Source organism: Impatiens glandulifera, chromosome 1, assembly GCF_907164915.1.
Source record: "Impatiens glandulifera chromosome 1, dImpGla2.1, whole genome shotgun sequence".
Taxonomy (NCBI): Eukaryota; Viridiplantae; Streptophyta; class Magnoliopsida; order Ericales; family Balsaminaceae; genus Impatiens; species Impatiens glandulifera.
The window spans coordinates 107448562-107520650 of record NC_061862.1 but is presented as its reverse complement, the minus strand read 5'-3'; the positions used below and the strand labels follow the sequence as shown (position 1 = coordinate 107520650).

General features: G+C 31.5%; 5 protein-coding genes across 5 annotated transcripts in view; 1 reads left to right on the top strand and 4 right to left on the bottom strand.

The window, feature by feature from the left end:
• Positions 1–5689, top strand: part of LOC124919519 (protein EMSY-LIKE 3-like) — a 5873-nt gene extending 184 nt beyond the window's left edge. The window contains exons 1-10 of the mRNA XM_047459771.1: positions 1–159; positions 2057–2268; positions 2337–2446; positions 2642–2906; positions 3002–3214; positions 3314–3382; positions 4144–4386; positions 4887–4955; positions 5030–5093; positions 5245–5689. The exon at positions 1–159 is cut by the window's left edge and continues 184 nt beyond it. Of these exons, the coding sequence (XP_047315727.1) occupies positions 132–159; positions 2057–2268; positions 2337–2446; positions 2642–2906; positions 3002–3214; positions 3314–3382; positions 4144–4386; positions 4887–4955; positions 5030–5093; positions 5245–5294 (1323 nt within the window). The 5' untranslated portion in view covers positions 1–131 and the 3' untranslated portion in view covers positions 5295–5689. The remainder of the gene's footprint in view (positions 160–2056; positions 2269–2336; positions 2447–2641; positions 2907–3001; positions 3215–3313; positions 3383–4143; positions 4387–4886; positions 4956–5029; positions 5094–5244) is intronic.
• Positions 5690–7161: 1472 nt separating this feature from the next.
• Positions 7162–9789, bottom strand: LOC124922772 (ras-related protein RABD1-like). Its single transcript, XM_047463483.1, has 8 exons — positions 9751–9789; positions 9590–9662; positions 9384–9431; positions 9239–9286; positions 8837–8908; positions 8598–8753; positions 8401–8504; positions 7162–7419 (listed from the first exon to the last, which is right to left on the bottom strand). Exons 1-8 carry the CDS (start codon positions 9762–9764, stop codon positions 7326–7328), a joined length of 609 nt encoding a protein of 202 aa, XP_047319439.1. The 5' UTR covers positions 9765–9789; the 3' UTR covers positions 7162–7325.
• A 9603-nt stretch (positions 9790–19392) lies between these two features.
• On the bottom strand, positions 19393–28834 carry LOC124939717. The gene is made up of 2 exons (XM_047480163.1): positions 28774–28834; positions 19393–19826 (listed from the first exon to the last, which is right to left on the bottom strand). The coding sequence occupies exons 1-2, from the start codon at positions 28832–28834 to the stop codon at positions 19393–19395; spliced, it is 495 nt and encodes a 164-aa protein (XP_047336119.1).
• A 6085-nt stretch (positions 28835–34919) lies between these two features.
• LOC124919518 (probable serine/threonine-protein kinase At1g09600) lies at positions 34920–40257 on the bottom strand. The gene is made up of 8 exons (XM_047459770.1): positions 39759–40257; positions 39218–39502; positions 38484–38801; positions 37779–38006; positions 37191–37291; positions 36737–36848; positions 36161–36598; positions 34920–35521 (listed from the first exon to the last, which is right to left on the bottom strand). The coding sequence occupies exons 1-8, from the start codon at positions 40215–40217 to the stop codon at positions 35315–35317; spliced, it is 2148 nt and encodes a 715-aa protein (XP_047315726.1). The 5' UTR covers positions 40218–40257; the 3' UTR covers positions 34920–35314.
• A 2961-nt stretch (positions 40258–43218) lies between these two features.
• On the bottom strand, positions 43219–45986 carry LOC124922770 (glycosyltransferase BC10-like). The gene is made up of 2 exons (XM_047463482.1): positions 45134–45986; positions 43219–43902 (listed from the first exon to the last, which is right to left on the bottom strand). The coding sequence occupies exons 1-2, from the start codon at positions 45677–45679 to the stop codon at positions 43261–43263; spliced, it is 1188 nt and encodes a 395-aa protein (XP_047319438.1). The 5' UTR covers positions 45680–45986; the 3' UTR covers positions 43219–43260.
• Positions 45987–72089: the final 26103 nt, after the last annotated feature.

The following is a 72089-nucleotide window of genomic DNA, read 5'->3' as shown; positions in this document are numbered from 1 at the left end:
TTTGTTCCAACTTTGCGTCGGACTCGGAGCGGATGTAATCGGTGTTATATCTGTTGAATGCTTCGTGAGACCTAGGGTTTCCTTTTCTGGAGTGTATAAAGGTACTTTCCGAGGGTTTTGAGCTTCTGGGTATGGACTACGGGCCTTACGACAGTAGTGGTGAGTTTAACTCGAGAACGAAAGCCTAAATCTTTTTTTCTTGTTAAGGTGGATTTACTCAAAAGATATATATAATTAGGGTTTTGATCAAATATGGTTTTCTCTATTGGAATCTATTCCCTCTTATTCTGATTTTTATTTTGGAATAGCTTTTTTTCATCTTGGAAAGAGAGAATTAGGGTCTGAAATATGGTCAAGCTTGTAATTTACTGGTGAGTTTGATTCTTAATGTTTATGCTAGAACTGTATTCACAAGATAAAGAGATAGGGTTTTCTTGTGTGGGAGCTATGTAGAACTTTAAACATGGTAAATTTCAAATGTATCCTTCAAGAATGGGAGACATATATATATTATCATTGCTGAACAAGGCCTTAGGGTCTGAATCAATATCTTTTTTTTTTTGGTTATGAGTATAAGTAAAGAGGAAGATACATTAGACTTGTTGCATCACAAAGCACAAATGGTGAGTTGTAGGGCCATATGCCTCACAAGTCCTTGACATTGAGATTTAAAATATATTTATATTCCTTTAAGGTGTAACATGTAATGCTAGGAAGGATCTAGATGGAGTGTATATAATCCTTTAGCTTGAATTAACGGAAGTAATGTAATTTGACTGTACTTATAAAAAGAACACGATATACTAAACAAAGTCCGACAACCTGGTATCACTGTGAAGATAAACTTTTGACCAAAATGACTAGGGTAGCTCAAGTGGTAAGAATCGATGTCTAAGAGACCAAAGATACTGGTTCGATTTTCACTTAGATCGCCTTAGGTTGAAGTGAAGGTCATGACTGTCGGAGGTTGTGTTAGCTTCCCAAATTCAAAAAAAAAAAAAAGATGTATTTTTGACCAAATGTATTGATGTATGTTTCAGAAAATGAAGTCACATTGCAAATATTTGTAGTTTTGGGTAATTTCACTTCTTGGCCAATGAAGCAACAGATTGTTGCAAAGATATTGTTTAGCTGTTTATATTGATAGGACTCTTAGAAACCATGGGCATGTTTCAACAATATATGATGGAGGTATACATTAATTGCAGATTCCAGGACTTGCTTTGTGCTTCTTCTTTGTTGTTGGCTAGAATTAAATAAGTCTACGTTTGGTTAAAGCTAAATTAGAATTGTGGTTGGAAATGTGGCTCCAATTCCAATTATGTTGTTTGTTTAAGGACTCAAAATGTGTATAATTTGTGTAGCTGCAATTCCACTCTAATAACCTCCCAATTCCAGTATACTCTTGTACGATTCAAGAGAAAGCCACTCTTCCAACTGTTTTTTAATTAGCTGAAAATGGGTTTATATGTCGTTATATGCTTATAGACTTATTGACAGTTAGAAGGGGAAATGAAAAATTAATATAGAAGAATAAAATCAAACATATTTCTTAAGGATTACAATTCAATGATTTTTTTTTTCAAACATAAGAATTGATTGTAATTCAATGTCAATTCTAATTCCAATTTCACTCATCCAAACATAGCTTAAGAGTAGTCCTTAAAATTTAGTTATTGTTATTTTGGCAGAGTCCATTTCGTGACGACCCCTTTTATACTAACTTTAACTTAAACAAAATCACTTTCACTTTTTACTTTGTCAATTTTCGATAGTGATTAAGCCTTTTCGGAATGTGTTATTTCGTCACAATGACTTTTGAAAATTGACAAAGTAAAGAGTGAAAACGATGTTGTTTACATTTGGTATGTAAAGTGTGATTGAATCAAATGAACTTTTTTATGTGAAAAGGGGATGCAAAAGTGATTTTTGACAGAATTTTAGATCATCCTACAAAAGTTTTTGTTGATAACAATTGTTTTTAGCAAAGTGAGAAAAAGAGATACCAAAAAGGATGTCTGCTAACAATTCTGTATTCACTACAAATTGATTGCAGGCACTGATGATGACCTTTCTCTTCCACATCAGAACAGAGTTCAAAGAGGGGGGCGTGTTGCAGCAAATGGGAGACCTACTGTTATGAGTGCTGCTCCATATGGTAGGATGTATGATGATACTGATATGGAGACTCAAATTCATTTACTTGAGCAAGAAGCATACAGTTCAGTTCTTAGAGCCTTTAGAGCTCAAGCTGATGCCATTACTTGGGTACTCTAATCATTTATTCACATGTTCTAAGTGTTAGGTATTCGTTTTAATGTATGTATATTCTTCAGGAGAAGGAAAGTTTAATAACTGAACTAAGGAAGGAGCTGAGATTGTCTAATGAAGAACATAGGGAACTAATGAACAGGGTTAATTCTGACGATCTCATCAGAAGGATAAGGTCTGAACCTTGTTTCCAGTCAAAGACTCTCATTTGGAAACATTTATAATATCTGTTTTTCTTTGTATCTAGATACAAACCCAGATGAAAAAAACCAATAATATATATATTTTTAAAACAAATCCAAATGTGGCCCATGTCATGTTCTGAAGCTCTAGTTTCCGATGTCTTTTAATTGGAAAATTAATCGAATAGGGAGTGGAGACAATCAGGTGGGCATCAACCTGCCATGATTGGCACTGGACAAGCTGTACGTGATCCAATTCCAAGCCCTTCTGTTTCTGCATCACGAAAGAAACAAAAAATGGTATCATCTGTACCTTCTCAATCTTACGGTGCACCAACTCCACCTTTCCTTCCACAACCAGTGGGTGGTGGTGGTTCAAGCCAACCATCATCTTCAACTGCAAAACGAGGACCTATGATGGGAGGAGTTAATAAGGGAAAGAAGTCTAAATCTGTGAGATTTTAAATTGGGTTCTTGCATTATATTTTACAGTTATACAGTTTTTTTTAACTATTTTCTTTCCTTTTTCACCATTGAATGCAAAGCAGAGTCAGATTATGTCAGGAAGAACACAACAACACCCTTCTTCAGGTCCACCTGTAAGAGGTCAACAAAGTAATAGGGTAGCTGCGGGTGCGTTTCCTAGTGAACCTGCTCAAGCACCATCTTTTGATTCATTGATGGGAAGAAAAGTAAGGACACGGTGGCCTGATGACAATAACTTTTATGAAGCCGTTATTACAGATTTCGAAGCTGATAAGGTTTATATATCATTTATTCCGTGGTCATTCATATTAGGTATTTGATTTCAGTTTTTTTTTGCTCAACACATTATTTCCTTTGCTTTTGTGTATTGCTAGGGCCGGCATGCTCTTGTTTATGATATGGGTACTGAGAAAGAGACATGGGAATGGGTCAACATTTCGGAGGTAGAAGTCATATTCAAAAACAGATAATTTGCATCTCAAAATGCGACTCTGGGCTATTGAGGCCAGAAAATTTTGAATGGGAACTGTAAAACTGCTCTAGTAAACAAAGACCTTGTTTGATCTAGGGTTATTTCCAAATAACCTTGTTTGATGTAGATTAGAGCTTGTTTGATCTTGGGTTATTTGGATTATTTCCAAATAATATTTTATCACATATGTTTTCAACAATCAAATCACTATTTATCAATCAAAGTACCAAAATTCTTACTTTATTTTTTTTATAAATTTTGAATATAAAAGATATTTTCGTCATTTAACCTAAATAATCCACTTTTTCTTCAGCAAGATTTTGAATTCCCAATCCAATTGTTTTTCAAATAACCCCACATCAAACAAGCTCTTATACCCCTAATAAATATATAGTTTTTAAATGTAGGGTATTTTAATTGATGATTTAAATGATGTGATTGATGGATGGATTGTTGATTTGATTGGATAGTGGGTTATTTGGTCAATATTTTAATTGATGAAATTAATATTAAATAAGCCACAACAAACAAAGCCTAATTATAACTACTAGGTCTTGCATGTTTTCCATGGAAACATCTGTTAAGACAACTCCTCCAAGGAAAATAGCAGTTTCATTATTCTGGTTTTGATAAAAGTTCTTTATCTCATCTATTTGTTTGTGCTTATGACTAGTGTTCTCTGTCTTTTTCTTAAAATAATTTTCTTTTTTTCTCTTTTCATGCATTTGACAGATTTCTCCCGAAGATATTCAGTGGGTGGGTGAAGATCCTGGAATATCCCGTCATGTTGGGTCTGGACATGGAATGGGTAGACCTGTGGAGCGTGAAGGTGGTGGTCCAGCCTTAGGGAGAGGTAGAGGAGGAGGAGGGGTGCCAAGGAATCATGCAAAGAAAGAGTTACCTTCACAAAATGGCATAGGAAAGAAGGGAACTGATGAAATCCAAATACTTCATACAGATAGTCTTGTTAAGGAGGTAAAGTGAAAACTCCATCCCATTTATTCTCTCTTATTAGTTAGTGTGCTTTTGGTATTGAAAAATCTTATCCAGCCAAAACTATGTTTGGGATGATACCCCACAAGATTTGTGATCACAATCCAGCCAATAAATCATTTGTCAAACAAATTGTAATCACATTCAGTACCAAAAGGAAAATAATCTAGGACTACAACTTTAGCCATTCTTCTATGAGCCCATTTGAAAACTTTGGTTTTCAGAAAATCTTGAGATCGAGAAATTGCCTAATTTGTAGTTGTAGTGAATATTTTTTAGTTTAGTTGGCGAATAAAGTTGTAGGTGGTTCATTATCACAATCTTTTTTAAAAGATATTTTTGTTTGTTAAAAAACGTGGAGCTTTCGATGAAAGAGGCGATATTTTGTTGCCACTTTGATAAAAATGAATACCAAAAAGTATTAATTTATTTATTTAACCATTTTTGATGATCTTATATAGAGTTTCTCATGATTTTGGTAGGTTGAACGGGTGTTTAGCAATAGTCATCCAAATCCTATAGAAGTTGAGAAGGCAAAGAAGGCATTAAAAGTAAGTTGGAATATATATGCAGTCTTATATCTCTTCTATTATGTATACCTACTGAGAATATTCTGTGCTTGTAGGATCAGGAACAAGCACTCACCGAAGCAATTGCAAAGCTTGCAGATATTTCCGATGGTGAAAGCGGTATATACAGACACAAACCTAACATTTTTTCAGGATAAAAGTTCATTTTCCTTCCTTTAACTTGCATCAAAATGAACTTCTTTCCTATTTTCTCACGTTTCTTATAAACCTACATTATGTTGAGTTCTACTCCTCTGTTATGTAATAACAGATGAAGGCGGTCATTTTTTGCACGGGAAGCCCATGGAGAAGGATAAATAGAAAATTGTGTTTGAGCGCGCAGAATATTATGAATGTGATGATATTACTCTGACTGGATTAATATTTCATTCTTTTACATGAATTATGGTTGTGGCTATCTGGCTTTTCCCCAAAATTAGGCAAAAATTGAATAGATATGTGCTGAGAATTTAACCAGGAGAGGAGAAGGTTTTGTAAGATTATTTTCTCTAGATTTGGAATAGGCTATCATATTTTTCATCATGATGTAAAAAAGTTTTTGTGTTCATTGCCAGCTGATTCTTATGGTTTAGTGTCTTTTTTTTTCTTCTTTTTTTTTTTATTGTAAGGATGGGGAAGAGAAAAAAGAGAAAAAAAAAAAAAACAAGATTCTTGGCTATTTCGAGCCTTAATAGACTAACTGTTTATTTGATGTCTTTTCTCTTCTCTTTATTGGTTTTTGTTCTTACTCATGGGGACTATTCAATGTTAATGCATTTTTAATTGATCTTTTCTCTTAATAAGAAGGGTTCACATAGTTGAATAGTAGTATCTTATTTATGCCATTGAAATTAAAATATTTGGTGCACTTATTTTGAGTTTTTGTTCATGATTTAAACTTAGTCATAAAGCTTTGAATTGGAATAGAAAAACATTGATTTAAATGAGGATAGGATGTGTTTGTTACTTGAGATCTGACTAAATTCATGAAAAAATGTGCTCTTAGAAAATTTAAGACAGGTAAAATGTGATGAATATTGTTGATATAATGAACTACTTATTGTCAATTTTATCTTAAATTATATGTTTTTTTGGTTTTGTTTATTCTTCATTAGAGGTAGTTAGATTAGTTTTTTTTATTATTATTATAATACCTTTTATTATATTATATTAATTTTTTAAACTATTTCATCACTTAATTTATTAATTAAAATATTCTTATTTTAATTTTATAAAATTTAAATATAAAAATTTTATAGTAATTAAACTATTTAAAATTTTTATAACTTATTATTTTATCAAACAAATATTTTTTAAAAAATTATAAATAAAATTCACCTCTAAAAATTTTATTTTTATTTTTTTAAATAAAAGAGAACTAGCCTCATGTTTTCGTTTAGACTTAGAGTGCTCAAAATTTTCTATTTATAAATTTGTAACATTGAAATGTGACCTCACCTCTTTTGTAATGTTTGTTTGAGTGTCAAGAATAATGATTCATTCATCGGGATAAATTTATCTCTAATATAATGTTTATACAAGTTTTTAATGAGATATTATTTATTAAACTACTCAATTATCAAAATATATTGTGTAAACCAAATCATATTATCCTACTCAAATTAAATTAAATTAAATTATTCATTTTAACGAGGTTGGTCATTTTATACTGTGAAGTCAATATCGTTCCATTCAATTTTTATTTTTAAATAATTTTACAAGGGCGATTAACAAAACAAATATTCGAAATAATCGTTTCCTTGTTGAGATAACTCTAAACAAGTTTGGAGCAGTTTAGGTAAAATTAAACAAACTGGTAAAAAACCATTTTTTTCCAAAATATATTCGCATAAAAATAACATGTTCTCGTATAAAAAAATTAAATAATAGTCGGGTTAAAATAAAAATCTCAAACAAATATTGTGTAAGAAAAACACCTTATTTTTTCTGGGATTAAAAAAATTGCAAAACAAAGAGAATTATAATCAATATCATGATCCATATTTATATCATCAATGGAGATAATCTTGCACCTTATGAGCCAAGCCTCCTATTATTATAATTATTTTATTTTAATTGAAATACTAATATTTGTATTAATAAAGTTTAAGTCTTAAAAAATCTAGCTCTAAAAACAAAAGAAGAAATAAATAAATATATTAAGATACTAGTCTAGACTTGATAGATAGAAATATATAACCTATGTTTTGTATTTTCTACACACAAAATAACACAAGTTGATTCAATCAGCTAATCTGTTCCATCTTTGTTTATAATCTAGGTATTTCAAAAATTTCAATCACATCAAACCATAGTAAACAAAATATATATATAAAACCTCGAAATTGATTTTCAGCCGCAGCAGCGGCTCTTCTGATTCTCAATCGGCCGACCCTTCATTTCGACGGGATTTACATTCTTGGCACCGTTTGTTAGGTTACCCATTCTGTAAATTCGAAATGGCGAACTATATAAATAATATAATCAAATTTAGATTTTCTGTTAAACTCGACAAATTTGGCTCAACCCAATAACTATCTACTAGAAAAATGATATTCTAAATTCAAGCTTATTTTAATAAACTAAATTGTAATTATGTAGGTAAATATGTATGAAGGACTATAGAATAAATGAAAATATTGTGGATTTTTCTGAAATTATTTTTAAAAATCTGAAAAAAATAAAAAATTGTTTCAATGAAATGACTAAAAAAAATGGACACCATCTTTGTGAGTTGTCACTTACCAATGATAATAACAGCTAAATGTATAAATAATGGGTTCAAGTAGTGGAAATAACTTATTAATAATACTTATGAAAAGTGGGTTATTTGATATTATTTAGGACTGTCAGAATGTTAATATATAATAGTATATAAATTAAAAAATATATTTTAATTTTTTATTTAATTATTTGAGGAAGTAAGTGGTTATCATGTCTTCAAAATTTGAAATAGACAATATTATTGAAAAACTTTGATTGACTTTTCAACTAGAAATAGACCAAATCAAGAACTTGTTTGATGTTTTTTTTTTCAAAGAAAGAAAGTTTTGGACTTTATTGATCTAGGTTACCAGATTTTAATTACAAATAACTTATTATGTTCAAAGTATTAACAAAAATATATTAAAATATCTCTATTTTAAAAATTATATATTTATACCCCTAAAATCAATCTTGTTTGGGTTTGGGATTAAATATCAAAATAATCTCAAATCTCATTGACAGGATTATTTACCCCCATCAAACCCATTTGAAACTCCATTTAAAATACATAAATACCCTTCTTATGTTTACTATTTAATTCATCCAAAGAGGTTATTTGGTCTTTTTTTGTATTCCTTTAAAAGAACATGTACAATTGAATGCATTGTGCAAATATAAGTTCCCATGACAATGACAATGACATTGAATTAGAGAGACTTACTTGTTCTTAATTTCTCCCACCATTGCCAAGAAAACTTCCTCTACATTAACTGAAACTTTTGCACTTGTTTCAAGGAAAGGAATCCCAAGATCATCAGCAAAAGCCTGCTTTGTTCATGGACAATTCAGATTATTGAGCATCAAAGATAGTTTTGAATTATAATTAAGATCTTAATATGAGTTAAAAAAACAAACCACCTTTGCTGTTTGTGTTTCAACAACCTTGGTCTCCACCATATCACATTTGTTTCCTACTAGAAGTTTACACACATCATCATTTGCATATTTACCAATTTCATCCACCCATTGATTCACATTGTTGAAGCTCTCCATCTCTGTCACATCATAGACAATCTAAAAATGGAAGAAAATTCAGAATTGGCTCTAATGGTATTAATACAAATGAACAATTTAACAGATTTACAACGAATTCATACAATAATTCCATGAGCTCCTCGATAGTAACTACTAGTTATAGTTCGAAACCTCTCCTGTCCAGCAGTGTCCCACTGCAGAAGAAGGAATCAAAATCAATTCACATGTTATTCATGAAAACTGAATCCTGTATCTTCCATGATTCATCAAAGGGCAGAAAAGATGGAAAAAGATTAAACCAAACCCTAACTTCAAATGTGTATGATGAATTTGGAAACAGGTATTATAATTTGAAGTTGTAGCTTGATCATGGAAAAGATCAAACCAAACCCTAACTTTTGTATTCATGAGATTCATCTAATAAACATAAACAAATCTCTTAGTTTACTAGCAACAGAGCATATAATCAAATCTGTATGATGAATTTGTAAACAGATATTCATGATTTGAAGTTGTTCGCTTACAATTTGCAGTTTGATCGTCTTCCCATCCAGCTCAACTGTACTGATTTTCTGTTGAAAATCAGATTTACAAATCGTTTTATGTATAGATTCGAAAATGTAATGTCGTATCAAAGCAACAACTGAGAGAAAACAAAGAAGAACTCACGAAGTCAACACCAATGGTGCTAATATAACTTTCGACGTATGCATCATCCTGCCATTATCGAAGTTGGAACAAGTTAAATACAACATCTCTTGCCTTTCAAATTTCAATCTATTCAGAAATAATGAAGATGCTGCAACAACACATTATAGAAAGCGATATATATATATATATATAGAGAGAGAGAGAGAGAGATAAAGGGTAGTTACAGAAAATCTGAGAAGAAGACATGATTTTCCGACGGAAGAATCTCCTATGATCAATATCTTGAAGAGATAATCGCTGTAAATCAACAGTAAACGAGTCATTACTAGTATTGAAAACATGAAACTAGATCAAAAGATAAGAACTTGGTGTAAAGATTCCTCACTATTCGTTGTTCATCTTCTTCCTCGGGAAGCTTTTCTCTCTCTCTCTGGTTCTGAAATGAAACTAATAAGAACTGAATTTATATATACAAATTTAAATATTATTATTATTATATGCTTTGAATATTGTAAATAAGTTTATTATTATTTTTTTTTTCTCAATAAATAGATCATTTTTATGCTTGTAATATTACATGTTTTGATTATCATAATCTAAAATTACTTCATATAAAAGTTTTACATCAAAATATGTTTTATAAGATATAAAGAGATAAGTCAAATCAAAAATTAATTATACAAAATTCATATTCATAAATAAATTTGGTTCATTAATCGGTTAAATGTTTATGTTAGTCGATTTATAATAACATCATGTTTTCATTTAAAACCACTATTATTTTCATGTTATTAATAAATGAGGAGAACTGAGAAAGAAAATAAGACCACAAAATCAAATAGGACTGATATTTGTGTATGAGAGAAATAAAAATAATAATATTTCGAATATGTCTATTTTGCCGATTTTTTCTATCTCTCCCAAACATGGCATGTTCGGGATAAACATCTCTCAAATATAGTCATTTTTTAAAAGAAAAAAAAAAACAAATTTTTATTAATTTTTTCTCTCTCCTGCACATATAATAAGCCACGTATGATTCGTGACATTACTTGCTTTATAACTTGGTTTCTCAAATTATTTACTTAATAAATATATAAAAATAAATAAAAATTATGTTAGACTTGTTACTTCATTTAGCTAGTATAAGTTTTATTTAATAGTAGAAACATTATTTAAATTAGGGATGAAAAATAAATATATGAATTGCTACACTAATTCAATTTGTCACTTGGAATGTAGAATTTTGATACATTCGAACTAATACGATATATTAATTAATTTAGGCCCAAATATTATTTTGAGCTCGAATTTTAGACGTTTTGACCAAATGAACTTCGAACTTTGAGTTAAGCCATTTGGAGCTTGATGTCACAGCCCATTGGCCACGATGTGCATTTCAGAATATTCCAGAATGTAAATGTCAAGCTACGAGGTGCATTTCCAGAATATTCCAGAATGCAATTCTATACAATCTGTGCTCAAGGGACTTGTGCACAGATACGAGGGACCGTGTGGGGATTGTTTCAAGGAAGAGGTTGAAGAGTATCAGGCCAAGGTCGAACCGAGGACGGCCACGACTAAGGTGGGGGAGTATGTCACGGCCCATTAGAGTCACAATCCAATCCAGGTCGAGGCTCATTAAAGTCTTGGCCTAATAGTGCACTAATTTTCTTAGCCCAAGAGGAGGCCCAGTTGCCAATCTAGGCCCAATGAATCTTCTAATTAAGAAAGATATTAGAAGATATTCTAATTAAGGAAGGAATTGGAAGATATATACTAGGATTAAAATATATATTTTAATTAAGGAAAAGATTATTTTCTAGTTAAGGAAAAGATTACAAGAGATATTCTAAATTAGGTAGGGATATTCTTGCTATGGAATGGATATCCTAAATTAATGCAATTAAATTGTAATTATAAGACAATTCCTAATTTAATACGTGTAAGTCCTATAAATACTATGAAGGTATTTCATTATAATTATCAAGTATTCTTTCAATACAATCTTATTCTAAAGAGTTTTCTCTCTCTAAGTCCATTGTATTCTTCTTATATTGTTTAAAAAAACTTTCTAAGCTAGAATCAGATTCGATTTAACTTAGTGCCGCACGGGTCAAATTTTAGCACGTGACAAGTGGTATCAGAGCAAGGTTGTACTTCCGCATTCAAGCTGCAAAAGATGAATTCAAAAATTATCGTCACTAAGGTTCCGACCGGCCAACAGAAAGACAAGGGATCCAAGAAGGATAAATCCGTCGAGAGAGGTGCTGCCATGGAAGCGCGGGTGACCCGGCTTAAAGAAGACATGAGCGAGCAACAAGAAGCTCTCGAGATGTTTAGCGCGGTGGCCGAGAGGGTGACGATGTTGGATTAGGGTGCTGAAAAGTTGGAGAATGAGTTAATGAGAATCATTAATGGTTCGAATCGTAGCGTTCGTGACAAAGTGCTAGGATCGGTTCGAGTGGAGATTAATGATATCTGCCAAAAAGTGTTTGATCCAATCCAGGGAGAAGTCCATGCGATGGTTGAGGCCCTCCGAAGGGAGATCTTGGGGAGGCTAAGATTTATGGACAGACGGATTGAGAGGAATGTAGGGGAACATAGAGGCGCGGCACCTCAACGGATGGATGTTCCTAAGCCAACTCCATTCAAAGGCTCGAGGAGTGCAAGGGAAGTGGAGGACTTCCTTTGGAACATGGAGAGATACTTTCGGGCATCAAGCATACTTGATGATCGTGACAAGTTGGAGACAACACATTTCTTCCTACAAGAGATGGCATTGCTGTGGTGGAGGAGGTGAGAAGGAGATATTGAACGAGGGACCTTGAGGATAGAAACATGGGAAGACTTCAAAACCGACTTCAAACGCCAATTCTTCCTAGAGAATGCCGAGTACGAGGCTAGGAAAATGTTGAGTCAACTTGTGCATAAATGGACCATCAAAGAGTATGTGAAGGAATTCCAGGAGTTGATGCTCGAGTTACCCAGTCTAACGAAACAGGAGGCACTATTCGCATTTGTTAACGACCTAAAGACGTGGGCACAGTTGGAGCTGCAAAGGGTCAAGGTGCGGGACGTTTCTGAGGCAATATCGGTTACAAAAAGACTGATAGAGCTCAAAGTGTCTGTGGACATGCCGAAGTTCATCAGAGATGATGAGGAAAAAAGTGTGGGAGACCGCCCACAAGACCAAGAGAAAGGTGGGGGAGATCGTCCATCTAAGAAGGGGCATGCACATAAAAACTCAAGGAGGCAAGCCGACGAATCAGATAAGCTAAGAGCCTGTTATATTTGTGGTGCTCATAATCACATAAAGTATATGTGCCCGTTTAAAAGGGAAAAGGTTGCAGTAGTGAAAGGAACTGAATCCTCTGATGAGGAAGAAGAGACTCAAATAGGATCCTTAAGACTGCTCAATGTTGTGAAGGCTAGTATTGTGAAGTCGAACAAGGGAACAAGGAGGGGCTCTTTGTTTGTGGAATCTTGGATCGGGGGAAAGTGCATCAAGATACTAGTGGACACAGGGGCTATGCATAACTTCATGCGAGAAGGAGTAGCCAAGGCGTTGGGTCTGCAGATCAGCCCAACAAGAGGGACGGTGAAGTCCTTCGATGTAGCCAAGCCGGTGAATGGGGAGGCTAGGAGAGTGCACACCAGGATCGGAGGCTGGAATGGGACAATCTCATTTACCTTGGTCCCAATGGAAGACTACGACGTAGTGTTGGGACTAGAACGGTGCGATCAGGTACGCGCTTGCATAATGCCTTATTCCGATTCCTTAATCATTTTGGATCACGGGAAGACTAGCATAATTCCAACAATGAGAGAATTAGAGGGAATAAGCAGGTTCTCGGCGATGGGATTCATTTGAGGTCGTAAATGTGGTAAAGAGACATTTTCCACTTTTGCCAAGATAAATGATGGGGACAGGTCCAAGGGAAAAAATGAAGTACCCGAGGAAATCCAGACATCGTGTGTCAAAGCTTTCGAGGGCTCAAGGCCAAAGACAACACACAATCATCAGATCCACAAGGTTTGGCCACATACAACGTGGGTCAAAGTCAGTCTGCCTTCACTCGCACCAAGTCCGTGGGAAAGGAAGTAGGTTGTGCTCGGGCATATTCAGAGGGAGATACCAAGAATATGAAGAGAGGGGCAGATCTGAGAGGGCGTGCAATTAGGGAAGGGGACGATGGAAAGGGGGAAGCTGCCCCCGTAACTGTTGAAGTCTATGCGGTCTGTGCTCATGGGGCTTGTGCACAGATTCAAGGGACCGTTTTCAATCGAGAGACGTGTGTGAAACGTCTCATATCGGTTAAGGCTAGCGACCATAAGTGCACCTGATACCATGACGTGCAAAGGGGGAGGAAGAGCGCTCAGGGGACGCCAGTAATAAGATCACCATGCACCGGTCTAGGGTCCTGCCGAGGACGACCACATCTTAGGTGGGGAGTATGTCACATCCCATTGGTATGGGGTGCAAATGTCAAGCCACGAGGTGCATTTCCAGAATATTCTAGAATGCAAGTTTATGCAATCTGTGCTCAAGGGGCTTGTGCACAGATACGAGGGACCGTGTGGTGATTATTTCAAGGAAGAGGTTGGAGAGTATCAGGTCAAGGTCGAACCGAGGACGGCCACGACTAAGGTGGGGGAGTATGTCACGGCCCATTAGAGTCACGACCCAATTCAGGGGATGTCGAGGTTCATTAAAGTCTTGGCCTGATAGTGCGCTAATCTTCTTAGCCCAAGGGGAGGCCCAGTTACCTATGTAGGCCTAATGAATCTTCTAATTGAGAAAGAAATTAGAAAATATTCTAATTAAGGAAGGGAATGAAAGATATATTCTAATCAAGGAAGGGATTAGAATATATATTCTAATTAAGGAAAAGATTATATTCGAAAAGATTACAAGAGATATTATAAATTAGGTAGGGATATTCTTGCTATGGAAGGAATATCCTAAATTAGTATAATTAAATTGTAATTAGAAGACAATTCTTAATTTAATATGTGTAAGTCTTATAAATATCCTGAAGGTATTTCATTGTAATTATCAAATATTCTTTTAATACAATCTTATTCTCAAGAGTTTTCTCTCTCTAAGTCCATTGTATTCTTTTTGCATTGTTTAAAAAGACTTTCTAAGCTAGAATCAGAGTCGATTTAGCTTAGTGTCGCACGAGTCGAATTTTAGCCCGTACAGTGAACTATTAAACATTTTAACATTTGAGGTTTTTCATTAAACGGATGTTGTTTCCGTTTGAATTACGTTTAATTACTTTAACCTATTTCCAACTGAATTCTAAAATCAAGCACTTCACTCTCTCTTTTCCTTCCTCATCTTGTATGTTATCTCTTCTTCCATTGCGTCTCTTATCTCTCATCATCTTTTTCTTCTTTAATCTCCTACTTCGACCATTTCAACTATGTGAGTTTGTTAAGCAATTAAGGTAATATGGTTTGTCTTGTAGGATTTTTTCTTTAGTCCTAAATTCATGATTATAAACAAATACATATTAGATTTCCTTTTAGGCTTTAATCTATAATCCTATAGATCGATAATATCTAACATGCATCAATCACAATCCTAATACATAAATTTCTCTATGTCCATAAGTTGATTAAATAAGCGGAAGCGTACCTGAATTCATGATGAAGATCTTGAGTTTGGGTTTGCTCTTCCGATTCTACAAGCGGTTTTCTTCCTTCTTCTCTCTTACGATGGAGTTTAATGAGAAAATGAAAACTGGCGACTTGTGAATCGGGGAACCACAACCCTTTTATATTATATTTATTTATTTATTTATTTATTATTTAACCATCATAAATAATAAATAAATTGACGGTTTCTACACATAACCGTTTCGTACTATTAATTATATTAATTATGTGACTTATTCAATAAAAAATAATAAATACTTAATGATCACTTTATTTTTATTGAATTCCAAATAAAAAATAGCCCAAACACATTATTTATATTTATTAGTCCAATAAATCTAACAATCTCCCACTTGGACAATATATATAATTACATGTGTTCATGTTTATGCGCAAATAATGTGGCTATCATAATTTAAAGTCACTCCAAATCAATCTCGTCCATTAATCATATCAACATTGAACCAAAGCGGTTTAATTACATTAGTTCGTAATTCAACCCATCAATGATCACGAATATCAATATAATTAAATGACATAGATCATAGTACGGATGTGTAGCATAGAAATGACATCCAGTGTGATCCATCATGTCAACTTCTAACTGGTCCCTAATGAGATCAAAATTTTCTATAAACAGAGTGTAACAAAATTCTTTATTATCCATAAACTGCAGTAATCAATAAGTCTTTATAACATACATATATATAGAAACAAACTCCCACTAAATCTGAATATCTTCAAATAACATAACACCCATTTGAGCAGTATGCTCCAAAAAGACCTTGGGTGGTAATCCCTTAGTTAGCGAATCCGCAATCATAGAGTTTGTACTAATATGTTCTATATATAAATGACCACTCTGAACTCTTTCTTTAACAACTAGGAACTTGATGTCAATGTGCTTTGACTTAGTTGAACTCCTATTGTTGTTCGAATACATGACTGCTGATTTATTGTCACAAAATAACTTTAGTGGTCTTTCAATTCCTTTCACAATCTTTAGCCCAGTGACAAAATTCCGCAGCCACATTCCATGATTGGATGCCTCATGACATGCTATAAATTCAGCGGCCATAGTGGAAGAAGCAATGAGTGTTTGTTTAACACTTTTCCATAAGATTGCTCCTCCAGCAAGCATGAAGATATAACCTGAAGTGGATCTCCGACTGTCTTGGCATCCAGCAAAATCCGAATCTGAATATCCAACGATCTCCAGTTGGTCCGATTTCTTATATGTGAGCATGTAGTCTTTAGTTCTTTTCAAATAACGCATAACCCGCTTGACTGCTACCCAGTGATCCATACCAGGGTTACTTAGATATCTGCCTAACATTCCGACAATGTATGCCAAATCTGGTCGAGTACAGACTTGTGCATACATCAAACTTCCTACTGCAGATGCATAAGGAATTTTCTGCATTTCTTTAACTTCAAGATCATTCTTAGGACATTGTTGAAGACAAAACTTGTCTCCTTTAACAACGGGCCGGGGTGTTTCCTGATTTACAATCCTGCATGCCATATCTCTTTAGTACGTTTTCATTGTAACTCTTTTGTGACAATCCAAGTATACCTCGAGAACGATCTCGATGTATCTGAATTCCTAATACAAAAGAGGCATCACCAAGATCTTTCATTTCAAACTTAGTTGAAAGAAATCTTTTAGTTTCATACAGTAAGCCTGTATCATTGCTAGCGAGCAATATATCATCAACATATAAAATCAGAAAAATATGTCTGCTCCCACTAAATTTGTGGTATACACAATCATCAATTAAATTACTCTCAAAACCAAACGAGATAATAATTTCATGAAATTTGTGATACCATTGACGAGAAGCTTGCTTGAGACCATATATGGATTTCTTTAATTTACAAACCATTTTGTTTGGATCTCCCACCACAAAATTTTCTGGTTGGTTCATAAAAATTGTTTCATCAATGTTTCCATTTAGAAACGCAGTCTTAACATCCATTTGGTGTAGCTCAAGATCAAAATGCGCCACTAATGCCATGATCGTCCTAAAAGAGTCCTTTGTCGAAACAGGGGAAAAGGTTTTTGTAAAATCAATACCTTCCCTCTGAGTGAAACCCTTTGCAACAAGACGTGCCTTATATCTTTTTACATCACCCTTTGAATCCTTTTTGGTTTTAAATATCCATTTACAACCAATAGGTTTCGCACCTTCAGGTAATCAGACTAGATCCCAAACGTCATTGTCTTCCATAGACTTAATTTCTTCATTCATGGCAATAATCCATTTATGAGAATTAGAACTATGCATTGCTTGATGTAAGTTGATAGGATCATCTTCCATCATTTCAACGCTATCCTCATGTTCTTGGAGAAATACAATATAGTCATCCGAAATAGCATTTCTCCTTTTTCTCGTGGATCTCCGTAATGACATTTGTTCTTGAGGTTGTTGAGTTTGTTCTTCAGGAATGTTTACCTCATTTTCAATGGGAAGATTTGTATTATTGTCTTGAAGTTCTGGAATTGCTTCTTGATTAATATCATAAATAAATTCATGATTATCATCAGTAGCAATTATAGGAATTTGAACAAATTCCTCTTCAAATATAAATTCCTTAGTATTTCTCCCCTCAAACTCAATATCCTCAAAGAACACTGCATTTCCCGTCTCAAAAATAGTTCTGTTCGTGGGAACAAAAAACTTATAACCCCTTGATTTCTCAGAATATCCAATAAAGTAACAACTAACTGTTTTGGAGTCCAATTTCTTTTCATGAGGCTTATAAGGCCTTGTTTCTGCTGGACATCCCCAAATATGAAAATGCTTTAGGACTGGCTTTTTACCGGTCCAAAGCTCATATGGAGTTTTAGTTGTTGCTTTAGTTGGAACTCTATTGAGAATATATGCTGCAGTCTTTATTGCTTCTCCCCAGAGAGATTCCGGTAAAGTAGAATGAGAAATCATGCTTCTTACCATATCTTTAAGAGTTCTGTTTCGTCTCTCAGATACACCATTCATGCGAGGAGAACCTAGCATAGTGTATTGAGGTACAATTCCACATTCCTTTAGGAATTTAGCAAATGGTCCTGGACGTTGTTCTCCTGATCCATCATATCGACCATAGTATTCACCACCACGGTCAGATCTGATAGCTTTAATTCTTTTACCAATCTGATTTTCTACTTCAGCTTTGTATGTCTTAAACACGTCCAATGCTTGGGACTTCTCACTGATGAGATAAAGGTAACCATATCTTGAATAATCATCTATGAACAAAATAAAATATCGTTGACCATTCCAAGAAGCCGTAGGGAATGGCCCACAAATATCAGTATGAATGAGTTCTAAGACGTCTGTAGTTCTGTTGGCACCCAATTTCCTTACGTTTGTTTGCTTTCCCTTAATACATCCAATACAAACCTCAAAATTGGAAAAATCAAGAGAATCAAGAATTCCATCATTTACAAGCCTTTCAATTATGTGTTTAGATATATGACTTAAACGCTTGTGCCAAATTGATGCAGAATTTTCAGTTGTTAATTTTCTTTTAGTACCGCGATTACTTGTATGCAAAGTTTCATTATATGAGGCAATTGTATCAAGTAAATATAGATTATCATAAACTGAAAAAGAACCATTTTCAATAATATTTGAATTTAAAGAAAGACTAAACTGACCATTTCCAAATGAACAATAATAGCCAAATTTGTCCAAAACAGAAATAGAAACCAAATTCCGTCTAAAAGACGGTACAACAAAAGTGTCTTTCAAATCCAAATAAAAACCAGTTCTTAATAATAATCTAAAATTCCCAATAGCCTCAACTTCAACTGATTTTCCATTGCCCACAAAAATGAATCTTTCATCATCACTTGGCTTTCGGCAGCTCAGGCAACCCTGCATAGAAACACTAATGTGAGTAGTAGCACCAGAATCTACCCACCAAGTGTGACTCGGTACTGAAGTTAAATTAACCTCAAAGCAAACTAAAGTAAGAGATTCACCTTTCTTTGTACGCCATGCGTGATATTTGGTGCAGTCCCTCTTCAAGTGTGTGGATTGCCGACAAAAGAAACAACTAAATTCCTCATTTTCTTTAGTTTGTTGTTTCTTTTGCACGGGACCACCTGCAGCTTCTTTAGGGTTCTTCCTTTTATTCTTTTTATCACTGAAATTACTTCATGAAGCCAAATGAGCACTTTCAGTCCGATCTTGCTTCAATCTCTCTTCCTCTTGCACACAATATGAAATTAACTCATTAAGAGTCCATTTCTCCTTCTGACAGTTATAACTGACCTTAAATTGATTAAATTGTGCAGGAAGAGAGATCAAAACCAAATGCACGAGCAATTCATCAGAAAGCTCTAACTTTAGTGCTTTTAGTTTTGAAGCAAGGTGAGATCTTCCATTATGTACTCCCTTATGTTTCCTTTTCCCTTATACTTCATTGAGGTCAAACTCGCAAGAAGCGTGCTTGTTTCAGCCTTATCATTTTTTGCAAAACGTTTTTCAATTTCCTCAATGAATTCCTTAGCATTAGTGACTTCAGAGATATCACCCCTAAACGTTTCTGGAATTCCTCGCTTAATGATCATTAGACACATGCGATTTGATCTTTCCCATTTTTCAAGGTCCTGTTTTTCAACAAGGGAACCTTGATCCGTAATAATGGGTCGATCAATCCGAAGCGCAAGGTCTAGATCCAAACACCCGAGGATAATCAAAATATTATCCTTCCAATCCTTAAAGTTATTTCCATTCAGTATAGGAATAGAATTGACATTGGCAGATATTGTAGATGCAGAAGCATTAACTGAAATTAAACAAAAAAATACTATGAACACATTTTTCACATTGAGATTTTTCCATCAACAAAAAAAAAATCTAGCACAACATTAATATTTAGTCTTTGGACAGAAATATTAACTTGTAAGTGATATTTTGTGCAATGATCAAATACTGACAATAAATCCTGTCAAACAATGATTCTATCTTTGGATTGAATTATTGTTCACATGGAACCGAATAATCGTCACATATTCATCATCACAGGTACTTCTGTAATTCGGCCCAACAATATTAATATATCTTTGGACCGATATAATATCTGCATGAATTACAGACATACTTATCATTTAAAATCTATATACCGAATCAACATTCACAAGATAGATTACTTTGGTAATATGTTGTTTCAATTGATTGGTTAGAATAATAAACTCCTTAAATCTAAAAAAAACGAATTGAATTTATTAATTAAATTCTTAATTCCTTAAATTCTTAATTATTTTTTTAATATTATTTTATTTACGTCATAATATTATGAAAAAGATACCTAACCCGTATATATATTTTAAATATAATTCTTTAAAAAAAAATATATATATATATATAAGACATAATAATTAACTATTTTATATATATTCAATAATATATATCTCCTTATAAATCTCGGTTACAATTTTCTGTAAATACATATATTTAATAATATATATATATCCTTAATTATAGTTAATTATAGGTTATGTGATTTATTTATAATTAAATCTTTATTTATTAAATAAATAATTAAATTTCTAAACTTTTCAAAACTATATATATATATTTAAATAAATAATATCAATTAAGACTTAGTCTTTAATTAATTTTTTAATTTTTTATTTTTTTTTTAAATAAAAATAAAAATAACCAGAATCGCACACCCTAAAAAATCATTCTTCTTCAAATCATCATTTTTACTATGATATCTGAATTCATGATTTAATCATAATATGATATCATAAAAAAAAATCTTAATATCAACAAACTAACATAGAGATTGGCTCTGATACCAATTGTAATTTTTTCTTTAGTCCTAAATTCATGATTCTAAAAAAATACATATTAGATTTCCGCTTTAATCTATAATCCTATAGATCTATAATATCTAACATACATCAATCACAATCCTACTACATAAATTTCTCTATGTCCATAACTTGATTAAACAAGCGGAAGCGTACCTGAATTCATGATGAAGATCTTGAGTTTGGGTTTGCTCTTCCGATTCTACAAGCAGTTTTCTTCCTTCTTCTCTTCTTCTCTCTTACGATGGAGTTTGATGGAGTTTAATGAGAAAATGAAAACTGGCGACTTGTGAATCAGGGAACCACAACCCTTTTATATTATATTTATTTATTTATTTATTATTTAACCATCATAATAATAAATTATGATCACTTTATTTTTATTGAATTCCAAATAAAAAAATAACCCAAACACATTATTTATATTTATTAGTCCAATAAATCTAACCTGTCTTCCCTCATCTGCTGATTTTGTTTCTACATTTTGCAGTAATTTGATCACATCTTAACTTAATAGAATGATGTTGATCTGTCTCATATCTTTGCTTGATCGGATTAAATTCTAATCAATTTAATCGTTACATGAGGTGATCGCATCTGTTATCACGTACACTGATTCAATCTTATGCATTCTGGCTTTGATGGATTTGATTCATTTTCTCTTATCACTAACATTTTGTATGAATTAGAGGGAAAATTAAGTTATACTCTTGTTTAATTTGATTTGGGATTTGTAGTAAGAATCGGAAGTTGCTTTAATTTATCGTTTTATCAAATGGGTTATATTCTTAACGCAATTTTTTTCGCATTTTGAACTGCTATTTTTCAAGACTATACTATGATGTAGATTAAGCTGAAGATAAGACAATCTTCAGAGAAAGATAAACAATTGATAACATAGCTAGCCCTAAAAGTTATGACGATGGGTCCACCTCCTACTACTCTTCTTGTGAAGACTGTTGGACGCAATGGAAGAAGAAAGTATGATGTGCTTGATTTTAGAATTCAGTTGGAAATAAGTTAAAGTAAATAAACGGAAGGAGGTAATTGTTTAATAGTTATAGCCCAAATGGCTCAAACTCAAAGTTCGAGCCTCATTTGGTCCTAAGCATGCGTAAAGTTCGACATCATTTGGTCCTCATACTTATAAAGTTGACTTTTGAAAATCGGTTATATAATATTTGAGTTTTAACTTATTATTCTTTCGGTCCTAAGCATGCGTAATGTTTGTGCATTATTTAAAATATTGAAACAACAATATTTAAATACTGTACATGTTGTTGATGATCGCTTACAAAGGAAATACTTGAAAAACATCGGTTATTTTAAAGGCTAGGGTTTAGAAATAAACATCAAACGAGCATTTGTCGAAATATTTTTGTGGAAATATCCCAAAAATATTTAAAATGCATTTTCTAATTTTTGGTATTTTTAGAAAATGATTTGGAGTCCCAAAATTATAAAAAAAATGAATTTTGAAAAGGGAACCAAACAGGTCTTAGGATCGGAGTCTTAAGCTTAGGGTTCATTTTTATCGGTCGAGGTCAACTGACCCTCGGTCCGGGTCAAGAAGCCTCTCGGTCGAGGCTCGGGATCTTCGGTCTAAGTATTGAAGTCCCTCGGTCAAGGTGCTAAGGACTCTCGATCCTTGACTGATCTTACTAGTGTAGGTGTATAAACCTATTGGTCCTAAGTTATCCTAGGGCTAAGTTTCTCGGTTGAGGTGTATAAACCTCTCGGTCCTAGGCTAGTTTTGGAGTAAGTTCCTCAGTCTTAGGCTTGGGAGCTCTCGGTCTCAAGCTTGAGATTCTTGGTCCCAAGGTCAAACCACTCAGTCCTAGGATTTGGGATTCCCGGTCCTAAGGTCAGACCTCCCAGTCCTAGGGTTTGGGATTTGCGGTCCCGAGATTGGACCTCTCGGTCCTAGGTTTGAGATTCTCGGTCCTAAGGTTGGACCTATCGGTCCTATGTGAAAACCATCGGTCGAATTTCTCAATCTTAGCTCAAGAACAACGGTTGGACCTCTTAGTCCTAGCTCAAGAACATCAGTCGTAGGTCTCGGTCATAGGTTCGAATTTCTCAGTCTTAGGTTTTAGTCCAGACCGAGGATTATCGGTCCTAGAATAACAAGAACACAAAAGTGCAGGTTTTTAAATTCATTGTTTTAGTTATGATTCTTTGATCTAAAAAGCTTGGGTATCTTCACAAAGCTCCCATGAACATGTTGATCATTATCTCAAGGCATTAATTGACCTGGATGGTGATCAATTTGTTCAAAACAATTTGTGATAAAAAAAAATCAGGTTTTTAATTTTAAAGTTGTTTTGAAGTGTAAGGAGCCATCTAATATCTTCCTTATACTACATATACTTTATTGGTATCAAAACAAGAACACTGATTGCTTGTTTGAACCAAATCAAGAACTCAAAAAATTCAATTATTTTGAAATTTTTGATTTTGATCAAACATGATCGCGATGGATCAAAAATGATTCAAACAGTTGCTCAACATCATTACAATCGTGTTGGGAAGCTTTCTAGGCTGTTATTCAACAAAATAAATCTCAAAACTACAAACCCATTTTTTTTTATTTTAAAAAATCAAATTTGGATTTTTGTTATTTAGATCGATTGATCGGTTCTATCATATCCAGATAGTTTCTAAATGATCATATGATCGGTCTCCATCCATAAAACACCATAAACAGTAAACATACAAGCTTATGCAATTTGAAATATAAATACCAATAATTGAAGACATTCATTGATTGAGAAGCTTTTGGGATGCTTAGATCCAAACTTTAAGTCTTCAAACTGATTTTCGAAAAATCTAAAAGCTTTGAGATTCAATGGAGGATTATTTGTAAATCATGATTTGAGAGTGGAGATTGGATTCTTTGCTTTGGGAATGATTAAAGGGGTCTATTTATAGGTGTCTTGAGTCGGTGGAGGCTTCTAGTGGCCTGAATCGGCCAAAAACTATTAATGGCTTTTGGCTGTTATTGGCTTAAGTCGTCGGAATAAGGATGAATCGTCCCTATTTTGGTAGGGAGAAATGATCACCATCATAAGGTGATCATTATAGGCTTTAAATGAGCCAAAATGATTGAATATCGAAGGAGTTCCAACAAGAAAAGATCAACACAGATCTGCATCCTTATCCTCGCGACGTCGCGATGAAGAAGACAATCGGAGGCCAAAACAACGTTGTTTCGTGCGCGTTTGGCATTCTGTTGAGGCGCATTTGCGTTTGGACATTCCGTTAGCGATCTGGCTAACAAGGCGTTAGTCAATTCCCGATGCCTCTCGCATGCGCTTCTCCTCGGTTACAACCGACTACACGGATGCTTCCTGGGAAGAATCCAGCGCTCATCTGAGGGCGGCAAATCATGCTACAACGAATCCTTCAGGTTTCAGTCACATAGGATTACAAATTTTTTATTTATTTAAAACCTTAAGGATTGATTTGAAATTGATTTTTCTTTCACCTTTTTTGTTTTAATTTTAATTTTTTAAATATACAAAATATTAAAATAAATATGACAAATATTTTATCACTTTATTTTTTTTTATACATTTTTAAGATTAAATAAATAAATATTTTTAAAAGAAATGGATACAACAAATCAATCTAAATTATTTATTTTTTTCCTTAATTTTTCTTAAATTATTTTAAAATAAATGAGTAAAACATTTATTTCAAATAATTTTATTTTATTATTTTGATGATTTTATTTAATTAATTAGCTTTAATTATTAAAATAATTAGTCTAATTAATTATTTTAATTTTATTTTATTTTGGTTATAAGGTTAATTATTTTGATTTAATTTTTATAAAATTAAGTCAAAATAATTATTTTAATATTATAAATTAGAGTATAAATTTTTTTTTTAATGTTTACAAAGTTTTTTTTTTAAGTTATTAAATATTATATTTTTAAGTAATATAATTATTTTTATTCAATTGAAAAACTTCCATTTTTTAGTTATTATTTATTTTTTATCATATTTGTTTAATGAACAATTTCATTTTAAAATAATTTTATTTATTACTATCGTTTATAAACTCGATATTTATGATTTTATTTAAATTGTTATTTTTAATTGTTATTTTTATTTAATAGTAATTTTAAATTAATTTATAAACAAGTTGAATGTGTATTGAATTATATTATATAATAAATCATCAAACTAACTGATACCATCAATTCATAGATCATTACATAGTATATAATTAAATTTATCTAAAAAACCAACTCAATTTGTTGCGTGATCAACCCTAATACAAATTCTCTCTATATCCATTTTAGATTAATACAATCAATTTATCTTAAAACTAAGTGGTATTATCTTCTTTTAGTAAATTTGTCACCCTAACATATATATATATATATATATATATATATATATATATATATATATATATATATATATATATATATATATATATATATATTTACAAATATTTTATCTCCTATATGAAATGTTATATAGGAGATAATATTTTTTATTAAATGTATTTAGTTAGTCTTTAAGCTTTGTTTGGAAATAGTGCTGAAATAATGTTCATGAGCTATTTATTTTTAAGAAACCAAGATATCTAATAAATGTTAAAAGTATACAAAATGCTAATTTATATAAGTAAAAAAATAAGTTATTTTGAACCACTAATGATATGAAAATCATTTTTCACTCCCCAATTTTATAATATTTTTTTTTAAATAAATTTTGAACCTATTGTTATTTTAAAATTCATATACGGTTTCATTACACAATTTATTAAACGAATAATTATTTTTAAAGCAACTAAGATTCTAAGGATAATATTGTTCTGAATTTTAATAAGTTAAGGTGAAAATTGCACTAAGTTGAAATAATTAAGACTATTATTATGCTGAGTATTTTACCTTAATTAATTAATTAAAATTATCTTAAATATTAAATAAAAAACAAAAAATAATTTTTATATAAATGTAGTTAATTAGTTTTTTTAATTAATTGTTAGTGTAAGCACTAATTTTGCATACCCAATCTATAAATTTAAAAATGATTATTTTAATTGTTTTTGAATAAACAAAATTAAAATAATTAAAATCAAGACAAAAACATGATTAAATAATTAAAAAAATAAAAATTCTAGTTATTGAATTGGTTTAATCGAACCATTAGTGTTCATGTTATGATTACATTCAATCATATAAAGCATAATGAAGCTATTAAAAATAAGCTCATTAAGCTTTATCAAAGCCCAAAAATCATAAACCCATTTTTTTTATCAAAATTATTTGTATTGAATGGAACCCTTCTCGATCGAATGATATATTGGGATGATGGTCAAAATGATCATGGGAGCTTTGTGAATCTTCCCATGTCATTGGATCAAAGAATTCGTGTCTTAAACAAAAACATCAAAACCTATAGTTTTTATGTTCTTGAGAACCGAGAAACTTAGCTAGGTTTAACCCGATCGAGGATTTCAGCATCTCGAACCTCGACCAAGGAAGTCCCACTGAGGATTTCAACATCCCGATTGAGAATCTTCGGACCTTGACCGAGAGGAGCCCGACCGAGAATTCTCGAACCCGACTGAGAATTCCCGCACCCGACCGAGAATCCCTACACTCGACCGAGGACTCCAACACCCCGTCCGAGCATCCTCGCACCTCGATCGAGGGGTTCCCAATCCGGGACTGAGGGTTTTTAGCCCCAACCAATAAAAATCGCACCTAGGACCAAGAGCATCGGTCTTAGAGCCTATTTGGTTACATTTTTTAAATTTTCAAAATTATTTTTATAATTTTGGAAACCAAACTATTTTCTATAATCTTGGAAAAATTAAAAAATGATTTTAAAATATTTTAAGAATATTTTGATAAGGGCTTGTTTGAGATTTATTTTTAAGCCTTAATGCCTTTTAAAATTGATATTCTTCTTACAATTTTAAATACACAAAAATAACATGTGCATGCTTAAGACCGAAAGAATAATTAGTTAAATAAAACGTTATATAACCAATTTTCCCAAAAGCCAAGATTTTATAAAGTAGAGACCGTTTTTTAAATGGTTACGAAAGATGAAATGTAGAATCATTTTCCTGAGTATCACCAAACTACGAACAAAATGGAAACTCTTATTAAAAACACGTTTGTATATGTATGTTGAACAATTTCCCTGTCTACTCACCTTTCATTCACTTTTTCCTAATATACCCACATTTCTATTCACTTTCCCAAAATATCCACATTCTCTCTAAACTCATAATTAACTCATTAATTACACATTTTTTAATAATTAAAATTCTTAAATAAATATTAATATATTTTATCTATATAATAAAATTAATAATACTTAAACAATTTAAATAAATAAATTTAAATATTATATATTAAAATAAAATACATATTATATAAATATTAAAATTACACACATATTGTATCTTTACTTAATTTTATAATTATAATTTATAAGATTAAAATTCGACATATTAAATTAAATAATTTAAATATATATATATATATATATATATTACATTAAAATTTAATGTTATATAAATAAAATAAAATTACATAGAAAAAAATATACATTTTATTTTCATGTTTACCATGTTTACCTAAGTATTTTATTTTAGTTCATAATATTTATTTAAATTATTTACTTTAAAGTACATTTATCATTCATAATTGACTACTGGAAAATTTTACAACTTAATTTTAATTATATATATTATATTTGTAAAATTAAATATAAATATAAATAAATAATTTAAATAAATATAAATTATATGAATATTAAAATAAAATGTACAAAAGATAAATTAAGTTGTATAATAAAATTGAATTATTTTCTAACCACTTAAAAAAATCATGTCTTATAATAAAATTAAATATAATATATTTATAAAATTAAGTAAAAGATAAAAATGAATAATTCAAATAAATATATTATATATAAAGTATAAAGATAAAATAAAATTTTAAGAATAAAATTATATATATTCATATAAATAAAGTTTTATTTATTTTATTTTATTCTTTATGTAATATATTTTATTTTAATTTTTGATATTTATTTGAATTATTTAATTTAATATGTTTAATTTTAATTATACATATTTTATTTATAAAATTAAATAAGATAAAATACGTTAATATTTATTTAATATATTTTATTTTAATATTTCATAATTTATTTTATTTTAATATATAAGTTTTAATTATTTAATAAAATTTTATTAATTTTAATTATATATATTATGTTTATAAAATTAAGTAATTATTAAGTTTAGTGAGAGAAATATGTAATTAGTGGGTTAATTAATGAATTTAGTGAGAGAATGTGGGTATTTTGGGAAAGTGAATTAAAATGTGGGTATATTAGAAAAAAGTGAATGGAAGGTGGGTAGACAGAGAAATGGTTATGTATGTATAACTTCGGAAAAACTCTTTTGTAAGTTTCGAGGTAAAATTCGAGGTTCTAGAATTTCATCTTTGGTTTGCATGACAGGAATCTTCTTTTAAAATAAAACATTATTTAAAAAAATTAAATGATCCGGAGATTTGCGATAATCAAATTACAATTTGATTTTTAAAAATCCGTTTGTTTAAATTAATTAAACATAATTAATTTAAAATATTATTTGCTTTAAAACATAGTCGTCAATTGATTTTTTGAAAATCAATAAAAATTGGCATACGTGTACAAACGTATTGGCCAAAGTTTCATTTAGTTCTTAGTTTGGTGATACTTGGGAAAGAGTTTTTCGCTTCATTCTCCATAGCTATTTTAAAAACGGTCTCTACTTTTAAAGTTGGTTGTATAACATTTTATTTTATCGATTATTCTTCCGGTCCTAAGCATGTATAAGATTTGTGCGTTATTTAAAATATTGTAACAACAATATTCAAATGCTGGTACCTGTTGCTGATAACGTTGACTTAGGGAGGAATACCTGAAGAACATCAGTTGTTAAAGGCATTATGATTTAAACATAAATCCTAAACGAGCCTTTATCGAAATATTTTTTTTAGAAATATCCCAAGAATATATTTTGCAAGCATTTTTTAATTATTTGGGATTTTTAGAAAATAATTTTGGATTTTGAAAATTAGAATAAAAAAACCTTAGGACCGGGGTCCTAAGCCTTGAGTTTATTTCATCGGTCGGGGTCTGGGACCCATCGGTCTAGGCTAACAAGCCTCGATCGACGTACTAAGGACTCTCAATCCTTGGCTGAGATTTATTGGTCGGAGTGTAGAAAACCACCGGTCTTGGGCTAACTCTGGGTAAGCTCATCGGTCCTAGATTTAGGAATTCTCGATTAGGGTCACGATTCTTCGGTCCTAGGTTTTTAAACACTAACTTTTCATAAAAGCTAATCTAAATAACTTTCTAAAAGTTAAAACTAACTAACCATTTTTTAAAATAAAAAACTAATAGGAGAAGATCAAATCGTATATAGGGGTGGGTCGGTACGGTATACCTTAATATTTTATTCATACCTTATACCTTACCTAAAATTTCGGTATGCAAAAAATGCATACCTTTACCTTACCTTGATTTCGGTATACCTTGATTTCGATATACCTTAATTTCGGTATACAAAAAATTCATACATTTACTTACCTTCATTTCGGTATACCTTAATTTCGGTATGGTATCGATATTATACCTTTGATACCTAAAAAACATATTAACTTTAAAAAAATCAATCTCATCGGTAAGGTAGAGAGGCATATATAAAATAATATTTTAGTATAATTATATTTTGATATTATTTAAAAATTATATTTCTATAATTAAATTAATATCAAATTTATTTAATTATTTCCTTATAAGTATTATATATATTTATATATATTTTAACTTATAAATACTATTTCGGTATTTCGGTATTTCGGTATATCTCGATATATCAAAATTTTAAAAATCTCATACATTTACCGTACCAATAATTTCTGTATCGGTATTATACCTTACCTTTTTTTCGGTATACCAAAAAATCGATATTTTCGATATATTACAGTACGGTATTTTCGATATGCCTTTAATATCGGTATTTTTTCCCACCCTAATCATATACCCTCTAACAATTAACTTTATTTAATCTAATCTAATCTAATTAAATCTAACACTAATTAAAAAATTAATTAACAAAAGAGGAGTGATAGAGAGAGGGAATTTGGTGAGGGAATTTGATGAGGGAATGACTTGGTATCACCTTCATTGGTTGAAAAATGTAAAAGTTGGAGGAAAGAGAAAAAAAAAGAGAAATTATTTGATTTTTTCAGCGAATAAGATTATGCCAAGTCATTCCCTCACCAAATTCCCTCACCTAATCATTTCTATTAACAAAATTTATATAAATTTTTTTATTTTATTTTATTTAATATTGAAGGTAATTTTAATTAATTAAAAACACCTCAAATATATTAGGTATAATAATAGTCATAAGTATTTTAACTTATTAAAATTTTGAAATCAATTATCTTAGGGTGTGTTTGATGAAGGGGAATTTGAATTGGAATTGGCATTGGCATTGAAATTCTAATTCTAATTCCATGAGAATTGGCATTGAATTACAATTCTATTCCTATGTTTGGAAAAATTATAGAATTGTAATTCAATTTCAATTGTTTGTTTGGGAAAATGATATAATTGTAATTCAATTCCAATTCCTATGTTTGTAAAATAAAATATCGGTTCAAAATTTTAACTTCTTAAATATGTTTTCACGTTTTTGGCACATTCAATACATTTTTGACACATTTAACACGTTTTTGACATGTTTAACACGTTTAACACGTTTTTGAAATGTTTAACACATTTTAAACACGTTTAAACACGTTTTTGACATGTTTAACACATTTTCACACTTAAAACACATTTTCACACGTTTAACATGTTTTTCATGTTTTTAGTATGTTTAACACATTTTTAATATTTTTAATACGTTTAACATATTTTCACACATTTTGATAAGTTTAAAATGTTTTTCATGTTATTGATACGTTTTTGACATATTTAACATGTTTAACACGTTTTTCACACGTTTAACATATTTTTTACGTTTTTGGCACATTAAATATGTTTTTGGCATGTTTAATACGTTTTTCACATGTTTTACATATTTTTGACACGTTTAACATATTTTGGCATGTTCAACACGTTTTTTACACATTTAAACATTTTTGACATTTTTAACACGTTTTACACGTTTTTGGCCTGTTTAACACGTTTTATACATTTTGACACGTTTAACACGTTTGTCACGTTTTGGCACGTTTAACACGTTTTCGCACGTTTAATACATTTTCACACGTTTTTCATGTCTAACACATTTTCACACGTTTTTCACGTATTTGACACATTTAATACGTTTTTGACATTTTTAATACGTTTAACATGTTTTTCACACGTTTTGATAAGTTTAATATGTTTTTCACGTTTTTGGCACGTTTACAACGTTTTTGACATGTTTAATACGTTTAACATGTTTTTCACACGTTTGACACGTTTTTGGCACATTTTACACATTTTGGCAGGTTTAACATGTTTTTAATATGTTTAACACGTTTTTGGTACGTTTAACACATTTTGACAAGTTTAACACATTTTTGGCACGTTTATCACGTTTTTGACATGTTTAACATATTTTTGGCATATTTAACACGTTTTAAACATGTCACAAGTGTGTTACACGGGACAAACGTATTAAACATGTCAAAATGTGATAAATGTGCCAAAATTTATCAAACATGTTAAACGTGTCAAAATGTGTTAAACATACCAAAACGTATTAAACGTGCTAAAAATGTAAAAAAAATATGTTAAATGTGTCAAAAACATGATTAACGTGTCAAAAACATGATAAACATGTTTAATGTGTTATAAACGTGTTAAACGTGTCAAAAACGTAAAAACATATTAAACGTATCAAAAATGTATTAAACGTGCCAAATAAGTGAAAAACTTGTTAAACGTGTCAAAACGTGTTTAAAATGTGTTAAACATGTCAAAAATGTGTTAAATATGTTTAAAATGTGTCAAACATGTCAAAAACGTAAAAAACATGTAAAACGTGTCAACATGTTAAATGTGTTAAAACGTTTTAAACATGAAAATGTGTCAAAAACGTGTTAAACGTCCCAAATATGTGAAAAATTTATTAAACATGCCAAACGTGAAAAACGTGTTAATCATGTCAAAAATGTGGTAAACGTGTCATAAACGTAAAAAAACGTGTTAAACGTGCCAAAATATGATAAACGTGTTTAATGTGTTAAAAACGTGTTAAATATGTCAGAATCGTAAAAACGTGTTAAACGTGCTAAATATGTGAAAATTTTGTTAAACGTGCAAAATGTGCCAAAATCTGAAAAACGTTTTAAACGTGTCAAAACGTGTTTAAAATGTGAAAATCGTGGTAAACGTGTCAAAACGTGTCAAGGACATAAAAATGTGTTAAATGTGATATGTGAAAAACTTGTTAAACGTGCCAAAACGTGCAAAATGTGCCAAAATATGAAAAACGTGTTAAACGTGTTAAACGTGTTAAAAACGTGAAAATCGTGGTAAATATGTCAAAAACGTATTAAACGTGTCAATGATGTGAAAAATGTGTTAAATGTGTCAAAACGTGTCAAAACGTGTTAAACGTGCCAAAAATATGAAAACATGTTAAACGTGTTAAAAACTTGTTAATTGTGTCAAAAACGTGAAAAACGTGTTAATTTGAAATTATAATTCCGACCTAAAAAGATTGGAATTGAGAACTATTAAATTACACTATATTGATTTCCATTGGAATTCTAATTCCAAAATCCAATTCTTAATATTAAAGTGTCTAACTAACATAAGAATTGAAATTGGATCCTCCAATTTCAATGTCAATTTCAGGGTTATCAAACACACCCTTAGAGTATAGTTACTCCAAAAATAATTATTTGTTTAATAAACCCATATAAATTTTGAAATTATAATAGACTTGAAATTTATTAAAAAGAAAAATTATGAATTGGGAAGTAAAAATGAGTGTGTACATTAACAAATGATTCCTCGAAAAGTTAATTTTGTTTATATGAGATAAAAAAAATTAAAATCAAATCGATTTTTGCCGGTTTGTGAAAACTTGAAATCATATTCGCTCGCGAATATCATATCGATATTTAACAGCTTGAATTAATTAAGTCATGTCAATTTAGTCTATATTTTTGGCTAACTTATCGCACATAAGATCCTCTGCTACCAGTTTAACATGCTCTCATGTTCCCCTCTCACAAAGGGAGGGGCAATATGGTAAATAAATAAAAAACATGGGAGCATGTTAAACTGGTAGCAGAGGATCCTCTTCCAACTTATCCACCCAACCCAAAAATATATATCTCATTGTTTATGTGGGCTTTTAAAAAATTGTTTTTCAATTAAATTTACCCTTATGATAGGTTCAAGTACACTTTTTGTGATTAATAGATTTGAACTTTTGAAGTCTAAGATGTGGACTTCCAATATGTATTTTACATAAAAAGTTGTTAGCAAATGCATATGTTTGGATTGTTTGTGACAACAACAAAAAAATCTTGCTTCGAAGTCCCCGTTGTACTCAAGAAATGTTGTCTTTTGTGGAACTTGCTAAATGAGTATGCATCAGTTCATTAAAGGGCTAAGTCAGCATGAATTTGTTTTTGCATGGCACCTTGGATTACCTATTTTTGGTCCTTTTAACAATTGTTATTAGGTGGATCATTTGACTTGGGAAAACTTTCCATAATAAAGTTCACCCTGCTCATTTGGTCATGAGTTTCGTCTTCATGACATTGGTTGAAGTACAATTTGAGTAAAGATGACAATTTAAAACCATCTCGCGATTACTGAACCGAATTATCCCGTTTGAGGCGGTTTTTCCCAAAATTGAATGGGATGTGGCGGGAATGGTATTTGTGTCCTCCGTCCCGATCTCACCCTGATTCTGCCCCGAACACCATAAACACAATTAAATATATAAATTACCAATATATTTATTAATTCATTATATTTTATAAGAGTTATAAGTTTATTTTTTTTATAATAATATAAAATTTCAATATATTACGATATACATTATATTAAAAATCCGTTTATATAAATTTTTTATTTAAAAAAAAATTATAAACGATGCCCCGTGGGGATTCCTCGAAACCGAACGGGTGAGGATGGTAAATACATTCTTCGCCCCGAACCACCCCATTGTCATCCCTAAATTTGAGTATGATTTCTTTTATCTTCTTATTTTTGTCAAACAAATCTATTCCTATGCAAACTTATGAAGAAAGGAAATCAATATTGTACAGGGGTCTCGAAAAATCAAAAGAAAATATTCTTCCTGCACACAAAAAAACTAATATAAGAATGCATTGGTAATTTGTAATAGTCGGCTTAAGAGACCAAAATGTTACGAGTTCGATTCCAACTGAAAGCGCTTTGAATTGAAACGAAAGATCATGACGGTGCGTTGTCATGCTAGTTTCTACTCTTAAAAAAATACTTGTACGAAGACAAAACCAACCATCTCAACCCAACAAATAGTGTGATAATTAGTCCACTCTTGTATTTCAAGTGTTTCAAGTGGACAACATTTTGCCGAATAAAAAGTCACATTTTCAATTAATATTAAGAACAATGTGATTGAAATAGTCATGAGTCACACAACTATACTAAAGTGCTAGCTTCTATCCAAAGTTAAACCCTGATTTAAAAATAAAAATAAAGAAGATGATAAATTTGATATTTTGTTTCAACTGACCTAGTCTAACATAAAAACAAATTCATTAAAATTATGTAAATCTTTCTTATTATTAATACAATACTTTTTATATTTTGCAAAGAAAACATCCATTGACTAACTTCTAAAAAAAAGTTTGTTAATGTTAGAAACAATGTAACTTACACATGTTAACTTTATTCCGATTTTATGAGAATAAATTGACTGCTACTTACTAAAATAATCGAGGAACCGAGATTTATGAGCAACAAGACGACCCATCTGCCAAAAGTTAAACAAGTCCAAACGACCGTAAATTATGAACTAATTACGAAACGGCAACATTAAGAATGAAATAAATGTTAGAACATAGTATAATAAGAAAATGCCCATTATACCCATGTTTGAACCCAACTCAATAATGTCATTCAAATGGTATAAAACTTTGTTCTCATCATCTTAATAAAGAATTCTCCTACAAAAACCAGCTTTTAGGCTGTACAAGAAGAATACATATCAGCAACCAAATGAACCACCATATCATCTATTTACCCACCACTAAATTACCATTTTATCCTCGGTTATACAAATTTCTGGATCATATTTTTTTTACCATATAATCATCATTTCCACCCAAAATTTCATGATCCTGACTGTGTCACGTCGAACTTGGCTGAACGTAACATCATAAATTTCAAACAAGACGATTGTTTTCATCTGTTAGTGGATATTTCCTCCATTATGCAGTAGAGACTCGGTTTGTCCATTATCATCGTACATTTTCCTTGCTTTATTCTTTTCTGTGCGAGCTTTTCGCACAGCATGTTGGATGTGTTTCTCGTGCTCTTTGAGCATTTCATCCATGTTTCTTCCTGGAGGAAGAAGTGGCCCAGAGTAGTGGATTCTATTTTTCTTCGTACCATTTACCTGCAAGTGAAATGAACACCAGATTCAAAATAAGTCAAACAAATTTTCTCTCATTATATTACTCTTCTTCCCTTTTTTCGAAACCTAACACGACACCCCAAACTTAAAACGTTCTTAGAATCAAAATTACTATTCTGCCTTATGTTGTAATGAAAAGATAAAATTGATACCAATGACGTTTCCTTCTAAACTTATTATTCTAGTGACCTTTTGGAAACACTTTTGTTTCTAAATCAGGATATGGGTAAGAAACTTATCAATGAATTCCTGGATACTGATCCAGCTACGTTTGTTATGAAAGGTGTGGGTAGTTAGTTAGATACATCGAAAATCACAACTTCAAACGATTCCTGCTGATGATCCAAATAAAATTAAATTTGGACATTTTGTGAATTTTATTAGCCCAATCAGACACCACTTGGAAAGAAATTCTATCTTCAGTGCCTTTTCTAGGCCTATCTGGATGATTCTATCTAGATCATCACCTAAATGAGAAATCTAGCCAAAATGTGTTTTCAAATGAAGCTGCTATTTTACCATCAAAGAATGAAATATTTTGTATGCAGGTAGGTATAAGATCAAAAGAAATTGGAATAAATAAATAAATTATTGTATGAACTAGAAAAAATAAACCTTTACCAAGATCAATCCATTTTCAACGTCATTATTATCCTTCTCGCGATCTTTTGATCTCGCCGCTTCATGTTTGGACATGGGCACTGAATCATCCATCTGACTATTTACAGCATCTGGAGGCTCCTCCTCCACCAAATGTGCATCTTTGTTAACATAAAACCTTGAATTACCTCGAACAGTAACAGAGTTTGAAAACCTGGACAACTGAGAGGATCCTTTTGTTCTTAAAGAATTGGGGCTCCTGACACCATTCTTGTGAGAATCAATTGCAGATTGACCCAAAAGGGTCTCACCACCTTGTTTAGATGATGACCGTCCTGAATAAGTAGGACCATCGTGTGACGTTGCTCTTGAAGGTTCAATAGGAAAGCCAGAACCACCTTCTTCTGTTTGTTGGAATTTCTCACTATTGCTTCGAGTGTTCGGTTGCAATAAACGCTTCTGGACAGATCAAAACATGCGTAAATATATATAGATTGCATCATTCTGAGTAAAAAATGATTTTACGACCGTCTAAGATTTTTTTCCTTTTTTTTCAGAAATATTGAAGTTTGCATTAACATCATTTATTTGGAATACCTGTATCGACTCAACTAGCTCTGCATTCGCGTCTGGTGCAGGTCTTGCTTTGGATTCTCTGGGATCCTTATGAGATTCATGAACATCCCCTTTACCAGAAGCTTGCTTACGTCTGGAAACAAATAGTAAGTTCATTAACATTCACATGAAATCAGAATTCTTATGCATGTAGGAAACTGAGGACTTGTCTGATAATCTAATCATATCACCTAACAAGATTATTTGAAAATAATAACCCTAAAGTCTAAACAAAACAAACCCTTGTTTCAAACAAAAGACATCTCTCATCCAATGAACAACTTTCTCAAGAATAAATAACTTTATATTTATATATTTATTCTACATTTTTTTTATTTTGCTCTTCTTTTTCTATGATTAAGAAGTTAATATGAATCTTTAACTACAAATTTTGGAAGGACAAAAAAAAGCCAATTTCACATGTGAAGCAGTCTACCTTCTCATTTCCTCGTCTCGAAGCTTTGCGTCAAGCTCTTTGGTAGGAGGGTACCTTGGCAAACTTGACGGATCACAAGGAAAAGGCGCTGTTCTGAAAAACTGTAAACACAAAGCTTGGATTAAGGAAAGCAGACTACTGTAGGAATTTTATATATTAAGGCTTCCTATTTGGAAACACTTTTTATTTTTGTTTATGTACCTGGATCCAAATACAAAGTTTTTTTTATGTTTCTGTATCTGGACGAATAAACAAATTTAAAAAGTGTTTTTAAATGAGACCAATGCCTATGATGCAAGAGATGAACTAGAAAATCTATAACAAGATGGAAACATAATATCATCTCTTGTTGTAACTTCTTTGAGTTTTTTGAAAGAAAAAAAACTTCACTTTCTTTGAGTTGATCGAGATCTAATTTTTTTCTTTTGATTTTCCATGTTTTTCTTTCTTCACACTCTGTTTGTAACTTTGTGTTTGCTTTTTGGTTATAAGAAGTTGACCTCTCTTAAAAAAACAAGTGTCTCAAGTAATTAGTACTAAAAATATTGAACTGCTTGAAATGGATAAAAAGGAAATTATTTAGCTAACCTCACTGTGAAGGGCAGAAGAAGCATATCCACGTCTCTCGGGTTCAAATGCAAGTAGTACCTCCAAAAGGCTTATAACTGAATGTGGGAAATCCTTGAACACATCAACAACACAGCGTTTATAAGGATGCTGTGGTTTGAAAATGGTTCCATGGGGTAGTTTAGACCTTTGCCAATACTCATCTGATGGTGAGCCACAAAGTTTAAAGATTTTGTGAAGTTGTTCCACCTGCAATAGAATAAGAAGATATCATGTCAATGTCATTGAGCAATCATAAAATGAGTGAAAATCTAGTTTTCATCATATGAACTTTAGAAAAATGGGCTTGTTTTGAATTATGATGTACAAATTTTCACTCTGAACTCTTTCAATGATAAAGTTTGCACCAGAAACAGTTTTTCTTAGAAGGGAATAATGCATTCTTCTTTTCACAATTAGGGTCTATTTGGAAATACTTTTTTATTGGATATGGATGTGAATCTAAATCCAGATCCATATGAGAAACCGCCAGGTAATTGAATAATCTGACGAAATTTTGTTTTCAAACATAATCTCTTGGATTCACGTCCATATGGGATATCTCACAAAAAAAGTTGTTTCCCCATGTGATGATAACCACTAAACATAAGTTGAGCATTATAGAGTTCTTTTCTGGAATTCTAATAGAAAAAAAAATTAAAAAATTGAGACAGTGAATGTATGTACCTCTGTTCTTCCAGGCATGATTGGCCTCCCTGCATATAATTCAGCAAGAATGCAACCGGCACTCCATAAGTCAACCCCAACTCCATAGTCAGTGGCACCAAGAAGGAGTTCAGGAGGCCGGTACCACAAAGTTACTACACGACTGGTTAATGGCTGCTTCTGGTTGGGATGAAAGAACGTTGCAAGCCCGAAATCACCAATCTTAAGATTTCCTTTATTATCAATCAGAAGATTAGATCCTTTGATGTCACGATGTAACACACCTCGATTGTGACAGTGTTCAAGTCCAAGAAATAACTGTTCCATGTAACATTTAATCTGCCATCACAAAAATTCCATATCAGAAATTATTAGTGTACTTCTTCCTGATCATTACTGTCATGACATTATGATCAAAGGTAAAACAAAGTTCAAATATACCAAACTAAGACTATGGAAGGCATTCCCTTTTCTTGTTAACACAATTGAGCCTGTATGGAAATTACTATCTTGTTACAATCTCCTGTCTCAATCAGGATCACAATCACATTGGAAAATCGCCAAAATAATAAAATTGAAGTGATTTTTTCTCATTTGGTATGAGAAGTGTGATTGAGGCAAAATTTTGGATTGTTATCCTGAATGTTTCATGAATCAGTTCAAGTTAGAGATTTATGCCAAATTTATATGTTGTATTTTGATCAAGTTGACAAAAACCTATACCAAAACGGGTAAATCTAATTAGGAGAATGTACCTGTGGTTCACTGAACTTGATTGTGGGCGAAGATGCTAGTCCAGCAAGATCATGGTCCATATACTCAAATACAAGGTATAGATTGCCTGAAACCCTAGAAGTGACCAGTCCTTCGAGCCGCATGATATTTGGATGGTCAAGTCTACGAAGAATAAGGATTTCCCTGGCCATAAAACGAACACTCTCTGGATCCATGTTAGCAAAACGTACCTTCTTTAGAGCAACTATTAGGCCAGTTTCAAGGTCCCGGGCTTTATACACACTGCTGTAAGTGCCTTGTCCGATCTGCAACATAGCCATGATACAACCAATTAACAGAAAAGAATAGTGTCACAAAATGATTTTATCCGAAATTTGTCAAAAAATAATCAACATCATTTTTAGGTTTACTATTGAGCGTTGACAGGAATGCATCACATGAACCTGCTGAAAATCCTTATAGAGATCATTTTAATGTCCATTCTTTCTTTGAATTAAAGCGAGATAATCAGGTGTTAGAACTTGGAAGATAATAGAAAAAAGGGATGAAACATTACTAAACCTTATCCAACTTCTCAAAAGAATCTGCTTTTCTCGGTACCCACCCGTTGATAGCTTCCCCAGCCACTGCACTAAGCCACGATGGCCATCCCGCAGCAACTTGTCCATCATGATTTCCAAAAACCCTAGGTATCTGAGGTTTCTTACTGCTCATTCCAACATCTACTACTTGAGACTTCATAGATGTATCAAAAACCATATCCTTCTCCCTTTCCTCCTCCCATATTACAGGAATAGAACATACATTCTCTTCCGGATCAGTAGAGGAGATCAACCTTGTAGTAACCTCATTTACACCATTATCAACCTCAACCACAACTTCATCCCTTTTTGAAGTGGAAACAAACCGCTTTGAAGATCTCTTTGATTCTTTCAAAGATTTAGTTAGTTCTTGATCCCTTGAAAGACTCTCACCAAACTCATTGTTAGAAGTAACACCTTTGGAGCAAATACAACCCATAATTGTATAACACAATTTCTTCAAGTCTCACTTAAAGTACTTTCTATCCATCACAAACTAGAATAGAATGTGCATCAATTTCTTTGAGCATGCATTGGAAATGAAATAGTTTGGTAGCGTTTAGAGAAAGAGATCGGAAACTAGAAATTCAATCATACATAGGAATCTATTTTCCTGACCCAAAACCATTCGGATGTCTAAATTACATAGGCATTAATCGATCGACTTTAACATCTAGAATAAGAGATATTCAGATCTGACAATGCGCCATAAATGCGAAAGAAAGATGAAATGACAGTAAACCTGGACTATCACAATTCAGGTAAGATTTAGAACCAGCAACGCAGTTAAGTGAAGCTATCAAAATCAAACCCTAGAATGCGAACGGACGAGATGGGTTTCTGGAAAGGAAGAATCTTAGTTTCATCGATCGATCGATCTGTTCTTCAGCAAATCGGAAAGAGAGAGAGAGAAGAGAGAAGGAAGTTCATCCTGCACGACGCCGCATCCGTGGAGACTGTTTCAGTTGTAGCCACGTGACAAAGGATATTAATGTAATCTTTCATTTCAAATCTTATTAGTTATTATTTTTGTTTATAATCATTCAAATTATCAAATCATTAATTAAATTTATTAATAATTTATTTCATAAAATAAAAATGAATTAAATTTTTGATTGTGAAATATTTTAATTAAAGCTCATCATTCATTTTGCCTAAAAAAAATTGATATTAATATTAATGATAAAGTTATCCCTTATTTATATATTGTTAATGCGGGATTGATGGTTACATTTGGGTTGATAAATCGGGATTCAATTGAGAGATCATGTTGAAAGTTCTTTAAGAGACATGAGTTTCAATAGCCTTATAAAATAACTTTTTTTCGATCAGTTAATGGTATACAGGGACGGATCTATGTAGGGTTCAGATGTGCTGAAGCCCACTCAAAAAAATTTACGGTTCAAATTTGATTATATCCGCTAATTTCTTATAAAATCTCAACATATAATTCAATATATTATTTATATAATTATTAAAAAAAAATATGATAAAACTTAAACCTATTTTCTGAGTCCGTTCTTATGGTATAAGTGGCACATACCCAACTCATCGTTTCACCGAATAAACCAATACATACCTACGTTGGCATTCTTTTTATTTAATAATTGTAAAAGAAATATTTTATGAAATTTGCTTAGCTTAGTGCTCAATGAAAATTTTATTTTATATGAATGACTATCAAATAATTAGCTTTGTCAAATTCATATTATCTGAATTATAAACACAATAATATGAAAAATAATTGAAATTGTGATTTATAAAATATTTTATATAAAATAAGTAAAATTCAGATTTAAGTTATTTGGAAATTATTAGTAATTATTAGTATCATCATTGTAATTATAATAACTTTTAAAATTATAAAAATAAAAAATATAAAAATAATTTTATATATATTTAGCAAGGAGATTGTGATTGAATTATTATTTTTTTTTTATGTGCAAATTGGAATAAAAAGTGACTTTTTGATAAATTTTTATATCAATGACAAATAATTTTGATTGTGTGATTTTTTATAATGAAAAAATTAAGTTTTCAAATAACTTAATAATCTAATTCATTATCTTTAAAAGAATATGATATAGTACACATTCAAAACTAATTAAAGACGAGTTTTCTAATGATTGAGAAATCCTTAATCAATATCTTTTTTTGGTTTTCTTTTAACAAACTATAATCTTAATGTAATGACTTCGTCCACAAGAATAAAAATGAGATCCGACCAAGAATGAAAAATGCTTCTCATACAACACTTTCACCATCATCTAAACCAAAGTGATCCTCCTCAATCTTGCTAAAAAAACATAATAAAAAGAAAAGTTTTGGATTCACTTTTATGGGGAAAAGTTAGCTCTTAATCATGGTAACAATTAAAGTAAGCCATGAATAAGGGCATCAATGGGCTAGGACTGTGGTCTATTTCAAGTCAAGTCTAAATTATTTTAAAACCAAAAAAACATATATAGATTGGCTAGAACAACCTAGTCCAAGACCAACTAAAGAATTTAAAACCCAAAATACACTCCATATCACTGATGGGTCAGGACACACTCATTCATATACTGTTAACAGTGTTATAAACGGCGGTAGGGCGTGTCAACAGTGTTATAAACGGCGGTAGGCGGGTATATAGAAGAGCTGAAGAGGAGATAGATAATTGATGAAGATGTAGATGATAAGGGGGTGAGGTGAATGAGATAATAAACGAAAAAAAGAAAGAGATAAATGAATTGGAATGTAAAGAGTCGTTTCAAGATTTAAATAAATAGTGGGAGATAAATAGTTTTTTTATTTAATTTTTATATATATATATATATATTAATATTAGTAATTAATTAATTAAAAATAATAAATAATTAAATAATCTGACCGCCTCATGTATAGGAGGAACGGTGTTGGACCGCCTACCGCCCGCCATTTAGAACACTGCAATTAAGCACTCAAAAGATAAAGGTCCGCAATTTTGGAACGGCATGAAAACACGACCCAAACTGAACACAAGAAATCAAATTAAGGTTATGTGTTTTTTTTGTTCGGATCAAAATCAGGTCGACCCGTTTAACCTAATTAATAAATAGGTCAAAATCGAGAGATCAAAATCGGGTCGACCTAGAACGACCCAATAACCCGTTTACAAGTTTATTTGATTGAGTTTTGTATTTTGTTATTACTCACTCATTTTCTTTACAGTTTTTTTATAAACTACTTTATATTATTGTATACTTTGATAAAAGTGAATAACAAATGTTAATTTTTTTTTTTTTTTGTTACAGCTCAAGTGCTGAGAATATGATACTTCAAACTTAAAGAATTTTCTTTATAAACTACTAAAAGTCTGTTACACTAAAATCATCATATGGTTAGATTTATCCCGATAACTTCTTAAAAAACAAACAAACAAGATATTCAAACACCATATAAGAAAATGAGTGTAAAAAAACCCCATATAAATAGAAAATATATATATATATATATATATTTCAAAAATTCATAACTGTGGAAGCCATGCCTAACAATGAATCCAAAGCATCGGGTGAGAATTTCCTCGCAAATAAATAACAAACATTACTCTCATCCGAGTTATACCCGCAAACCGTCCCATTATTCCTAATATTTCGCATAAACCCTAAAGTTACATTACTTTTCTCGAACATAGCCGGATGAGGACCACCTATCGACCAATCAACATAAGTCACAGTCCGGTTAGAATTTAACGAACCATATAACATATTCAACAAAGTCGGAATATAATGCTCGTCTGGATAACACGACGGTTTGCAATATTTCCTGAATATATCGTAGTACTTAGTATCCGATACAATCGCGACAGCTATAGACCGATGGATTTCAAACCATTGCGACCCTTTTCTCCAATCAGAAAGCTTGATTGTGGGTCGCATGGAACGGCTGTATCGGCCTCTTCCATATCTGGAGGGATCGTCGTAAGACTCGACAAAACTGTGGAGAGATCCGGTTAAGTAATTGTAGACGGTTGAGAAGTTGTAAATTGGGATGCAGCTTTCAGAAAGAAGAACGAAACGTTCGTTTGAGAAATCGAGAAGGGCGTTTGCTAAAAGTCGCCTTTCGCCATCTACGAGTGTCACGGATCCCCATTCCACGATCTGAAATTTGAGGAAGTTGATGATTTATAAGATTTTTTCTCAATATTCAAACTTGAGGAATAAATAAGTGGCAATAGCACTTAAAAAGTCAACTTCTTTCTCTAATTAAGTATTATGTTAAAAAACATTATGTCATGTTTCACAAGAGAAAAAAATGGTTCCAAAGAAATTTATCAATGTTTTTGTTCAAATCCAGATCCATCTCTAGAAATTGCTTTCAAACCAGCCTAATTGTTTATGTTTCAATCTGATAAGTTGTTTAACTAAATTCAGTTTTAAAATGTGATTTGCCATGAAAAAAGGATAAAGAATTTCCAATTGAAGCTAATAATATCTATTGTTTGATATTGTTTTTTCTAGAGAACAAGATAAAAAAGTGACTTATTTGGATTTTTTATGATAGAATTATTAAAATGTCCTTTTATATTTTAAATTTAAACTTACTAAATGTAAAATAAGGATATTTTAGCATTTTATTCAATAAATTAAGTGATTTAATGATTATGATGATAACCATATGATAGAAGTGATATTTAAAAAAGCCTTGCTCCTAAAGTATTTCCAATAAAGGTTATTGACATTCCAGACTCCTTAGATACAACTCAAGAAAGTGTTTGTAAATGAGTTAGATATAGAGTTATTTGAATAATCAAGTGGTTATTTTACAAATAATCAAACATTTATTAAAAATTAGGTTATTTGAATTGATGATAATCATGTGATTGATGAGTAAGAGTTAATCACCCATATAAAACAAAATGTAAATATCTATTACAAAATGTGAATATGAGTTGACCTAGTTTATCTACTAACCAATGGGAGAAATTCAATATCAATATCATCTCCAATAATCTGATTTTCAATAAAAACTAAATATTTAGAGAAACATTCAGACCTAAACATCAAAGCCTAATCATGAACATTTCAGTCTGATTTGAATCCAAATGAGATCTTAGTCTGACCTAGATCAAAATCCAAATATGACTAAATGACTATAGAGGTTGAAGAAGGCAGTGTTTGAGCTTGAAAGACTATCAAACTTTCACAATATAATTGGACAGACCCATGTAGTATTCAACCTACTACATCAATATCAAACCTATATGGGTCTGTATCTAGAAACCCATCAAAGATTTCTCAACTAGATGAAGAAACATAAGTTTTTTTTTTTTTTACAAATAGGAGCTTTAGCACAAATCAAGTCAACAGCTTATAAGGAAGGATCAAATACCTGGCTAGGGATCTGTCGATTGTAAAAGGGAGATGTGGTTGATACATTGAGATCAAAACCAGGTGGGGAATGAACATAAATCGAATAGAGCTTCTCATGACCATTAAAGAACCTTTCCCATAAAGGAATAAATGGTAATGAACCTTTTGTCAAGAACATAAAAGCCACAGTAGGTACTCTTGTAAATGGATATTCTTCCTTTTTTGGCACCATTGAAGCTCTCCAAAATAACTCATCATCTGACATACTATGAGTTACTGTCTTTGGATGAACATAATCATCTATTATACTTGAACAATCTAATTTCTCAATAGTATTGTAACTGTTGTTAGAAGAAGAAGAAGAAGAAGGGGCTAATGCATAACTGTTATACCTCTGCTCTGCTTGTAAGCTAAAATACCAAGTAATATGTGAATTTGATGTTAACCCTATTACCACACCAGTAACGAAGAAGATTAAAATCAATAGAAGCTTCAATAATCCAATTGATGAATCTCTCATTGATGTCATTTGAAACTTATCAAAATCATCTCTATTCCTCGCCATTTCCTCTCTACTCTAATTGATTCAAATTCAAATTCAAATTGAAATTGAAATCCCAATCCACCATCTCCTATTTCAAACTTTGCATACTTTTTTTGGTAAACTCAACAACAATCACGAACATTATCAGAATAAGATCCCGTACCTCCTTCAAACTGACCGCGGCGGCGTGGATTTCAATGCTCTGCGTTAGATACAGACAACGAAGTGCTTTCCAACTCGTTTGTATACCTCGGAATCTCAGTTTACAGCAACGGATAGATCTTCAAACAGATCAAGAACAGAAGAGAAGAGAAATCGATAGACGATAGAGAGAGAAGAGGGAAAGTGGTGGATCAAAGCGACGTGGAAAGCAATTTAACAATGGCGGAAAAGGAGGAACCTTTTTCTTTTTTTTTTTTTTTTTTTTTTTTAAACGGCCATTTTTTTTTATCAGAGAAATTTTGGTTAGCCGTAGTGGCGAATAACGTGTCAATTGGCTAACAATTTGAGCTTGTTTGATTGAGTTATTTATTATTATTATTATTATTAAAACGCTGAATTTTGTTTATTTTTTGGAGTGCAATTAATCCCCTGGTTAAGTATATAACTCGTAAACACATTTAATCATTTAACCAACCATTTAACTATAAACAAAACTTGTCGTTTTACGGGTTCGAACTAAGGATGACAATTTGAAACCGCCTAGCGAAAACCGAACCGAATTGCCCTGTGTGAGACGATTTTTCCCCGAAACCGAACGAGGATGGGCGGGAATGGTATTTGTGTCCCCCGCCCCGCCCCGATTTCACTCCGTTTTCACCCCTGCTCTGAATACCATAAACATAATTAAATATATTAAATCACCAATATATTTATTTATTTACTATATTTTTATAAGAGTATTAAAATTATTTCTTTATAATAATATAAATTTTAATATATTACAATATATATTATATTAAAAAAATAAGTTTATATAATTTTATTGTATAATTTTTATTTATTTTTTAAATAAAAATTATAAACGGTGTCCCGGGATTCTTCAAAACTGAAAAAAACCAAATGGGGCGGGGATGGTAATTGCATTCCCCGTCCCGAACCGCCCCATTGCCATCCCTAGTTCGAACTCAGACCTTAAAGGCTGAGATATTCATATCTTGTTATCACTAATTTTTCTATAATATTTAATATATATATATATATAATTTATCATTTTGTATAAGTAATCTATTTTAAAATCAAATAAGAATTATTTTATAAAATATAATATTATTAAAAAAAACTTAGATCAAACAGGGCTTAAAAAGAATATTATTCCCCTCGGCCAGTTGTTAAATTATTGTTTTTTTTGGGAAAATTTAAAGTCAATTTGAGTATTATAATTTCCCTATTAGGATTAGAGACAATTATTATTATTTTGTTATGTTTACCTTAAAAATAGTCGCATTATATTAGAGAATTTAATTGATTTATTTGAAAATAACTTATTTTGTATGTCAACTTGATTCAAACGAGTTAGACTTTAGTAATTATTAAAAGTTGTTTAATATATTTAATTCATTAAAAAAGTTCAAGTAATTATATTTTGATTAAAATAAATAAAATATTTCGAATTTAATTAAAGTATTTTTTAATGAAAAATAATAATTATATACTAGTCTTCCTTATCAATAATTTTTCATATGTGTCGTACATAGCTTAGATACATTTTGTTTCTAAATTGTAAGTGTTTTGATTAATATTGATAAATGATTATTTTTACAAAAGAAAAACAAAATATATAAAATAATAAATATAATCAATAAACATATTGAAATATAAAAGGCAACAATATAGGCCACTTATACAAAATTGGGACTCATTTCAATTCTATTAACACTTAATAATTATATATATATATTCACTTAATTAGGAAGAGTAAGTAAATTTGGTCAATTCAATCTCTTGTTAGGTTGAAGGTTATTTTAAATTTTTGTTTTGGTTATATATGTTTATTTTAGATTAATTTAAAATAATTTATCATATTATTTTTATATCTTTTAATCAATTATATTTTTATAATTATTAATTAAAATACTTTTTTTTATTATTATCATGTACTTTATATATCTAATATCTTTTTATCAAAATAATTTTAAATAATTCAATATAAATTGTAATATATATATATATATATATTTATATATATATATATATATATATATATATATATATATATATATATATATATATATATATATATATATATATATATATATATATATATATATATTTATAGCCTATGGTCGAGATTCATTCATTTGGATAGAGACACGGTTAGAGTTGGTCCATTGGAAGGAGAATTCGACCGTATGTTTCATTCATTCAAATCATATAAATGATTAACTAAATAATTAAGTCATGACATGCATTTTATTTACTTATTCCATTTTTATTTATGACTGATAATTTTATTAGTATTTTTCTTCATTTTCTTGAGATCTTGCAAGATCTTGAAATTCTATTTTGGGTTTCTTGAGAAAAAAACAAAACAATATAATTAAAAGAAAAAAACATTCTTCATTACAGAGGTCATAACTAAACCCTTTTATATTTGTCAAATTACAAATTTAATCCTTAATAAACTCATTTCTACAACTAACCCCTTTAGCTTTTAATACATCTATTTAATTCTACATTCTTATATCCCTTCCTCAATGTTTAAGATTCATCTTGTCTCGAAGATTATAAAATAGTCCACGATCCCAAAGTTTTATAAAAATGTCAGCCTCTTGTGATTTAGAATAGACGTGTTGTGGTAGAATAAATCCTTGTTTGAAGATGTCGCGAACAATGTGACAGTCGATATCCAAATGTTTCGTTCTTTTGTGAAAGACAAGATTTTCGGCAATATGAATTGCATCTTGATTGTCACATATTAAAGGAATTGGCAGTTGAACAGGAATATGTTCACAAACTATAGTAGCCATGCTTCGATATTCAGCTTCAGCGGAAGATCTAGATTTAGTATTTTGTTTCTTTATTTTCCAAGAAACTAGAGCATCTCCGCATTTAACACAATATTCTATAACGGATCGTCGACTATCAGAGCAGGTTGCCCAATCGGCATCTGAAAACTCTCATGTAGACCATTAGAAACACAAGAGTAAAATAACCCTAGTGATGGAGTACCCTTCAAGTAACGAACAACCTAAAGTGTAGCATCCCAATGTATTAAAAGGCTGGGGTTTATGCATGTATTGACTTAGTTGTTGTACGCCAAAGCCAATATCAGTACGAGAAAAATTCAAATATATTAGTCGTCCATCCAATGTTATAAATTTTTCTGGTTCCGACATAGTAGGACTATTTTTATCGTTAAGTTTAATCACTTTTGACATAGAAACATTTGCTAGTTTACAACCAGTTAAACATGTGTCAACCAAAATATTGAGAACATATTTGTGTTGATTTACATATAAACCATCGCAAATTCGTTTTAATTCATGACCCAAGAAATATTTAGTAGTTCTTAAATCTTTAATTGAAAACTTTTGATCAATAAAAAAAATTTAACATCTTGAATAATTTTCATATTATCTCATACAGTTAAAATATGTCATCAACATAAACTAATAATGCAGTAAAACTGTTTTATGTTTTTAGTATGAAAAGACAATTGTCGTTAATAGAATTTATAAATCCATATTCAAGTAAACGATTAGGAAATTGAAGATTTCATTGTCTTGAGGCTTGTTTTAAACTATAAGCACTTTTAGTGAGACGACAAACCTGGCCGGTTGTTCCTTTAGTGAATCCTTCAAGAGGATGCATATATACATCTTCTTCAAGATTACCATGTAGGAATGCGTTATTTACGTCGAATTGTTGTAAAAAACAAGTTGTTAGTTGAAGTTAAAGCAAGAAATAATCTTACCGTAACAATTTTGACAACGAGAGAGAAGCTTTAATACAAATCATTTCCATTATTTTGGTTGTAACCCTTTGTAAATAGCATCACTTTGTATTGTGCCACTGTTCTATTCATATTCAACTTTGTTTTGTAAACACACCTGTAACCAATAGGTTTCTTTTCATTTAGAAGTGAGATTAAATTCCATATTTTATTATTTTTTAAAGCAGTAAGTTCTTCATTCATAGTTGGAATATAAGATAATATATATGTAAGATATTATCACAATATTATATAAATTGTATTATATCATTATTATATTATATTATTATATTAGTTTCCTTATAAGTATATTGTAATATCTATATAATAGACACAACTTATGTAACTCAAATTATATCATTCAATACAATCTCCTTCTCTTTATTTTAACACATAGCATCTTTCTAATGTTTTATTTTAGACGTTTTTTAAATGACTTTGGTTTTTAATAGTAGAAATATTTTCTAGAAATTCTAGGTATTCATCATTTACATAATTTGATACATATGGAAAGGTTTTTGGTGGGTATGATATGCCAATGCAATTGTTTATGGCATGATTTGCGTTGACAATATAATTTGATAATTTTTTGATTTGTGTTTTGAAACAGATTTATATGTTATTGAAAAACATGATATGAATCTGAGACTAATCAAAATAAAGAATAGATAAAGTATCAACCAAGAAAGCACAATATATAATACAAATTTACGTGGAAACTCAAGACGGGAAAACCACGGGAAGAGGAGGAAAATTCACTATAGTTAAAGTTAGGGGTGGGTCGGTACGGTATACCTTAATTTTTTATTCATACCTTATACCTTACCTAAAACTTCGGTATAGAAAAATCCATACATTTACCTTACTTTGATTTTGGTATACATTGCTTTCGGTACGGTATCGGTATATACCTTTGATACCTAAAAAACATATTAACTTAAACAAAAAATAATTTAATATGATTAATACATAAACGTTACACAAAACAAAAAATTAAAGATATTTATGATAAAATAAATATTGTTTATAAAATCTAACATTCTTAAAAACTAGCAAATGTTAATAATTAAAATTAATTACAAAAATATTATAATCTTCAAGTTAGACTAAAGTGGAGGCGAGAGAGTGAGATTCAGAACGGTCTTCAGTTGCATCTGTAATTTGATTTTATAAATTGATAAAACAATTCAAATTAGATAATGATAATAAATATTAGTTAATTTAGACTTAATTAATAAATAAAAACTCACTCGTTTCAATTTCTTCAATTTCTTTGAACAATTCAAGTTCATCATCGGTAGGATCTTTCCATAAGTTGAATTCTTATAAAATATAATTTCAAGAGATTGCATATATTGAAATATATTACAATATAATTATATTTTTATTTGATTTCCAAAAATTATGATTTTTTAATTAAATTAATATCAAGTTTATTTATTTCCTTGTAAATATTATATAATATATATTTTTTAATTTATAAATATTATTTCGGTGTTTCGGTATACCTCGATATACCCAAAATTTTGAAAATCTCATACTTTTACCTTACAAATAATTTCGGTAACGATATCATACCTTACATTTTTTTCAGTATACCTAAAATATCGATATTTTTGATAAATTACAGTACAGTATTTTCGATATAACTATAATATCGGTAATTTTTCCCACCCCTAGTTAAAGTAGAAGATTACAACTTAGAGAGAAAGAAGAATAATGGAAAATATTATGTGTGTGTTGTGAGAGGGTCTGTCCTAATTTTTTTTAATTAAATTTGATTTTTTCTCTCTCATCCTCGCTATCACTTGAATTTTTTAATCACTTCATTCCTCTATTTAAAATACTATTTTACCCTTACTAATTTTTCTAAATTTTAAATTATTAAACCCTATTATCTAGTGGCACGTTCCGTAATTTTTAACAACAATGGGGACTTAAATGTCCCAAAACCCATTCTACCCAAATAAACTTATTCATATTTCATACATGTTTTTCTGTCACTTTAACCAAAATAATCCAAATAATCTTATTTAGGACAAGCCCTAAAACCATATATTTAAAGGTCACATAACTAGGCCTAGTGGGCCAAATATCAAACAGTTATAATTTATTTTATTTTATATTATATTATTATATCGTGAGCCTAGAAGGTCCCGATCAAAACCCATACGGGTCACCATAATATAGTAATCTCCACCTTGACACTAATCCGGTATGTCAAACGAAAAACTGATCTTTAAAATACAGACAATAACCATAATAGTCTCCACCTCTTCCAAAAGCTCTATGGGCTTAAACAACCAAGACCAACTAAGTTCGAGCAATGCTCAAACTTAGCAATGGGAATCGCCTTCGTCATCATATCAGCATGATTATCAACAATACTAATTTTACTCACATCAATATCACCACGAGCAATAACATCACGTATAAAATGATATTGTACATTAATGTGCTTAGTTCTTTCATGAAACATATGATCTTTTGTCAGAAAAATAACACTTTGACTATCACAAAAGACTGTCGTCATTTTTAAATCCTTCTTGAGTTCCCCAAATATTATTCTCATCCAAATAACTACTTTACAAGCTTCTGTAATGGCCATTATTTTACCTCTGTAGTGGACAACGCGACTGTACTTGTAGAGTAGCTTTCCAACTAATCGCATAACCGCCGATAAAGAAAACAAAACCTGTAAACGACCTTCTTCTATCAAGATCGCTAGCATAATCTGAGTCAACATAACCGAAAACTCCATATCTAGTCTTACCAAACTGTAGGTGAACATCCGTTGAAACTTACAAATAACGTATGATCCACTAAACTGCTTTCCAATATTTTTTTATATGGATTTACTAGATATCTACTAACTGCACTTACTGAATATGTCAAATTTGGTCGAGTACAAACCATTGCATACATAAGTGATCCAACTGTACTAGAATATGGAACTTATGACATGTATTTGATATCCTCATTAGACTAAGAGTTGTTAATGGATAACTCACGGGACTAGCATTATTCATATTAAACTGACGAAGGACTTTCTCAATATTAAATTTCTAGCTGCTGTATCTCTAGAAATCTCCATTCCGAGATTTTTTTTGCAGCTCCTAAATCCTTCATATCAAACTATCTACCAAGTTGCATCTTTACCTTCTTTATATCCTTATGATCATTAGCCGCTATCATCATATCATCAACGCATAGGATGAGATAAACAAACGATTCATCGTTACAAATTTTAAAATTGACACAACTATCAAAATCACTTCTTTTGAATTTATGGGTGATCATAAAAGAATCATATCTTGTATACCACAACCCTGGAGATTGTTTTAAACCATAGATAGATTTCTTCAAATAACATATGCAGTATTCTTTTTCTAAGACTGTAAATCCCTCAGGTTGTTACATATAGATGTCCTTATCTAGATCTCCATGTAGAAATGTGTTCTTCACATATAACTGCTTAAGCTCAAAATTATGCATTGCCACGATGCCAAGTAATGCTCGAATCGAAGTATGTTTCACAAACGGAGAAAACATGTCAGTAAAATAAATCCCTGGAATTTGACTATAATCTTTCGCAACCAGTCTCCCTTTAAGCCTCGTATCTTCAATACTATATGTACCTTCATTTCTTTTATACACCCACTTACAACGAATAACCTTCTTTCCAACAAGTAATTTTACTAGATTCCACGTACCATTCTTATGAAGAGATTCCATCTCTTCTTTCATGTCAATCATCCACTTATCAGAGTCATCCGAAGTGACTACATCAGAATATGAAGAAGATTCTTCATAAGAATCAATATCTTCTACAACACTCAATGCATGAATAACCAAATCAACTTCAACGAGTCTTCGAGGAGCTCTATTATCATGTCTTGGAAATTCAATAGAAATAGAATATTGTGGTGGTGCAAATGGTGGTGAAGTATTAGACAACTCTAGTGTAGTTGATGGTAGTATTACAAGTTCCAATTCTGATATGCTCTCAAACTCCACATGTGTACTAGATTCTTGTTGAGTATTATTACCAAAAGTGTTATATTCTTGTTAAATCTTATCGCAAAAAGATATAGAGGATGTAGCATGTAACATAGATGTTTCATCAAAAGTAACATCTCGACTAATTATTTCCTTTATAGTTTCTGGACACCATAGCTTGTACTTCTTTACACTAGATTTATAACCGATAAAAATATACTTCACAGATCGAACTTCCAATTTTCCTTGATCAACATGAGCATACGCCGAACAACCAAATATTCTCAAATCAGAATAACTATAAAATACCATACCATACTACTTGTGGACTCTAATTATTATTTACAGTTGACGGAAAACGGTTGATGATGAAGCATGTTAAAGCTGCAACTTCAGTCCAAAAAGACTTTGATAAATCAACATTAAGGAGCATACAATGCACATTCTCTATCAAAGTTCTATTCATCCTCTCTACCACACCATTCTGTTGTAGATTCTTAGGCACTATGTGATGCCTTACGATTCCTTCAGTTCTGCATAGAACATTAAGTTCTTAAAAATATAACTCTAAACCATTATTAGTATGTAAATGTTTTATTGGTTTCTCTATCTATTTCTCAATCATAGTCTTCCACTCCTTAAACTTGGAGAACACATCAATCTTTTGCTTGAAAAGAAAATCCAAACTTTTTCGAGAAATTACCGATAATCGTCATCATATAATAAGCACCTCCCATATAAGGCACCCTAGACGGTCCTCATAGGTCATAGTGGATATAATAAAGTGTTCCTTTAGTATTGTGGATGACTTTAGAGAATCAGATTCTTTTCTTCTTGTCGAGAGCATAGTGCTCACAAAACATTAATTTGGTAATATTTTGTCCATTAAGAAGTCCTTATTTTCTTAATTTGGTCATGCCATTTTCACTCACATGACCAAGTCGCATATGCCACAACTTTATAACATCATCATCAGATAAGGAAGAGGTTGCGACAAATGACAACAACATCGCCTAAAATAATAGAGCCTTTCAAAACATATAATATGTTACATTTTCTTTCACCCTTCATCACAACAAGACCACGTTTACTAATCTTCATCACTCCATCTTCAACAGTGTACTTGTACCCTTTTAAATAGAGAGTACTAAGAAAAATTAAATTTTTCTTCAAATTAAGAACATGTCTTACATCACCAATTGTCCATGTAGCTCCATCAAACATCTTGATTTTGATTGTTCATACATCTACGAACTTACAAGATGAACGATTTCCCATTAATACAACACTTCTGGAAAATGTATCATATGTTGAAAACTAGTCCTGATTGGGGCACATATGATACGTACAACCATAATCGAGTATCCATTCATCTTGCGATCTCACATCGCAAACAGAAGCCATGAGGAGTTCATTGTCTTCAGTTTTGGCAATACTAGATTCACTGAAATTCCCAGCCTACTTTTCAGGCGAATTACTACCATATTTCTTACCTTTATTTTATAGCTTCCAACACTAAGATTTTATGTGGTCTCCTTTCTTGCAATAATTACAAGTCTTCCAAGGTTTTCTTGACTTCGATCTATCTCTCTAATTACTTTTTAAACATTTTTCTTGGGTTCTTCTTCAAGAAGTAAGACCATTTGTCGGATCATCAGAATGACTAACCAAGATGTTTCATCTTGTCCTTAGAGAATAATGCATCATAAACATTAGTTGTAGTGACTACATCACGACTAAATATAATAGTATTTCAAAAATTGATATATGATGGGGGCAACGAACACAGAAGAATCAATGCTAAATCTTTATCGTCATACTTGACTTTCAATGCTTCTAAATCAACAATAGTTTCTTTAAATGCCGATATATGCTATTGTAGAGGCATACCTTCTGACATACAATAAAAATGTAATCGCTACATCAAATGCAACTTGACTTTTTGTCATACAGAGTTGTTCTAGATTTAGTCATAACCCAACAACACTCGTCTCCTTCAAAACATCTTGTGGAATATTGTTCGATAAATATAGATGTATATGAGACAATGCCTTACGATCCTTTCTCTTTTTCTCTTCTACTAACAACGAACTGGACATCTTATCAAACCCTAATGGAGTTAGGTCCAAATCCATCTAAGTGATTAAACCTCACATCTTTATCCGCCATAAAGAGAATCCGGTGTTGTGATCCAATAATAGAATGTCGTACTTCATACTTGACATCTCCAAAAATAGATATAGTCTCAGAATAATAAAAAGCTCAAAGCTCCAATACTAATTTAAAAAATAGGATATAAATTTGAGACTAATCAAGATAAAGAAGAGATGAAGTATCGACCAAGAAAGTATGATATATAACACAAGATTTACGTGGAAATTCAAGACGAGAAAAACTACGGGCAGATGAGGAAAATTCACTATGGTTAAAGTAGAAGATTACAACTTATAGAGAACGAAGAATAATAATAATTATTTTAGTGTGTGCTGTGAATAAAAATCTAGCTAAGATCATATATTTATATGTCACATAACTAGGCCTAGTGGACCCAATATCAAACAATTGTGAATTTATTTTATTTTATATTATAATATCGTGAGCCTAGGCTTAGACTCCGATCAAAACTCATCTAGGTCACCATAATCTAACATATGTATTTCTGCAGTTTCAATTTTAGGAATATGTGATGCATCAATGTCATTAATAATAAGATATGAATCATAATATATGTAGAAAAAATTGAATCCGAATCAGAATCAGAAAAATAGTCTTATTTGTCTTCTTTGTTATACTTTCTGAGTAATAGAAAAATGTTTTCATGAAAAATAATATCCCTTGATACAATTATTGTTTCATTTGAAACATCAAAAACTCCATATTCTTTTTGACTTGAAGAATAACCAAGAAAGATACATTTCCTTCCTCTATGTTCAAATTTGTTTGTGTGGTGTATTATTTTTATATAACAAAGACAACTAATTTTTTTAAACTAGAGTAATCTAGTTTTTGTCTAAGTAGAAGAAAAAATGGACATTCCCAATTTACAACATTTGAAGGAGTTCTGTTTATTATATATGTAGCTATCAAATTTGAAAAATGAAAAAAAAATTAATGACATTTGTGCTTGTAACATTAGTGATCGTGTAACTTGAAGAAAATGTCGATGTTTACGTTCTACCACCCAATTTTGTTGTGGAGTGTAGATGCAAGATTTTTGATACAAAATATCATGAATTTTAAAAAATGTTTGGAATGCATAACTTAAAAATTCACTACCATTGTCTGTTCGGACAATTTTAATGGAAGAATTAAATTTTGTTTTGATCATGGCATGAAAATATATGAATGTTTGAATAACTATTGCTTTGTTTTTTAACATGTATGTCTATGTGCATCTACTATAGTCATCCACTATTGTTAACCTAAAATGAAAGTTAAGTGAAACTTCTTTATAGGGACCCCAAATATTCAAATGAATAAGTGCAAAATATTGTGTAGTTTTAGATGTACTAATATTAAAAGGTAATCTTTGTAATTTAGCCAATAGAAAAATATCACAATGAAAATGTTCATTTTACTAAAATCAGAAAATGTTTAAGGGCAATATCAGAAGGATGCCCAAGCCTTCTATGCATTATTTAAAAATCAACATAAATATTATGTATTTTATTCTTAGTAGTAACATATTTGGTATCTAAATTTTCTAACAAATAGAGATTTTGAGATAGATGTATCGTAACTACTATGTTTCCACCTTTAGGGTCCTACAATAAACATCCAAAAGAGAAAAATTGTACATAATATTGCTATTTTTTGCAAGTTTTAATTCATATATCAGATTGTATAAAAAATCAGGTACATATAGAAAATTAATTAATTTTAATTTGTTAGTAAGTCTAATATTACCCAATCGTTGGGGTCATAACTGTAGGGTGTCATGCTAGTTCTCCTTCCATTATCCAAAAAAAGTCTAATATTATTACCCATGTGTTTAACATGTTTTGTTGTTCCATCATGTAAAAATAAAGGAATGTTAACTATTTTCTTAATCTCTGTCATTAATAACAAATGAGTACATATATGACAGCTACTCCACTATCAATAATCCAAATTGGTTTTTCTTTATGACTATGCACATTTAAACTATATGCACCAGTATAAAAGTAGTCTTGTATAGAAGACATACCTACAGAATATGTGTCTTTTCCTTTTGTTTATGAGAGGCAGATCTTGACAAGATCTTTTAGAGCTATCATGTTCGCATTGCTTCATTTACTCGAAGTTTCTAGCTCTCCTCATAGTTTGAGAAAAGTGTATTAACAAAATTAACAGAGTTCTTAACTGATCTTAGGTCTCTTTGTCCTTTGAACCAGTTTGGGTATTTAATTATCTTGAAACACCCATCTTGTACATATCCGCTTGATTTGCAATATTGGTAGAACAAATCTTTGTTGTTGGATTTGGTCCCTTTTTCATTGTTCTGTCATATTCTTTTCCCTTTTGAATTATTTTGATTCCTTTTGATGTTGATCGGTAGTGTCTCTCATTAGCATATCAAAATTTTCATTCTTCTCTATCATGAGACTTTGAACTTCTCGTTGTCTTTCAATTCTTAACAACATAGAATAAGTTTTGTTAATACTTAGTTTTGGATTCATTAGAGAATTTTTTGTCTTGAACGTTGTCATAGTATTCATTTAAACTCAATAGAAATTGTGTGAGCTTGTTGGAAATATCAGATTATATGATCATCTTTGATATCTTACTGCAATAGTTTTCTCTTGGCTCACAATTACAACAGGCAAGTGGCTTTAGAATCATTAACCCATCCCATAGCTTCTTGATCTTGCTGAAATATTTTTCTAAAGTCAATGAACCTTGTCTCAAATTGCTGATAGTATTCTATATCTGAAATGCTTGTGGTCTATTATTTTCTTGATATCCTTCTTTGATATCAACCCATAGATCAATATTAGTTGTTGTAGATGAGTAATTACTCTTAATTTCTTAATTTCATCTGTTACAATATTCAAGATCTAAGGTCTTACTAGACAATCAAATTTTCTCTATCTTGTTAAAGTTTTAAGATCTGTTGGTGTTGCACACAAGCCATCAATAAATCCAAGTTTGGATTTCGCTTCCAAAGCAAGACAAATCTCACTACTCCATCCGATATAATTTGTGTCATTAAAAATAGTTGTACAGATTATTGTACAATGGTTGTCCGAGTTATGAATAACCATGGGATCGTCACGTACCTTTTCTTTATAGTCATTATGTCTTTTGAACTCGTTGATTCGTCTTCCGAAATTTTTGATACGATTTTCTTGAAGTCGTCGAATCTCTCAAGTCTTTTTCTGCATTCCCCAAATCGTTCTATTTGTTCGGTGGAGTTGTCTCTTCTTTATCATAAGCTTCTTCGAAACTCGATGAATAACTATGCTCTAATGCTATGAAATTGTATTTAGGGTTTAAAGTTTGAGAGAAAACGAAACAATAGAATTAGAAAAATTATTCTTCATTATAGAGATCATAAACCCCTTTATATATGTCAAATTACAAATTTAGGCCTTGTTTGATTCAACGTTTATAAGCCGTGTATGAGCGTTTGCGTAATAAGCTGCTACTGTAACTTTGCGTAATAAGCTTACACAAAAATTATAATCAAACACACTTTTGCGTTTAAACTTAATTTTCTCTCTATCTCCCTTATTAGCGTTTAAGATTATAATCTCAACATTTTTCTCTCTTATCATTTTTAAATATTTTTTTTATTTATTCTCTCTCATTTATTTTATTCATTTTAATTTTCTCCGATCCATTTAATCTCTTTCTAATCATTTTATTAATTCTCTCTCATCTATTTCATATATTTATAATATTTTTATATATTTATATAAAATTATTATAATAAAAAACATACATTTAAATATATTTTTATTTATTATTTATAATATACGTATTTTAATATATAAAATAATTAAACAAAATATGAAATATAAATATACTTTAATTTTTTATTTATAATTATAGTTCAGAAATAAAACTATCCTTAGTTAATTAATTAAAAGTACCGATTACAATTAAGATTAATCAAAACGTGACTGAAATTAATGATAATACGAAAAGGATGTGAGATTTCGAAAATGAATTGACAATTCAAAAATTGGGTTAGAAAGGATTGTGAAAAAGTGTAGAAGATATATAATATTAATAAATTATTTTTCTTTATTTACTATAACTTATATGATCATCAAATAAAGGACCTGAGTCAATTTCATTAATTAAAATGATAGTAAAATGATCCAATAAACCATTTTATATTAATATTAAAATTAAGTAAATAAAAAAGATATAAGACATATAAACCTAATGAGAAATGAACCAAAATAAAACAATTATAATTAAATTAATTATTGTCATTGAACTTATGAAATCTCTAATTAAAATAATAGTGTTAAGTAACGTGATCCAAAACAACATCATAAAAAAAAAATTATTAAATATTATATTTTTAAAATTATACCTATATATTTTTTATATCATATTTATATTAAATATATTTATCATTATATATTTATAAAAATTAATATATTTATATAATTTATTTTAAAATATATAATTTTTTAATTTAAGTCATTTATTAATATTTAAAATTATATATTAATAAAAATTTATAAAAATTAATATATTAATATAATTTATTTTTAAATATATATCATTTTTTAATTTAAATCATTTATTAATATTTAAAATTAAATTAATAAATATATATAACATTATATCTATATATGATATTAATTATTAAATAAATTAGGCGTATAAACTGTATAAACATACTCAAGCTTAACGATTAAATAAGCTGAGATCATATCAAACGTATCTGAAAATAAGTCGGATAATCTGACATCAATAAGCTGAGAATAAGCTGAATCAGTCCTTAATAAACTCATTAATACACCTTTTAGCTTTTAGTACATCTAATTAATTTTACATTTTAATGAATTAATCTCTCTATATTATTGATCTAACTAAAATGAATTACACATGTATGTACTCTAGTTTTGTTTAGTTATAACTTGTTAGAATTGCATATCTAACCCAATAAGAACTTATCAAGTGGTAGTTAATGCAACAATGGATTTAGGTAATGACAAAGCTAAAAACTTCTCTTAGATTTTGTTATCTAATTTAAAGTTTTTCAGAAGGGTTACACATGTCAAATCAGATCCTATTAAAAAGAATGATGTCATAATTGTTAGAAAAACTTTGTGAAGAATATTACATTGGCTCACATGTCACTTCAAGGCTTTTTATGGTCAATTCGGATTTCTGCTATCGATTCTCGTGTTCCCCTGTTGCGGACCAATCAAATTGCAGTTTTATTATTATATTAATAAATCAAACTGGATAGGGGAGGGGGAGGGAGAATCCGGAATCCGGGTTTCATTCCGGGTTCACCCCAAACGCCGTTAACGGAATGTCCAGTTAACATAAGGAATTAATATAATATTAATATGCACCAGCAAAGCTAACTTCTCTTAGGACGCCATGTGAGAAGGAAGGGAGAGAAGCGAAAGGAGCGAAGCTTACCCCGCCCAGGAGCCCTGACGTTCATTTAAATCCCCCAACCCACCCATGAAAAGACCGTTTACTTATCATGGAAATACACTTACTCATGTATGTAAATACCAAAATTAACATAAATATATTATTTATATTTATTAAATATTAATTAAATTTATTAAAAATAATATGCAACGAAGAAATCTTCATTTCATTTACTTCATTTTTATTTTTAATTTTTTTATGAAATTTTTATTTACGAGGAGACGCTTAGGAGCGAATAAATCTTCGCTTCAATTACTTATTTTTATATTTATAAAAATTGCAAAATTTTATGTACGAGGAGACCCTTCAAAGCGATGCATTCTTCCCTTCAATTATTTTAAACCTGACGTTCATGTAAAACCCCCAACCCACCCGTGAGACAATTTACCTATCATGTAAGTACACTGACTCATATATGTGAATACCAAAATTAACAAGAATTTAATACTTCTATTTAATAATTATTAAATAAATTTATTGGAAATGACATGCAGCGAAGAAATCTTCGCTTCAATTACTTATTTTTATATTTAAAATTATTTATAAAATTTTATTTACGAGGAGACACTTTGGATTATTAAATATTAATTAAATTTATTAAAAATAATATGCAGCGAAGAAATCTTCGCTTCAATTACTTCATTTTAATTTTTAAATTTTTTATGAAATTTTTGTTTACAAGGAGACGTTTTGGAGCGAAGAAATCTTCGCTTTAATTACTTATTTTTATATTTTAAAAAATTTCAATATTTTATTTACGAGGAGACGCTTTAAAGCGAAAAATTCTTCGCTTCAATTATTTTACTTCATTTTAATTTCTAAATTTTTTATTAAATTTTTGTTTACGAGAAGACGCTTTGGAGCGAAGAAATCTTCGCTTCAATTACTTATTTTTATATTTTAAAAAAATTCAATATTTTATTTATGAGGAGACGCTTTAAAGCGAAGAATTATTCGCTTCAATTATTTTACTTCATTTTAATTTTTAAATTTTTTATGAAATTTTTGTTTACGAGGAGACGCTTTGGAGCGAAGAAATCTTCGCTTCAATTACTTATTTTTATATTTAAAAATTTTTCAATATTTTATTTACGAGGAGACGCTTTAAAGCGCAGAAATCTTCGCTTCAATTATTTTAAACCTGAAGTTCATGTAAAACCCCCAATCCACCCGTGAGAAGACAATTTACCTATCATGTAAGTACACTTACTCAGGGAAATGACAAGCAGCGAAGAAATTTTCGCTTCAATTACTTATTTTTATATTTAAAATTCTTTATGAAATTTTATTTACGAGGATACGATTTAGAGCGAATAATTCTTCACTTGAATTATTTATTTTTATAATTAAAATTTTTTAAGAAAATTTTATTTATGAGGAGACGATTAGGAGCGAAGAATTCTTCGCTTCAATAACTTATTTTTGGATGATTGAAACATATATTTTCCGCTACAATCCCACTCTTCATTTTCATAAGAAACTGTCCATATTCTTCTCTCTCTATATCCCAACGATCATCAAATATTCAACGTTGAAACCCTAGAGTTTTCTTCTATTCTATAAGGATTTCTTATAAAAATGTCAGAAAACCAAGGCAACAATATGGAAGTGGATACCTTCGACTCTCGAGAGGTTGTCTTATCAGTTTGTAACAACACAAACGAAAACGAAACCGCCCCCAATCCTGTATCCAACGTCAATCCCGACAATAAACCAGAGAGGTAGGTTAATCTTATTGTGTTTATATATTTTTGTATTAATTTTACACCTGTTGATTCCATTTATTTAGTTGAACACAGATTTATATTATCCCACCGAAAATAATGACTTCGAGGTTTTACTTGCTTAAATATGAAAGGAAAAGGAAGATAAATACGAAGACGAATACGAAGTCATCGACTGATGAATCAGTTTCTACAGTTGCTGTCGAAGCTACTAATATTGCTGCATGTACTACACATGTTGATGAGAATTTACCACCACCTCCCCCCCAAAACACCAATGTTATTGCTACATCTACTACACCAGTCGATGAAGATTTACCACCACCACCCCAGAAACCATTGATATTGCTACATCTACTACACCAGTCGATGAAGAGTTACCACCATCTCCCCCAAAAACCAAAACCATCAAAAAGGAAAGTGGCATTTCTAACAAGATCATCCCCTCATGGCCTTTATCACATGATTCCTAAATTTTGCGTTGAAGAGAAGGAAGCTGTGAAGTAAATCGGGTTTGATTCTCTTCTTACATTGGGTGTCTCCACTTGCCCGGGTCATTTTTTGAGACACGTAATTAGATCTTTTGACCCGGATAAGAGTTCTATGATATTGGCCAACAGTGAGGAGATCCTTATCGATGAAGATCTCGTCTAGCTCGTGCTGAACCTCCCAAGAGGGCGAATGAACGTAGATGAGTCCGCTGGGGGGACAAGACTAAGGACCCTGATTTTTTTAATTTCTTGAGGGATTGGAAGACTAGATGGACCAGGGAAGAATCAAATTCATCTCCTGAAACACTTTCTATGATACCCAAGATATTAAGTAACACAAGTGCAGACAATGATTTCAAAATCGACTTTGTTGTCTCAAGTTTTTTATGTCCAGTTCAAAATTCACGAGCCAGGTAAACATGTATTCAAACCTATTATACATCATATTGTATTTGTGATTACTTACACATGTATTCTATTCATTTCATGTTCAAAATTCTCAAATCCTTAATGGATGTTGATAACATAAAGGAGCTGAACTGGTGCCACTTCACACTACAACGATTGGTTGAAAGTGTAAGAAGTTGGAAAGAAAAAGAAAGTAAAGATAAAAATCCATATGTTGATGGACCTCTAACCCTTTTATTGGTAAATAATTACTCTCTTGTATAAGATTTATAGGTATCAAATATTTACTAACATGTTTTTCATTCCTCTACTTCAGATTTGCTACCTAGATGGTATTTTTGTGGAAGGTGTATGTCAGCCTTATGAAAGGAAATTTCCAATCATCTCTTGTTGGGATGACATCACATTGTTAGAGTTTACCACTTTAGAAGCTCGTGCATGTGGTTTTGGGCTGGGCAGGGCAAGAGCACGCCTAACAGATAAAGAACCTGAGATTCTAGTTAATTTATTGGAAGTAAATGAAGACGATGATGAGGTATGTTGAAACAAGAAATTGACTCACATTTGTCTATACTTTCTTGTTTTCGAGACTAATAAAATATGTTTTTCATAATCTACAGATGTTAACATCCAAAATCTTGCAAACTTTTAAAGATACAGCACAATAGCTTAATTACCTATCAGGGGAGTTGGAGAAATGCAACATCGATCCGAAGCCTTTTTTTGAGGCTGGTTTCCTGAACCTAAGAGAGTCTGAAGGGCTCATGAAACACTTGAAGGTGAATAATGCTGAGGTATGTGTAAGTAGGGAAGATCCTCCAAGTGAGGAACTTGGGGTCACTTTAGAGAGTGTGGGCTTAAAAATCAATAGTCCCTCGATTGAATACACCTTTGAGGATGCAGTTGAGGACAATGAAGACAATCCATCAACACGGGTTGAACCGGATGATTTTGAGGATGCAGTTCTGCAAAATGAAGAAAATCGCTCAGACCCTATTGAACCGAATGATCTTGAGGATGCAGTTCTGCACAATGAAGATATTCAATCTCCCCCTGTTGAACCAAATGATAAGGGTGAACGGAAGGAAGAGGGTGAGGAAAACAAAGCTCAGTCACCCCTGTTGAACCAAATGATAAGGGTGAACGGAAAGAAGAGGGTGAGAAAATCAAAGCTTTCGAAGCTTCTAAAGCTGACGAATCTTCTGAAGATGAAGATGAAGATGATGGGGGACACGTCAACATTAGAGACTATCCTAAGAGGAAGATTACAAAAATTCTGGTGCACCTTCAATCCCCTTACATGAAAGAGGTTGCGGATAAGTTGGACCAAAAAATAACAAACAAGGAACAGAGATTGGCCGATTTTGTGTTTTCTAAAGACCTGGATGAAAGCTAAGTTACTTAGCATGCTTTTCGAAATTTGAAATATGAAAGTAGTTATGTTCTAAATGAATCTATTTTGCAGGGACGTTCTGTACGAAGGGCCTCCGGGTAATATGACCCCTAAAATATTGCGAACAATGAAAGATAAAGAAGAAATTGCGAGCGAAGTGGTGGATGCTTGGGACATACTTTTGCACTATAAATTCAGAAGGTTTGCAAGGCATGAAAAATGAATAATTTGTTTTTTAACAATATCATATGTAAGTGCTTCTCTTGTTTTTGTGCTATGTATCCTTCAATGTTCATGACTTTGATACTCTAGACTTATTTTGCAGGTTAATCTCTTATATTTTGATTGCACCACATTTTGCCTTTGCCTTGAAGAAGACATGAAAAACTTCAAAATAACAAAAGAAGACCTGAAAAACATGGTATGTACATAAAATTCCAAGTAACGAGTATGAAATCAAAAATAATTAATGTTTGTATTTTTTTTAATAGATATTCCTACCTGTCGTCCATGCCGATCATTACTTTCTTGTATGTGTGAATATTTCTATTTCCCAAATCGAAATACTAGACAACTCCGGTCGTCCGCATAAAATGAAACTTCTGGACAAGTATACCAATTTGATGAAATACATTAATAGTTTTGGGACTTTCTTGGAAAGGCAAGGCCTAGCACAACTAGATGGAAAAATTAGATCATACAGGTGTACGGGCCCAAAACTAGATTGGCAAGACAATACAAACAAGAAAGACTGTGGTGTATATTTACCGAGACATATGGAAACATATAGAGGAAAGGTGAAGAATTTTGATATTGACATCAAAAGCGACAATGTAAGTGTTAAACACATGTTGTTAGTCTATGACATTTAAAAATTATATATGTTCTTATACTTTCTCTTGTTCTTTTGAAGGCCGAAGAAGCTTTGAGTACATTGAGGATCAAATATTTATACAAAATTCTTATGTATGACCACAATGTCAATAAGATTAACTTAAAGAAGGCAATTAGATCAAGATTTTAGAGATTTGTATGTATTATACGGAATTTTAATTATACAGAATTCTTATGTCTGACCACAATTGACATTAGTGTACTTTCACTTTATGCAATTATAACTTATAATTTATTGATGTTTCTTATGTCTTCTTGTACCCATATTTTTAAATTCATAAACGAAGTTAGCTTCGCAACTATTGTTTTTAAATTCATAAACGAAGATATCTTCACAAGTTCAGTTTTTAAATTCATAAACCCAGGTTGCTTCACAAGTTATGAAGCGATTCTAACTTCACAGAAATTATAACATTAACGAAGCCATTTTTACAATGTTATGTTATGAAATTCATAAACTAAGTTATCTTCGCAACTACTTTTTTAAAATTCATAAACGAAGCTATCTTCACAACATGTAACGCCCCTACCGGAGTTATGTAAGGATGTGAATTCATGAATGAAAAATCATTTATTACTTCAACAGTAGCTATAGTCACTCTCACTCTCACTCTCACTCTCACTCTCACTCTCACTCTCACTCTCACTCTCACTCTCACTCTCACTCTCACTCTCACTCTCACTCTCACACTCACTCTCACTCTCACTCTCACTCTTTTCTTCCCAAATCTCTCTCTACCGGTGTTTAAGTACGTTCTTTGACTACCTCATTCATTCTCTTCATTCATTTAGTGTAATACTCATCTTAGGAGGTAGAGATGGACCCAGAGATGCCGGTTTTATCGCAGCAACAACTGGAGTGATACTTAAGTCTGATCAACGATGACCCTATCCCTTTTGGTGTTTATCATGTAGATGAGATTTTACCTCTTATACGAATAAATGTTCACGACGGAATGATGGCCCACATGCAAAGCAGATGGAATACGCAGACTCGTTCTTTTGTAATTGAGGACATGCACATATGCCCGACGATTGAGGACTTCGCTTCAATCCTTAAGTGTGGGAGCCTTGCACTCATGATTTTTCCTATCAATCCTGAACCTCATTTTGCATTCGAAATTTTCCATAACTTCTATGGTTGTACAATGTTTGACGTTGTTTTGTTTACCCTTCAACAAGGATTTCTCAATATCACAAACATAGACGAGTACATTTGGCGTGTCTAGGGAGCTAAGAGGACCATCAGCCACACACAAAGCAAACTAATCATGCTTGTGGTTCTTGCTCATTTTTTTGTGTCCGGCTGAAGGACTACGACCTTCGGATAGGATCTTGGAGGTAGTTCCTGCACTGATGGGAAATGCCCCATATTTGGCTAGCCTTGTACTCGCTGAGACACTCCTTGGTCTTAACGACTCTGTTTCAGAGCCAAATAACTATTCCCGCCGTGGATCACCTTTGGTTCTATACCTCTGGTTGTTAGACAAATTGCATTGGTTGCCCCGTCCTTCAATTCCTTACCCTTCCTTTGCAAATCTACAGTTGCAAAGGATCGCTAGAATCATGCTTGAGAATTCTATTTCTGATATTCACCCAATTCGGTTCATTGTTCTGTGGTATCTCTTTAGTCAAATGATGTACGAGATAAGGGGTTCTCCATTCATCATTGTGTTGGGCCTAGAGGGATCTACCTCCTACTGCACAACTATCATATATAGACAATTTGGCCTACGGAATCCCCTACCTTCAAATGCACTGAATCCTCCGACGAACTTGATGCCTATTTCTCATGATCTTTACCTCCAGTACGCATCAATAATAGAAAATTCTCTTACGGTTTCATTCCCCAATCGATGGATCAATGCTGTGAACGAAGCAGTTCAGCTATACATTCCACCCGTCCTCGAACAAGAAGTCGTATCGATGATAGGACCGATTGACGAGTCATCCTCTAATGAATCAGATTAGGGCTTAATTTATATTTGTGAACTGCTATTTGGTTGCTCAATCTGTGTAGTAATTAAGTAAACGGATTATGAAATGTTTTTTTTGTTTTTTGGAACTCAAAGGAAAATCAATTGTTGTGAAGTTATATAATTCGAATCATTGTCGTTATGTTTGATTGCAATATGGATGTCATTTTTAATTTAAACTATAATGTAAAACACCTAATGCATTCATGTAAACCCATTATAATGATATAACAAAACTTTGTTCGCTTGATATAATCGTTTATAATGATTCAATCGAACGAAGATAGCTTCGTTTGTTTATTAGTGTATTACTTTTAACTAGGTGCTTGAGAATGAAGCATAATTCGCCTGATAATTATATTTAAATTAATTTGTATTTGTAACACGTTCATGTGAAACTTTAATGATTTTAGGAACGAAGCTTACTTCACTTGTTAGTTTGTTTATTAAACGAACTAGTGTTAGGGAACGAAGTCCGATTCGCTTATTACTAAGATTTTACAACGCTAACAGGGAACGAAGCTGGCTTTGCTTCATACTTTCAGTTGAACGAAGAGAACAATCTCAATAGAACGAAGCATGGATCACTTGTATAATAAATCCCATCAATGGTTAATCTGCAATATTGAATCTAGCTAAATGATTGAAGAGGCGCCAAAAATTTATCTTGTCCCTTCAACTGACAATTATGGCAGTTTCTGTATACTTAGCCAGAATTGTAAATATATATAATATATATATTTTTTCTTATTTATTCATTCGTTATTTTATAATTGACATAATGAAATCTGAATTAAAATATATATAACAATTAGTTTTTATAATTTGATGAACTATATTTCATTACAACGTTTCATAAACAATTCTACATCATAACAATATTCATCTGCATCTCCATTGAAGCGACCACAATGAATCTCTAACGCATAACTGTGGTATCACACCTGTTGAGATATCTCTTGAGATGTTTTCCATCCCAGGGAATCTTCTACAGTTGGCTCTTCCCATCAGTGGTGGACACGTATGACCTTCATTTGGTCGGTAGTTTCTACTTGAGGTATGCAGATTTTGTAGTATCTGAAGATGTTTTCCACCACAACTGGACTCTCTTCATCTTCATTGAAGACGTTTTCCACCACATAGAATCTCCTAAAGGGTAGATCCCAACAAAATATCTTAAACAAACACACACTCACAACAATGCTCATCCTCACGAATTTCATGTGGACCAAGATGGTTTATGTAATCCTTTATAGCAAATAGAAAAGTTTTTTAACGATTGAATCAGATGCATTCAGAAAAAGTAAATTTCCCGTGATCAAATATCAAATCGAACGAGTCTGCAGTCCTTTTGACACATCATTCACAATTTATATTTTATTAATGAAAAAGTAAAAGCAATAGCATTGACTCTTAGGTGCTGTTTGATCTTTGTGTGTTTTTGTATAAAACCCAAATTTTATCCAAAAACACTCTCAATCTTCTCATCATAAATCAAATCAAGATTTCCTGAGCGAAGAATGCTCCACATAATCCAGCGTTAATACGCGAAGCGTTCTTCGCCTATTCGAGAACCTTTTATTTTCAAAATGTTGAATTATATAAAACATTTCCTGAGCGAAGAATGCTTCACATAATCCAGCGTTAATACGCGAAGCGTTCTTTGCCTATTCGAGAACATTTTATTTTTAAAATGTTCAATTATATAAAATATTTCTTGAGCGAAGAATGCTTCACGTAATATGAAGTTCATGTAAAACCACAAATTCATGTTTGTAAAAACCTAAACGGCCTCATGAAAATCCATTCACTCTGAGCAAGTATTTTGAAAATAGAATATCTGAAGCCTAACTCCGACCATTATACCCCAGGTTACTCTTCTCTTTCACCTAGCGCTGTTGTATTCGTTCGTTCGCCTCCGAAGCTATTTCTCTCCCGGCTTGTATATTCTGCGGCTGCGAAAATGGTAAAAAGTGTTGAGGGTTTCATGCGTTGTTCTTTTTCGTTTGCTTATTTGTATTCGTTTGAATCTAAATTTGACTCTATCATTTTAGAATCAGGATTCCGATAAGCAAATAGTTCCATATACTGAATCGACGACGGAAGTTAAAACACTGAGGTAATTACACTAATGTTAGAAAATGTGCATATCTGCTTCATTTCTGATTATGTAGTTCATCGATTGTTTTGTATAAACGTATTGCACACATGTTAATGTAGGGTTAAACAAAAGAAAAGAAAACTCGAGGCATCAGGTACGCCCTCGACACCATTGGATATACTGGCCACAACTGCTAATGAAGCACTTATTGAGAACCAGGTTAAGAAAAAAAGAAGAAAGACTCGTGACCCTGATGTTGATTTTAAGAGCCGAACCTCTCCATCGGGCCTTCACTACATGGTTAACAGGTTATCCGAAGAACAGAAGGATGCTGTGAGGGACATAGGATTTGGTTCACTTCTTTCACTGGGCATATCAAAATGCCCACTTGAGTTCTCACGGTGCATTGTGAGTCTCTTCAATCCCAGAAGGAGGAGCATCGTCCTACATAGTGGAGAGGAGATGCAGATTGATGAAGAGGATGTTCAATGTGTATTGAACATCCCTAGAGGGGAATTAGAAGTGGCAGAGTGTTTAGGAATTCGCACGGACGACAAGGAGTACAAGGACAATCTCACGGCTGGAGAAGGAGATGGGGATTCGAGAATAGTGGAGGTCCTTCGACCTACAAAATGCCGGACAAAATTCTACAGAATACAGCCGGAGACAGTAACTTCAAGATGGACTTCGTTGTGTTTGTTGTATCCAGTTTTTTGTGGACATCGCAAAATCCACAGTGCAAGTATACCCAAACTACCTAGCAGTAATTCTGTAATTTCATTTCGAACTTCACTGTCATGTTAAATGATTTGAGGCACTCCTTTTTTATATACAGATTCAAAATACTGAAATCCCTACAGGATGTATCTAAAATTAAAGACTACAACTGGTGCAAGTTTACTTTAGACGGACTTGTTGAAAGTGTTTATAAGTGGAAAGAAAAAAAAGACATCATATTTCCATGGACCACTAACGTTTCTTTTGGTGAGTGTAGAAATTTATTTGCTGTAGGTGCTAGCTTCATAATTTTTCCTTTAGTTTAACGTAATATATATTTGTTTATGCTAATGTATCAGTTGTGCTACTTGGACCGGGTCATTGAGTTCAAGGTAAACAATCAAATCTCAAGGAATTTCCCTATTTTGGGATGATGGGACGAGAAGAAGATGTACGACAGGGTTGATTATGAGACTGCCCCGGGGGGTTTGGACATGGTAGGGTAGTTACTTGCATAACCATTCCGAATGAGCAACCACCGATTCAACAAAATGTGGAGCCACCACTACCACAAGCTGGGGATGACAGTACATCCAATCTTACTGAGCAGCCACCGATTCAACAAAATCTTGCATCATGTTTGAGGAAGGTTGCGGCCGCTTCAGAAGAATTGGCACAATGGGCTAAATATCTAAATGAGATGCACCAAATTAACACAATTGAACTTGTACAATCTACTTTTAAGCCATTTGCCACTGTACTAAACTCCCATTCAATCCTGAGGGAAGGCTTACAAAGGAGTTTGGACAAGACAAATCATTAGCAACCAAGAGAAGAAGATCATCCTCCCACAATAGAAGCCAACAAGAACACCATTACTCCCAAAACCGCCATCACTACAACAGCCCAAGCTAACAAGAACATCATTCCTCCAAAAACCCAAGCCAACACCAAAACCATCACTCCAACAACCCAAGCCAACCACAACACCATTCCTCCAAAAACCCAAACCAACACCAAAACTATCACTTCAACAACCAAAGCCAACCACAACACCATTCCTCCTAAAACTCAAGCCAACACTAAAACCATCACTCCAACAACCCAAGAGAACACCAAAATCATCACTCTAACAACCCAAGCCAACAAAATCACCATTACTCCCAAAACAGAATCAACACCA

Excerpts from the sequence above, each read along its gene's own strand:
- LOC124922772 (XM_047463483.1), bottom strand. Across the intron at positions 8,754-8,836 it reads GAGGAGCTCATGGAATTATT|ATTGTCTATGATGTGACAGA; the intron begins GTATGAATTCGT and ends TTCCATTTTTAG. Across the intron at positions 7,420-8,400 it reads GTGGGAGAAATTAAGAACAA|AATGGGTAACCTAACAAACG; the intron begins GTAAGTCTCTCT and ends TCGAATTTACAG.
- LOC124939717 (XM_047480163.1), bottom strand. The coding sequence starts at position 28,834 with ATGCCTTTAACAACTGATGTTCTTCAGGTATTCCTCCCTAAGTCAACG. Across the intron at positions 19,827-28,773 it reads GTCAACGTTATCAGCAACAG|TTAATGCTTCTGCATCTACA; the intron begins GTACCAGCATTT and ends GTTTAATTTCAG.
- LOC124919518 (XM_047459770.1), bottom strand. The coding sequence starts at position 40,217 with ATGGGTTGTATTTGCTCCAAAGGTGTTACTTCTAACAATGAGTTTGGT. Across the intron at positions 38,007-38,483 it reads TCATGCCTGGAAGAACAGAG|GTGGAACAACTTCACAAAAT; the intron begins GTACATACATTC and ends ATTCTATTGCAG. Across the intron at positions 36,599-36,736 it reads AGCTAGTTGAGTCGATACAG|AAGCGTTTATTGCAACCGAA; the intron begins GTATTCCAAATA and ends TGATCTGTCCAG.
- LOC124922770 (XM_047463482.1), bottom strand. The coding sequence starts at position 45,679 with ATGGCGAGGAATAGAGATGATTTTGATAAGTTTCAAATGACATCAATG. Across the intron at positions 43,903-45,133 it reads ATCGACAGATCCCTAGCCAG|ATCGTGGAATGGGGATCCGT; the intron begins GTATTTGATCCT and ends CTCAAATTTCAG.